Below are 68,060 nucleotides of genomic sequence, written 5' to 3'. Positions count from 1 at the left end.
TAATTCTCAAAAACTTAAAAAAAAAAACTGGTAAGCTGTGAATACATTATAGTCTTTTACAATAAAATATATTTTAGTCTCTTATAAAGAATATGCTCAGCCATTTGAAGCGGATGAGATATAGTAAACTAAGTAAATACATAAGTGCGCAGCTTGAAGCCAAGAGACCTGGTTACCAATCCTGGCCATATAGCAGACCAGCTGTGTGTCTTCCCACACCCCATCCCCCCACCCCACCCCCACCCCGCAGCTTGTGGGGTCTTAGTTCCCTGACCAGGGATCGAACCTGCGCCCTCAGCAGTGAAAGCGCAGAGTCCTAACCACTGGACTCCCAGGGATTCCCCAGCTGTGTGTCTTTAAACACAGCCTCCTAGGATTGGACAAGGAAAGGATGCCACCCACATTCTAAGGGTGTGGTGTTCACTAGCAATAAACAAGAAAACACCTGGTATAGTGCCCAGCACATGTAGGCACACAAAAATGTACTGGAATCTGACTTACTCACTCCCCCTACAATGCTGTTTTAATAAATAATAAACTTTAGCTTACATGTGGTGAAAAGTGGCATTTTAGAAAGGAATTATAGGAAGTTGGCAGGGTTAGTAACAGCATGATGCAATTGACACGCACAGTGAAGGCGGGAAAGTAAATTGTTAACAACCTCTCTGGAAGGCAAGAGAGGCAGATGTGTTAAGATGATGTTTGGCAACATGCATTAAGAGCCTTCAAAATGTTTATACCCGTTGGACCAGTGAATAATTCTACAACTGGTAATTTATGCCAAAGAAAGAAAAGAAATACAAAGATTTGTGTGCAAAGTTGAACATCATAACACTTCTTTTATCAGTGCTATTTATGGTAGCTATAAATGTCCATTAATAGAATAACTAAGTTACAGTATATTCCTATGATGGAATATTGAACAGTTTTAAGAACTGAATGAAGAGTATTTGGTGATGTAGGGCAGGGGTCCCCAACCCCCAGGCGGTGGATGGGTATCAGTCCGAGGCCTGTTAGGAGCCAGGCCACACAGCAGGAGGTGAGTGGCGGGTGAGCAAGTGAAGCTTCATCTGCTGCTCCCCATCGCTAGCATTACCGCCTGAACCAAACCCTCCTGCCCCCGCCCTCCCTCCCCCATCCACGGAAGAACTGTCTTCCACAAAACCGGTCCCTTGTGCCAAAAGGGTTGGGGACTGCTGATGTAGGGAACGTGCTTGTGAAGCTGTCATTGAAAAAAAGCAGGATACAAATATAGAGAGTTTTCAGTAGGCGAGGAGAGGAAATATAGTATATTTATGGATAGAAAGCTTTGTGGAAACGATTCCCAAATGTTACTAGCATTTATCTCTAGATGATGGGATAATGGGTGATTTTAATTTCCATTATTGTATTTTCGTGTTTTACGAAATTTCTGCAGTGAATATGCTTTTCAGTGGGGTGGGGGGGAGGGGATCAGTAGTTGGAAACATCAAAATCTCTACTAGGTTTAATCTACAAATATTTAAGCCCACATCTTTACAACGTTAGTTGTGCTTTCTTTAATTTCCCGTGGAAGAAGCAAGCAGACATTGACTGCCTTTCCCATCTTTGATCTCCCTTGCTTTTCAAGTCACATATTCATGGCATATCACAGCTGGATGGATCCTTGGAGATCAGCATATTCCGCTGCAGATCAGGAAACTGAGGCCCAGATGGCTTTGGCTAGGATTGATGCTAGGTTTCCTGAGTCATAGGAAAGTGGTCTTCCTGGCACAGCACACTCTATCTTGTACCATGCTGCATCCATGAAGATACACCTGAAAAAGGAAGACCTTTATGTACGTTTAGGATTCAAGTCGGGATTCCTGCTAAACAAAGGCAGGTTAATTATTTCAGTATGCAATCATACTTGTATTTCTCCAATCTCAAAGCAAAAAAACACACAAAAAACCCAAAAACAAAACAAAGCAGTTCTCTATTGCTCTATTTCACTGCAGCACTTCTCAGCAAAGTGCCTCAAATGAATTGTCTGTACTCATCGTCTCCCATCCCTCTCCTCCACTCTCCTAAGCCCTCTCGGTCTGCTTGCTTCTCCACCACCCCACTCAACTGCTCTTGCAAAATCACAGTGGCATACCCCTTGGGAAATTTAAGTCAGTTCCATCTCCGTCTTACTTGAGCCACTGTCAGCATCGGACCCTGTTGATGCCTTCCTCCCTTGAACCACTTTCTTCCTTTGACTTCCAAGACACCACTCTCTCCTGGTGTTCTTTCCACCACGTTTGCTGTCCCCACTGCCACCTCTCCTTCCACTTAAAGGTGAACACTGCATCCTTAATTTTAGGATCTCTCGTCTTGCACACTTACTCCCTTGACCATCTCATCAAGTCTCATGGCTTCTAATACCATTAAAAAAAAAATAGACTTTGGGGACTTCCCTGGCTGTCCAGTGGTTAAGACTCTGTGCTTCCACTGCAGGGGACTCAGGTTCGATCCCTGATCGAGGGACTAAGATCCCTCAAGCCGTGCAACGCTGCTAAAAATATAAAAAATAAAAATACTTTGTTTTTTAGAACAATTCTGGTTCCACAGCAGAATTAAACAGAAAGTACACAGAGTTCCCATGCACCCCTCACTCCCCGCCCCCAGTACAGCCTACCCCACCAGGGTGGTACATTTGCAACAAGCGGTGAATCTGTATCGACACATCATTTTCACCCAAGTACGTGTGAAATACCATTTTTAACTTTTTAACTTTTTTTTTTGGCCGCACCACTTGTCTTGTGGGATCTAAGTTCCCCGACCAGGGATCGAACCCGGGTCCTCAGCAGTGAAAGTGCTGAGTCCTAACCACTGGACTGCCAGGGAATTCCCTGGAATACCATTTTCAGACCACACAACTCCCACCTTTCCATCTCCAGCCTGGACTTGCCTGTTTGACATCTCCTCTTGGATGCTGACTAAGACATCTCAAACTGAGTGTGTCCAAAACGGATCCGCCTCTTCCTGCCCACACCCACACTACCCGCAGCCTTCTCCTCTCCCCTGAAGACAGCTCCACCCTTGCAGTTGCTCAGAGCAATTATCTCGGAGTCCCTTCTGATCATCCTTCTTCTCACACCTCACATCTAGTCCATCAAGTAACTCTGCAGGTTCCACGTTCAAAATAAATCCAGAAGCCCATGCTTGCACCATCTCCATCTCCACATCAGCCCCGTCCAAGTCACCATCCAGTGCCCTGGTTTACTACAGCATCCTCCTAACAGGTCACTCTGCTTCCAATTGCCATAGTCTATTCTAAACGGACCAACCAGAGTGAGCCTTTAGAAACAAGGGACGTCTCACCATGTCAACCCTCTGTTCAAAGCTGCAGTGGCTCCCCATGTGGCCCCAAGAGAAAGCCCAAGACCTTATAAAGACTGACAAGACCCCACATGACTGGGACCTCTATTCCCCTCTGACCTCCTTTCCTGTTCTCCTGCCTCACTCATCTGTTCCAGCGAAACCTCCCCCTATCCCTCAATCGCACCCCCGCAACAATCCCACCTCATGACCTTTGCATTGGCTCTTCCCTCTGTCTAGGGTATGCATGGTGCGCGCTCTCAGTTTCTTCAGGTATTTAACCAAATATCACCCCATCAGTGTTTAAAATGGCAATCCCACGTCTGTATTTCCACGCCCCGTTTTCCTCCACTCCTGCCATGTTTCTCTATAGCGCACACCACCTTCTAACGTGCTGGAACTTACTTCCTATGTATCTGTATTGTCTGTTTCTCTGTACAGTACCTAGACTCGCTCTACTCTCCACTCTCCCTAGAATGTAAGCTCTGCTGTCCCAGCACCTAGAAGAGTGCTTGTCGCATTTGTCACATAGTGAGCACTCAACAAAAATGTGCTGATGAATCAGGACGAGAAATACTTATCCCCTGTCTCCCAAAACTCCACTAAGATGACAGAAAAGACCTTACAAATACAGTTTTATATATATATATATATATATATATATATATATATATATATATATATATATATATAATTTTTTTTTTCGGTACACAGGCCTTTCACTGTTGTGGCCTCTCCCGTTGCGGAGCACAGGCTCCGGACGCGCAGGCTCAGCAGCCATGGCTCACAGGCCCAGCCGCTCCGCGGCATGTGTGATCTGCCCAGACCGGGGCACGAACCTGTGTCCCCTGCATCGGCAGGCGGACTCTCAACCACTGCGCCACCAGGGAAGCCCAATACAGTATATTTTTATAATAAGGTACAAACCTGCCTGGACGAGGGTACTGGCAAGGAGGCAATAATGGGAGAGATATTTCTTCTTTTTTAAATTGAAGTATAGTTGATTTACAATATTATAAAATGTCAACCAATCTGAAAGCAGATGGAGCAGCAGAAACTGCTTTAACACGATAAAGGAGCCACCACCAGAGGCGGGCAGCTGGGCACTGGTGAGGGGCCAGTGTACACTGCAGAGACGCACATGAGTTCCGGACCACAGGGCAGGCAAGGGCTGAAAACGGGTTTTGGATCAATCTCTGTATAAGGAGGCCTCACTCAGCCTCCCTCCCACCCTAGCCTGGGAAACCAGAAATTGTTGTGGGAAATGTGGAGGCACAGAGGCTGTGGACTTAGGGACCACTGGCCAGGTTGGGGTGCAAATGAGACTCTGGGCTGTATGAGAGTTAAGTGAAGGTCTGCATCCTGAACTGGGAGGCCCCTTCCCCTCCCTGCATCCAGAAAGCCAGCAGCAAGTTGCTGATAAATAAAACAAATCATAATAGATATGAATGTTTAGGGATTCCCCAAAGTTATCACATCTAACTAATCATAAAGAAATACACCGTCCACAAGCCTCTTTCACACACATACAGCTTCTGAGAGCTTTTGATGCCTCCCTCTCAAATATGAGGGGTATGCGAGGATCACAGACGTTTAATGCCTCTGACATGAGAGACCAGAACAAACAAGATAAGAACTCAGGGGAAAGACAAGAGAGAGAGTAGAATAAATCTTTTTTAAAAACTGTATTTACCCGAGACAGAGTGAAGTTATTGCATCCATAAAACAAGAAACAGAGCTTGGAATATAAATATAAAAACAAAATATTTTTTAAAGGGGGTTGGAAGAAAAAGTCAAGGAAATCTCCTAAAAAGTAGAACAAATGAAGAAAAATGTATAATAGGAGAGAAAGAAAACTAGTAGAGAATCAGTCCAAGTAATAGGAGTTCTAGAAACACATTACAAGGAAAATAGTGGAGAGGAAATTAAAGATACATTTCAAGAAGATTGTCCAGACTAGAGAAAACTCATCTCCAAACTGAAAGAGCCCACAAAGTGGGCACGATGACACACCTACAACAAAGTACACCAGCATGAAATTTCAAAACAGACAATTTCCAAAAAACTTACAAAAAAGCATACTGCTGGTGGGAATATAAAGTGGTATAACCACTTCAGAAAGCAGTTTGGAAGTTTCTTTAAAAGTCAAACATATACCGAGTGTATAATTCAGACATTCCACTTCTATGTATTTACCCAAGAAAAATAAAAGCATATGTCTATACATAGATTGTACATGAATGTTCACAGCAGCTTTATTTGTAATATCCTCAAACCGGAAACAACCCAAATGTCCATCAACAGCTGAAGAGATGGACATTCTGTGGTATATACATACAACAGAATCAATATTAAAAAATAATGAATTATTGATACATTCAACAGCATGGATGAATCTCAAAACTATTATGCTCAGTAAAAAAGCCAAAAGGGGTACATATTGTATGATTCCATTTATGTAAAATTCTAGAAAACGCAAACTAGACTATAGTGACAGGAAGTAGATCAGTGGTTGCTCGGGGATAATAGCGAGTGGAATGGGGTTGGGGGGGTCAGGTGGGAAGGATGGATTTCAAAGGGGCACAAGGAAAGTTTAGAGGTGATGGATATGTCCACTATCTTGATTGTGGTGATGGCTTCACAGGTGTATACGTTTGTCAGAACTTAAATCGCATACTTTATGTATGTGCATTTCATCGTATATCAAGTATACGTCAATAAAGCTGTTTGTAAAATCACCTATGAGTTGAGAATGTAAAGTGGTGTAGCCCCTTTGGAAATAGTTGGGCAGTTCCTCAAAAAGTTAAACATGAAATTACCGTATAACTCTGAAGTTCCACTTCTGTGTATCTACCCAAGAGAAATGAAAACAAATGTCTGCACTAAAACTTGTGTGTATGAATGTTCAAAGCAGCATTATTGATAATAGCCAAAAAGTGGAAACCCAAATGTCCATCAACTGATGAAGGGATAAACAGATGTGGGTGTCCATACAAAGGAATGAACCCTGATGTATGCTACATGCATGAACCTGAAAAATATTTCACTAGGTGAAAGAACCATCACAGAATACCACATGCTGTATGATCCAGTTTAGATAAAGTTCGAAATAAGCAAATCTGTAGAGACAGAAAGTAGGTTAGTGGTTACCTAAGCCTGGAGGCAAAGAAGGAATGGGGGGTGACTGTTAATAGGTACAAGCTTTCTTTTGGGGATGATGAAAAAGTCCTAAAATTAGGTTATGGTGACAGTTGCACAGTTCTGTAAATATACTTAAAACCATGTAATTGTATGCTTTAAATAGGTGAACACTATGTCAGCGGTCCCCAACATTTTTGGCACCAGGGGCCGATTTCGTGAAAGACAATTTTTCCTCCGCGGGGAAGGGGGGGATGTGGTTCAGGCGGTAATGCGAGCGACGGGGAGCGGCAGATGAAGCTTCACTCGCTCGCCCCCCACTCACCTCCTGCTGTACGGTTCGGTTCCTAACAGGCTGCGGACCAGTAGCGGTCCACGGCCCGGGGTTGGGGACCCTTGCTCTATGGTATATAAATTACATCTCAGCAAAACTGTTAAAAAATTTTTTAATTGCAAAGATCAAAACCAGCTCACATACAAAGGTTCAGAAGTCAAACTGTCACTGGACTTCTTGGAAAACTACTGGAGGATATGGTGCAATATAAGAAAAGGCAAAAGAGGGTAAAACTCAGGCTCCTAGGAACAGGGAACCCAACATCAAAGAGAGGCAAAGTCCCTGTTGGGATGCCGGTGGGCATGTGGTAAAGTCAGGACAGCCAGTCCAGAGGGAAGCATGACAGTGAAGCCTCCAGGAGCCTCATCTGATGAGTCTGAATGTTTTGACATCGTACTGAAAAGCATTTGATACATCTGTGGCTCTATTTGGTTAAAATTAGTGACAAGTTTATAGAAAACTAAGCAAAGAAAAATCAGTCAATTATTAACTCCAGGAAAAACCCCAAAGAGTACAAGAAAGAAAACAACCAAAATATACGACTTGTAATTAGTAATGACAGAGTCATAAATGCTTTTAACTGAAAACGGATACATTTGGGGGAGGGGGATTGAGGAGAACGAAAAGTAAGACAGCGAAGTACTCATCTACCATAATGGGAAGTCAGCAGCAGCAGTATTGTATATTGTTCCTGTTATGTGGAGGTAAATATCAGAAGAAACAGTTAAAATTTTTAAACGATGGCCTCTGAGGAGTAAGCCTGGGAGAGGATGGTGAAGAGGAGTGCGCTTTTACTTGACTTTTTGTACTGTTTGACTTTTTAAGCTATTATATATCATTTTAAAATAAAAATTAATTAAAAAACTTCTAGTAGGGCTTCCCTGGTGGCGCAGTGGTTGAGAGTCCGCCTGCCGATGCAGGGGACATGGGTTCGTGCCCCGGTCCGGGAGGATCCCACATGCTGCAGAGCGGCTGGGCCCGTGAGCCATGGCCGCTGAGCCTGTGCGTCCAGAGCTTGTGCTCCGCAACGGGAGAGGCCACAACAGTGAGAGGCCCGCGTTCTGCCAAAAAAAAAAAAAAAAAATCTAATAATCATCATGTGTCTAGTACATAACAAAAGAGGTAAGAAGACTTGGTGATATCACCAGTAACAGCTAGATTTCACTGAGCAGTTTGTATGTGTGTGGCACGGTTCTAAGTACGGTTTTAAATACTGTTCTCATTTAACAACCCCTTGAGGGGGTCTTAATCCAGCTGCAAGTAAAATTGTGAGTCTCCATGGATTAAACAAGCACATTCACACACATTTTCATTTGATCTTCCCTAAACCTCATGATATGGGAATATAGATGTAGAAAACTGAGTCTCAGAGAGGTCTGGAGAACGGTTCAATGTCACAGGTACAACTGAAAAACAGGACTGGAATTCAGGTCTTTGGGCTCCTGGTACTCTTTATACACATGCCTCACATCCACGAAAAAATGATTTTTAAAAATCGCTGTTCCTGGTGTCTACTTTGTAACACTGTTCCCTCATATTTTTATTTTTTGATGTAGACCATTTTTATTTTTTAAACATCTTTATTGGAGTATAATTGCTTTACATTGTTAATTTCTGCTGTATAACAAAGTGAATTAGCTATACGAATACATATATCCCCATATCCCCTTCCTCTTGCGACTCCCTCCCACCCTCCCTATCCCCCCCCCCAGGTGGTCTCAAAGCACCGAGCTGATCTCCCTGTGCTATGCAGCTGCTTCCCACTAGCTATTTTACATTTGGTAGTGTATTTATGTCACTTCGCCCCAGCTTACCCTTCCCTCTCCCCGTGTCCTCAAGTCCATCCTCTATGTCTGCGTCTTTACTCCTGTCCTTCCCCTAGGTTCTTCAGAACCTTTTTGTTTTTTAGATTCCATATATGTGTTAGCATATGGTATTTGTTTTTTTCCTTCTGACTTACTTCACTCTGTATGACAGACTCTAGGTCCATCCACCTCACTACAAATAACTCAATTTCGTTTCTTTTTATGGCTGAGTAATATTTCACTGTATTAATGTACCACATCTTCTTTATCCATTCACCTGTTGATGGACACTTAGGTTGCTTCCATGTCCTGGTTATTGTAATTAGAGCTGCAATGAACATTGTGGTACATGACTCTTTTTGAATTATGGTTTGCTCAGGGTATATGCCCAGTAGTGGGATTGCTGGGTCATATGGTAGTTCTATTTGTAGTTTTTTAAGGAACCTCCATACTGTTCTCCATAGTGGCTGTATCAATTTACATTCCCACCAACAGTGCAAGACGGTTCCCTTTTCTCCACACCCTCTCCAGCATTTATTGTAGACTTTTTGATGATGGCCATTCTGACTGGTGTGATGATACCTCATTGTAGTTTCCATTTGCATTTCTCTAATGATTAGTGATGTTGAGCATCCTTTCATGTGTTTATTGGCAATCTGTATATCTCCTTTGGAGAAATGTCTATTTAGGTCTTCTGCCCATTTTTGGATTGGGTTGTTTGCTTTTTTGATATTGAGCTGCATGTGCTGCTTGTATATTTTGGAGATTAATCCTTTGTCAGTTGCTTCGTTTGCAAATATTTTCTCCCATTCTGAGAGTTGTCTTTTCTTCTTGTTTATGGTTTCCTTTGCTGTGCAAAAGCTTTGAAGTTTCATTAGGTCCCAATTGTTTATTTTTGTTTTTATTTCCATTTCTCTAGGAGGTGGGTCTAAAAGGATCTTCCTGTGAGTTAAGTCATAGAGTGTTCTGTCCATGTTCCTCATCTTATTTTTAAATGTTAAAGGAGAAAAGGGTTTGGCATTTTCAAGTTTCTTAACCAGACCTTCCTTAAAATCCAGATGAAAACTGCTCTCTGAAAAGCCAAAAAAAAAAAAAAAAGGGAGAAAGAAGTGCATTTTTGCACACAAACTCATGCACAAATAAGGAATGACCATGACATAATAATTTTTTTTTTGAACAATCATATTGCAACACACATCTCGCACTAAATGTGGTCCATTCTGTGTGATCATGCAGACACTCCTCAGCACTCCTGAGACAACGGGGTGCTGCGACTGCTCAGACCTTACAAAAAAACTTCTCCCTGGGTACGTCTAATGGTGAGCAATATCTTGCAGCCGTCACCAGTTTTGGGAAACTGCTAAAAGCCATTTGATGGAAATCAGCAGAATGACATGGGTGATACAGTGGTGAAATGCTGGTGGGGGACTGCGATACACAGCTGTAAAATAGCTGGGCCAATTTTCGGGTGTGGCTTATAAACCAATCTCAAAAACGACTTCAAAAGAATCAGCATTTGCCAAGAGGATTACAGGTGACTTTTTTTTTTTTTGCGCTACGCGGGCCTCTCACTGCTGTGGCCTCTCCCGTTGCGGAGCACAGGCTCCAGAGGCGCAGGCTCAGCGGCCATGGCTCACGGGCCTAGCCGCTCCACGGCATGTGGGATCTTCCCGGACCGGGGCACGAACCCGCGTCCGCTGCATCGGCAGGCAGACTCTCAACCAGTGCGCCACCAGGGAAGCCCAGGTGACTACTTTTTAAGACAAATATATACTTCACATTTTGGACATATAAAATCTGGCATGATTAAAAGAAATTCATTTTATAAAAGCAAAAGGTTACAATACTAAAGTTTACGGACATCATATAACACACCCACAAATGTTCCTTAGTACTTAGTAAAAAACAATGGACATTTTTTGAACTAGTCAGTTCCATAAGACAGAATTCAATGAAGAACAATTTAAAAATTATTTTTTAACCCAAGCCTAATTGATATTGAAAAATACAAAAGTTTTAACGATTTTAATTAAAAGTATCTGGTTATTCATCTACACTTATAAACTAATCTCCAGAACTCTTTTAAATGCTTTTAAAAATCATAAAACCTAACCAAGGTAGAAAGCAATCTTCAAAAGACAGATCATTTATCAAGATGTTCCCATTTACCATTTCCAAGTACCATTTAATCAGCCATCAAATTTCACCTAAAAGCTATTTTATAGCTGTTTCACATGTAGTTGAAGAAAATGTTAAAAATGGTGGTAAACATATAAGAAAATCATCTGACAAAATACAGAGACTGCAGATCATGTCGTTCTTGCCTACATTTTAGCCAGATAGAAACTTCTGTGAATCACTACTTCTTAGACGTTCACTGACCAAATTCTCAGGAAATGTACTTTGGCTCACAAGTTTGATATTTTTATCAGATTTTTTTTTTATCAGATTTTAAAGGAACATTACATGTGAGTTTTTGCACCTTAAACCAAAAAGAAAAAAAAAAGCTGAAATAATATACAAAACCATAAGTCAGATCTTGAAGATACTTGGGGTGGAAAAATACACGTGTGTATACACAAATGAACATGTATGTACATATTCACCTATATGCATGCACATGTATGCATATATACATATTTAAATGAGTTTTTAAGCAAGCTGAAAAGCAGTGCGTTTTGTTGGCCCAGCAACTGGATAAATGCACTTTAGAAATAGTCTGCACAGCTACACCTCTCCAGAGTAGGCATTAGTTCCACACAGAGATCTGGCAATCATCAGATCCAAAGTTTTCAGCCCATAAAAAGGAGTTACCTTTATAGGGAGGCAAATACCACAAATTTCTGTTTATCAGGATTGTTAGATGATCTCTGTTGATAAAGACAGGAGAATCCACTAACAGTACCTAGTTTTACATGCTTCCAGTCATAAATACCAAAATACCTTCTTTAATAACTGCTAATCCCACACATTTACATCATAGGCTATAAAGTGCCATTTTGATCCAGTCCGTATTTTGAAGGGATTTACAGATACAGGTAAAATTTGTAGCCAGGCACTATTTACAACCTTGAACAATCTTTCCAGATGAGGCCACGTCTGTTCTCAGCCACTACTACCCTCAACCTTTTTCAGTCAGAGTCACCAGAAAGTTTTTTCACCCTTAGCATAAACAGCAGTAAATTCTCCAAGGGCGAACATACCATATTCCTGACTTTATAGGATAAATGGATACGCGGCAGTTAAGGAAGACTGTTATCTGCTACTGCTACATTTTGCAGGCATTGTTCTCCTAGTGTTGCTGAGGTTGATGGCCTACCTTATTTCTTCATGTCTAATATTTTTATGTCATTAGGTTAAAAAAATGACAGTAGATTAAAATCACCTTAAGGCAATGTAAGAGGAAACTCACTAATAAGCTGATGACTAGCTGAGATCTTAACTCACCTAATGTCTTAAATAACTAAGTTCTGTCACATAAAATGAAAACTTGACAAAGCAAAGATGTGGAAGAGTACTGTTTCTCAAAAGGAAAAGTATCTAAGAACAGTCATCTAACAAGAAGAAAGCTGAGTAAATTTACACATTCTAATTCTGTCAGAGAGAAAATGAGAAGGATTCTGAGAGCAGTTACAAATCTGAAAGGAAAATAGTGCCTAGGCCCAAGCAGTAACGACTCTGTTTATTATTATTATATTATTTATTTTTATTTTTATTTTTTGGGGTTGCGGGCCCCTCACTGTTGTGGTCTCTCCCGTTGTGGAGCACAGGCTCCGGACGCGCAGGCTCAGCGGCCATGGCTCACAGGCCTAGCCGCTCTGCGGCATGTGGGATCTTCCCGGACCGGGGCACGAACCCGCGCGTCCCCTGCATCGGCAAGCGGACTTTCAACCACTGCGCCACCAGGGAAGCCCTCTGTTTATTATTTTTTTAATGTGAGCTATAAAATTCAAAACTTATATACTTTATTGTGTCGAAAATACACAACATAAAAATTTCCATCTTAGCCATTTTTAAGTGTACAGTTCAGTACGATCACATTGTTGTGAAATAGATCTCCAGAACGTTTTCATCCTGCAAATCTCAAACTATACCCATAAAACAATTCCCCTTTCTCTCTTCCCTTCAGCTCCTGGTAACCTCTCCTTTACCTTCTTTCTCTATGAATTTGACTACTTTAGATACCTCATATAAGTGGAATTACACGGTGATTTTCTTTTTGTGACAGGCTTATTTCACTTAGCACAACTTCTTCAAGCTTCATCCAGGTTACAGCGTGCATCAGAATTTCCTTCCTTGTAAAAGGCTGAAAAAATTCCATTATATATATATACGTTTTGTATAATCCATTCATCCGTCGATGGACATCTGAGTTGCTTCTATCTCTTGGCTATTGTGAACAACACTGCTATAAACATGGGTGTACAAATATCTCTTTGAGAATCTGCTTTCAACTCTTTTGGATATATACCTGAAAGTGGGATTGCTGGGTCATGTGGGAATTCTCTTTTTAATTTTTTGAGGACTCTCCAGATTGTTTTTCATAGCGGTTGCACCATTTTACAATCCTACCAACAGTGCACGAGTGTTTTAATTTCCCCACATCCTCATCGACATTTGTTTGTTTTTCTTTTTTATGGAGTAAAAAAAAAAAAAAAGCTATATACTTTTTACGTCCACAGTATTCAGTTTAAGGTAAGTTAGAAAAATGGAAATAACTGTCTAAAAATTTTCAAAATTTTAAAATGTATATAGCCAACTAGATCATTGTTCCCAGAACTTAAAACGTTTTAAACTCCAAGTTATTTTTACTTAGATCTTATTCTTATTCTTTCTTTTGAACACCCTGTCCTTATTCTAGCCCATCCAGGAGCAGAAGATAAGTAAGGGTGCATTCAACTGTAAACATGGGAACAGCTGCCAGTGGTAGAGAAGGGGATGAGGTGGGCGTGCATGACAGGAGAAGGGCAGAAGGGCAGATCTGGCACCTAGACCGGCTTCCCTCTTGAAGATTTCCTTTCCAATCACTGCCACAAGCACGTTCAGGAACATCAACAGCAGCTCCTGAAAGGAAGCTGACTTGCCTTTTCCCCAAAACAGCTGAGAACTGAGAGGCTCCCATCACCAGCAGTAGCCACCTAGACTGCCAGAGGAAGCTCTCAACGGCCCACTTGACTTTGGGAGTGACAAGGTGGAAGGCACAGCAACTGTGCCTTGAATAATAATAATAAATGACCCACACTGCTTCCTGTAGCAGTGCATTTCCCTCATTCTAACAGATCTAACCAGACCCAAGCTCCAATTTTGTACACAATGCATCTCTTTCCCTTCTGTTCCTACTTTATCATCATTATTTGCCATTAGGTCCTTTGTAAAGTTTGCAAATTTACCTCATAAAAACTTACTCATTCACTCAACAACTATTCATTAAGCATCTGATACATAGGTACTGTGAGAGTCGCAAACGAGACAAAATCACTACCCTCGTGGAATTTATAATCTGGTAGAATGCCATTAATCAAATAATCACATAACTATCTATGTCTATCGTTTCAAGGACCATAAAGAAAAAAATAAGGGATAATGCAAGTATAACTGGGCAATCCTTAAATTAGATGTGGGAATGAGGCAGTCAGATAACTTTCAGATAACTTGTCATTATCTGAAAAAAATGACAAGTTGATACAAATAGCCAAGTAGAGAGTGGTAGGAGCTTTCTAGACTAAGAAGGCATATGCAAAGGCCCTGAGGTGGGAAAGCTCAGCCAGGGTGACTGGAGCTTGTTAACAGGGGGGAGGGGGAGAAGGGCTAGATGGGTAGGAAAGCACCCAGGGCTCTAAAGCATGTCAAGGACTTGAGATTTTATGCTAAGTCCAGTGGGAAGTTATTGAGGCATTTTCAGGCTACATGTTAGTAAGTGTTTATTAAAAATTAATGCAACTGTATACTAAGATTTATTAAGTGAATAAAGAAAGGTGCAGAAGCATATATACAGGGCTTCCCTGGTGGCGCAGTGGGTAAGAATCCGCCTGCCAATGCAGGGAACACGGGTTCGAGCCCTGGTCCGGGAAGACCCCACATGCCGCGGTGCAACTAAGTCCATGTGCCACAACTACTGAGCCTGCTCTCTAGAGCCCACGTTCCACAACTACTGAAGCCTGCACACCTAGAGCCCGTGCTCCTCAACAAGAGAAGCTACTGCAATGAAAAAGCCCATGCACTTCAATGAAGAGTAGCCCCTGCTCGCCACAACTAGAGAAAGTCCACGCACAGCAACGAAGACCCAATGCAGCCAAAAATAAATTAATTAATTTTTAAAAAGTGTATACAATACACTATCATGTGGAAAAGGGAGGGAGAATAAATGTTCATATATAGGTATCTCTGAAAAAAATACAAGACACTGATAACACTAGTGTCTCCTGAGATGGGAACTAGATGGCTAGGAGACAGTGGGAGGAACAATTTTCTACTGTATACCTTTTTTTTTTTTTTTTTTTGGTGGTACACGGGCCTCTCACTCTTGTGGCCTCTCCTGTTGCCAAGCACAGGCTCCGGACGCGCAGGCTCAGCAGCCATGGCTCACGGGCCTAGCCGCTCCACGGCATGTGGGATCTTCCCGGACTGGGGCACGAACCTGTGTCCCCTGCATTGGCAGCCAGACTCTCAACCACTGCGCCACCAGGGAAGCCCCCTGTATACCTTTTTTTAATCTTTTGAATTATGTATCACACTTAAGAGTTACCTATATAACAGTAAGTTAAAAATTAAAAAGTCACTCTGGCTGTTGTGTAGAAAAGACTAAAAGGGTTAAAAGCTTAGGTTAAGACATAGGTAAGATATCGGAACAGTTAAAAATGAAAAAGATTGATAATATCTAGTGTTGAGGAAATGCGGGGAGTAACTGGAATTTTCACATGCTGCATGCAAGTGCAAACTGATGCAACCATTTTTGGAAATTATTGGGGAGCATCTGCTAAAACTGATCAGACACATATCCTATAACCCAGACTTCCATCCCTAGGTATACTCAACAGAAATGTGTACTATGTTCCCTAAGATTTATAAAAATTCATTACAGCACTATACATAACTCCCAAATGGAAAACCAAGTGTTTAAAGGAGAGTAGAATGGATAAACTGTAGCACATTCACACACTACTAGCACACTGAAAAACAGCTATATGCAACAAGAAACCCATTAACAGTAAATCAGAAACAAAAGAATATACACTGCTTAATTCCACTTACATAGTCCAAAAACAAGCAAACTGATTTAAGATCATAGAAATCAGGCTAGTGGTTATCTTAGGGGAAGAGTGGAGGTCAGAGACTAGAAAAAAGCATGAAGGCTTCTGAACTGCTGTCAATGTCCTATTTCCCAATCTTGGTGGCACTACATGAACGTGTTCGCTTTGTAAAAGTTCAGAGCTGTACACGTGTGTGTACTTCTGTGTGTCATGTCCTAACTTCTTAAAGTATAAATACCAGGTAGGAAGCTACTGTGGTAGTCGAAATCGAAGATGGTAGGTTAAACTAGCATAAGAATAGAGAACAGGGCTTCCCTGGTGGCGCAGTGGTTGAGAGTCCGCCTGCCGATGCAGGGGACATGGGTTCGTGCCCCGGTCCGGGAAGATCCCACATGCCGCGGAGCGGCTAGGCCCGTGAGCCATGGCCCCTGAGCCTGCGCGTCTAGAGCCTACGCGTCCAGAGCCTTTGCTCCACAACGGGAGAGGCCACAACAGTGAGAAGCCCGCGTACTGCAAAAAAAAAAAAAAAAAAAATAGAGAGCAAGTAAAGACGAGATTTATAAAGTGAGATCTACTTTTTTTTTCCCTGCTTTTTCATTTTTTCACCAGTCTAGTAGGTCTAATAAAAGCATCAGCAAATTGAAAGTCAAGACAAAGCCATTTGCTTGAATGAGGTTAACAAATTTGAGTAAGGTTGCAAAGTCCTGGGAGTAAACACAAGTAATTTCCAGATATATTAGAATTTAAAACCTTTGCGTTTGACAGCACTAGTTTCAGGACACATTTAAGACCCAATCAAACTAGAAATACAGAATATAGGGCATTCAATAAACATTTACCCTTCGTGATAGAAGGGGAGACTGAATTTTAGATACACTATTTTAAACGTGCACTTGCAGGTGATACCATACCACAAGAGATCAATACTATTAAAATTATTACCTACTGTTTTCCTACAAGTCTTTTATAAACTGTCTTATTCTCACATAATTAGGAAATTTCCTTATATCCTAACCAGTTTATCAGTATTGCTGAAGCACACACAAACTTTAGATGTCTATGTGATATATATATATATAGCAATTATATACATAATCGCTACTTGAAGAATCTCAACTGTGTCACTTCCTATGGTTATTTCCAAGTAGTCTATTATACTCAGATGCTGCGTGGCCAGGAACCCAATTCTGCCTTGCTGGTAGCCCCTCTTCTGAGAAAATAATGCTCCCCAAACTATCTGACACCATGGCCCAGTATCACTCATGTCCTTGAAGAGTGCTACACAGGAGTAGCTATGGTTCCTACCTGGTACATCCAGGTACATTACCATCAGGTGTACATTCTAATCACCTCTGAAAGATGCTTAACAAACTATACTGGGTAGCAATCATAGTGATCATGCACTCTAAAAAACTAGTTTTTCTGGGAAATGTGTGACCACTACCCATGGGATTTTCTTCCCCTGACAACAGCTAGAAAAGGAAGGAAACCATGCCAATGAGTTTTATTTCAGATTACATTCACCCACAACTGTGGAGCCTCAGAATCTGCATTTTAACAAGCACTCAGTTCATTCTGATCAAGTTCTAGTCAAGTAGAACACCAAGTGGTATTCTGGTTCTAAGAGGGAGACTAAAATATTCATTTACTTTTACTTCCTCAATCATGTTCATGCATTAAACATTTACTGAGTATTTACCATGTGCCAAGTATTCTTATGTAAGTCCTAGGGTTTGTGTAGTTACTAGAAGGTCCTGCCCCCATGGAGCTTACATTCTAATGGAGGAAAACTGACATAACCAAAGACAGAAAAATAGTGAAGCAACCTGGGAATGAAGTTATCCATTTTTAAAAATAAAAGATTCCTGGTTATAATAAACTAAATGTGGCTTTTGAAGGATATTGTAATCCCATCATTTTACTGAAAATGCTCAAAGGCAGTATTTTAAAAACAGCAGCATGTGCCCAACATTCTAATACACACACAGATACAAAAATAAAACACACATTAAAGGAAACTGAAAAGAAATGATCAGGGCCAGTAAATGACACAAAGATGTTGGTAATACTTTTTCAATAACCTGGTAAAGTCTCCTAGTCTTCTTGACAAAATGTGCAGTTTGAGCCAACACATTAAATATCTGCACCCAAATTCTGATTATCACGCATGGTTTACTACACTTGCCCAAGACTGTCTATTCCCATGTCAATGCTCTTCAGAATCAAGGACTTCTCCCCTCTTCATTACCCTAGTCACCACTCCTTTCCCAATCTCATTAAACAGATAACCAAGGATGAGCTGGTCAATATGCTAAAATATAACCTAGCCAAAGGAAGTTAAAAATGTTCTTCCAAGTTTAGTCCTTTTCAAAAAAAAGCAGCTAACTAAAATTATTGTACCTATTTTGTTTAGCTATGTTAAGATTTAAGAATTGGCTTTATTTTTGTGAGCAAAAGCAATCATATAAACCACATATGGAACAATTCAACTCACAACTTTTTTTTTTTTTTTGCGGTACGCGGGCCTCTCACTGTTGTGGCCTTTCCCGTTGCGGAGCACAGGCTCCAGACGCACAGGCTCAGCGGCCATGGCTCACGGTCCCAGCCGCTCCGCGGCATGTGGGATCTTCCCAGACTGGGGCATGAACCCGCATCCCCTGCATCGGCAGGCGGACTCTCAACCACTGCACCACTAAGGAAGCCCTCAACTCACAACTTTTAACCAGTAAAATGAACTGTGAAAATCTGAAATTTATGCAATATTAGTATCAATTTTCATAACAGGCACAGTTGCATATGGCTACATATTTCACGCCCATTTTGTCCAGATGGTGTTGGACCTCTCTTCATTGGTATACCAAAACCCAAGGAAGAAGGATACAGGAACAGGAGAAAAAAAAAACTTGCGGGTGGACAAGTTATGATATCCACCATATATATATATATATAGCAAAACCTGGCTTACCTCAAAAATACAATTCTGCTGCACCACCTGATAACCACACTGTTTGCAAACTCTTGTCAATTCACGAGAACGACACACACAGTCAAAACAGGAGGTCCACAGGCAAGCTAAACCCAGCTGCAAGATCGACAAGTGGACAGCTCCACCCCAAGAGATTACTTTTCAACGTAAAATTATCCTGGCTTTCCTCTGAGAGCTATCCAACAGCACTTCGGTTTTTGTCATGTTTGGCAAACTTTCCAAGCTGACTTCAATATATTAGATGTGGATCACTTTGCCAGAGGAATATCTCAGAGCAACAATGGTTATTGAATTTTGAAAAATGCAACAATCTGGAAAAGTGAAAATTCAGCATTATGTATTAGAACTAGGTTGGAACGCTAAGGAAATCGTTTACTGGATACATACCTTTTGTCAACTGTTACTCTAACTGACACTGTTCAAAAGCCAAACTATGAATGTCATATGAATTAATCTTCTCTTCCCTTGAACAAAACCCTAATTCAACAAAAGGGTCCATGAGTATTAGCACCCCCCGCCCCACTTTTTTGTCTAAGATAAACGACTACATATAATTCCCCCTCCTCTATTCACATTTGGGCAATTCTAAAATCAAGTTATTCTCGCCCCTAAAAGAGATATTTATACAAAGTATGTTGTGAATTAGTTTCTAGTTTATCTGCACTTAAACCCACTCATTTGGACCTCTTAAGAAGGCTTATATAATAATAAAAGCCTAAAACATTTTTGCATCTTTCCAATGCCTACTAAAAATGCAAATTCAATGTTTATAACATATTAAGTGGAAGCCCAAATGCTGATTTTCAATGAATAGGTAAGAAATAATTTGGGTACACCTGCTAGAAAGGTGTCTAGATAATTTATTAAATTCTTTTTCTACTTTTTCTGTTTGTCGAGTGCAATCTTTACTCATAGGTACTACCAAAGATCAATCTAGAAACGGTAAAATTATGGTTCCCATTATTTGTGGTCTCTAATGAGATTTTACAATATTAATATTCAAGAGCATACATTTTTAAGGATGCAAATTTCTACTCCTCCATACCCAGAAATTAAATTTTATTTTATTTTACTTTATTTATTTATGGTTTTTTTGCAGTACACAGGCCTCTCACTGCTGTGGCCTCTCCCGTTGCGGAGCACAGGCTCCAGACGCGCAGGCTCAGGGGCCATGGCTCACGGGCCCAGCCACTCCACGGCATGTGGGATCTTCCCAGACCGGGGCATGAACCCGTGTCCCCTGCATCGGCAGGCGGACTCTCAACCACTGCGCCACCAGGGAAGCCCAGAAATTAAATTTTAATCCAACAAAAGCAAATAGACTTTTATCACTTACAGAGAACACAGAAATAGGTCCTGAATATATGTATACTCCATATACTAAGAACTTAAAAGAAAATGGAATTACTTATTTCACGGCAGGCTGCAAGGAATAATTATGTAATGAACGACAATAAGAAAAAGCCTCTTATCATATAGTCTAGTCTTTATTGAAAGACTTACTTCAACTGTTGTTTACAGCTTTGGCTTACGTTGGCCAGTCATTTTAGCCTCTTACTGCCAGCAGACATAAAAATCAAGTGGTAATGGCACGGGGGGAAATACTAGTAGAGAGATGAGAGCAAAGAAGATGGCAGTCAGAAACACATCACCAAAATAAATCTCAGAGTGATTATGAAATAAACATTTTCTTGCCTGCCGAAGAATCTCTGCTGCTGTTTTTAATGAACATGGAAAATGCAACGATTCTTAGGCTTAAATTGGATCAAGATAGCACTGACTTCACTTTGTGTTATAAAATAGTCTTGAATAGCTTGACAGTCGTATTTTAAAACGGTGCATTTCATCTGGGTAAGTAGCTTTATTTTTTAAAAACCATTTAAAATGAAATAATTTCCATTAATTGAACTGAGCATGTAATCTTGTTCTTTCAGATAAGATGAAGGACACTTCAATCATATGTTTACTATGAATATAACTAGTCTGCATCATTTTATTAAATCATAGAATATACAAGCAGCTATATTTAGCTGGTACTGTATTTAGCTACTTAATTTACTGGCAGACCAAAAAAGGTAAATTGAGACTTTAATAGGCTTTTCTCAATATATATATAAAAAAAATCTTTAGTTCAAGTTTCATATATATTTAAGAAATTTTAACTAGGAGGTATAATTAATTTGAGCGTTCTCCTTATAAAATATAAAGTAACTTTTCCATAACATCCCCCAAAGACACTAACCATGAACAAAAGAAGTAAGGGTAAATTTTATAAGAGAAGAGTGTAATAGATGAGTACTGTGGTTAAAACTAAAGTGCCATAAAAAATTTGGCCCGAAGATGAACAACTTCAGACCCTGTAAATTTTCATGTTCAACACATTTCTAAATGGGGGAAGAAGGAAAATACCAAAATTATTGTGGAGATCAATTTATAAAACCATCATTATTTTAAAGCTAACTGTAAGACGTCAAAAGTTTAAAAAACAGTAATCTGTGGGTGCTAGCTGAATCTTATTACTTAACTGTAAAGAGTTTTCTCATTTTGGTGCCCAGACCTCAGAACATTTCAAATACGCTGCCTAAACATTTGCACCCCCTAGCTGTCAGAACTCAAAAACAAAGGATTTTTATCTCTTTTACATTCCTGCTATGATAGAAATTTGAGGCAGATTTTACGCACATGGCCTGAAAAATACCTCAGAAGCAAATGTCAATCTTACCCAATCAATTCATTTACAAACTCTGCACTCATACAACTCACAGCCTCTGTTCAGGTTTGTCATCCCATGCACACTACCCACAAGGAAAAAATTAATTAAAATAAAAGTCACAACTCTGTATACTATTTAAGTTGAATATCCAATTATAAATTGGTACATCAAACTGTCTAAATAAGATGTTTTAGCAATCTTGTTAAAAAAATTCTCGGGCAAAATATATCTAATTTTAAAAAACACCCCAAGATTTTTTAAAAACACTGTACTATACAACTTATAGGAACCTTGAAATAGGTTTACAAGGTTTTAATCAAGGTATTTACATACCAAATGATGTAAAGCAAAAAAAGGAAAAAAAAAAAAAGAAATCTAATTTCCAATGACATTTTAAAATGTACTAATGCATCAAAGATTTGTATGAAATTAAAATTAAGGCTTTTTCTGTATAGTAATTTGTATAATTTTAATTTTACATAGTAGCCAACCTTGGAAATGTCAGTCTTAAACATTCTTATTCATCCACTGCATTCAATGCAGTGGAGTGTGTTAAGTGTTACTTCAAATAATTACATTGCTGCTACTTCTATGTTGAAGCATGCTTTTTAAACACTGTATTCAATATTTACAATGTATATCATTTAAACTTCATGTAAAAGCATAAGAATGACTGTCTGACTTTAATACAAACACCATACTTGGAATTTTCCCCCCAAGATGAAATGTAATTTACTACAGTTTTAATAATCAACACTTTTTAAAGTTTTAAAAATATGTCTTAATCTGGACCACCAATATTTGCTCAAGTAAGTCAGACAATGCTGTTCCTTATTTAGGTTGCAAAATTTCTTTTATCAGTCTGGCTTCAGTTTCTTTAGGCACAGAGAAAGTATTTCCTCCAAAGCGACTCCAAAATCATGCATTTCTTCTCAATATCACACTTTTTTTCTGCTGACTTCAAATGTGGTCCACCTTGGGGGAGGGGAGGGGAGTATCAAGGTTCAAGATGAACTTATTTGTGATTCCCAGTTTTCCATGATCCTCCCTTTTTTGCTCTTTTAAAAACACAGTGAGTTAAAATACTGAACAGCAAGATAAAAATGGAGTATCTAAGAATCAAAATGTATTACCCATTTCTCCTATTATATCAAAATTTGTAGTCAGAATTGTCTTAATTGACTTTATTGTAGTTTTTGTACACAAAGAAAAATCATGTTCATATCCATCATGAACAAAAACTTAAAAAGGCAGAACTAGAAGACATGTGTCCTTCACCAAAGCAAAGCTGTGCTAAAGGTTCCAAACATTTCAATTTTTAAAATAAATATTTTCATTTTCCGATGTCTACTTTCATGTCTTCAGAGTGTCACAAGGAAATTGAAGCTATCATGAATTACATTTTGTTTAGAGTCCCAGCTCACTGTGTTTGGTAACTGGCCATGCCATATCCAGCCTGGTTGGGAGGAGGTATTACAGGGGGAGGGGCTTGTCCTTGGGGAGGCTGAGCACCAAATCCACCCATCCAAGCAGCTGAAGGTGATTGACTTGGAAGAAAAAAAAAAAAAATCTTCAGCAAATGCAAAGAAAAAATTATCTATACAGTTATACAAAAGTCAAGCAGAGTCTAATCATAAACAAGAAATCAACATACTTAAAACAGAGAGCAAAGAAATAAATCATATATATCCATATATGCAAAATATATATTCCAATATTAGTCTTAAATTTTTGCTAAGATAACATATGACTTCTCTGAAAAGTATCTCAAAACTGATTTTTTAAAAATGACAAATGATTAAACTCATCATCTACCCACCATATATTTGCACACATGGTATATCAATTTATAAACAATTTTAAAAACACAAGTTTACTTTGTAAACAGGAGGAAGAACTGGTGAAAACAAAGGTTTGGGCTGGCTAGAAAAAGCACAAGGGACCAATGCAATCTATCAATAAATGAAAAAAAGCGAGCTACTTTATATTAGATAAATTTCAGAGACTTCTCACACAAGCCAACAGGCATAAATCATTAAATTGCTGAACATATCCAGACAAAGATCTTTTCCATGAAAAAATAAACAAGTAGATAAAACAGTGTATTAGAAATGTAAATCAAATTCTACCAACTGCTCATAGAGATAGGAGGACACATCACATGTTACCCCAAACTCCCTTTCCACCTAGATAATAAAAAGCAAATTTTTAGCATTATAATTCATTTTTCGTAAGGTTTCTACAATGCTTATAAATGCCACATAGTTAATGCCACATAGTTCAATGTATTTAGCTTAAATAGATTCTCCCTAGGAAAACACACTTTTTAATTCCTTTTGTCAGAACTATGTGTTTCTATACTGGAAAAACTCAAAACAACTTACTCTACTCCAAATCCTTGTTGATTCCATGGTTGCCCATATACTCCATAAGGTGGTACTTGCCACCCATTTGCCATATACTGTCCATACTGTTGTGGGTTTCCATAAACTTGGCTCCACTGGCCCCACTGACTATAGTCAACCTAGGAAAAAGCAAATTACTGTTTTAGGGAACAAGTAAGAAACACAGTATTTGAAGAAAGTGGGAGACAAGGAAGAGAAAAACTAAGCACCCTTATGTGAATAGGACTCTGTTATTTATCATTGTCTAAGTTTATTGGGGTGGTGACACCTGTGAAAAGAAAGTATTAAGATTCAGTTAATACCGCAAAATAATCACTTTTGAAATAGCATTAATAAAATCAACTGAAAGCAGCTATATGCTTTACTTTTTTGTTTGCTTTCTTTTACAATTTCTAAAGCTTTTATGTAGATATGTAAGAAGGAGACCTTAAAAAGTGCTATGAAAAATTGGATTACCTGTTGGAAGTTTTTAGTCATATCAGGAGATTCTTTACCCCAATAGCATTTAACAACATGTCCTTCAATTGTAGTACCATTCACCGAAACAATGGCATGGGCCGCACTTTCATGGGTAGAAAATCTAAGAGAAGATGAGAATGAAGTTTTTTGTTTTTTATTTTTTTAAGTACTTAGTAAGTAATACAGAAACTCCTTAATTTATAAGTATCAACTTGGTATTTTCCTAAAGTACATCATGTAGGAGTTTAAAGTTCTACATTGCAAAGAAGTACTAAAATAACAAACTCTGATACCTGAGGGGATCAAACGTAAGGTAGGATTTTACCTGACAAATGAATAGCCCTTCTCTGGAAAAACTCTGATTTCCATAATTTGCCCAAATGGTGAGAATGTCTGTCTCATAAGCTGATCTGAAAAACAAACATACAAATAGAATATTTAAGGTTCATGTTATCATGAAATTGCTAATAATGATGAAGCTCCAGAGAAGGGGATTAGAAAAACCAGACACTGTACCTGTTAACCCAGAAGCAATTCCTCCACAGTACACAGTACAATTTTTTGGGCTTGACTGGTTTACTACATCTTCAAATCTCAACTGCTTAGTGTTATCTATATGCAGAAAGAAAACAAAAATGTTGATGGGGCTTCCCTGGTGACGCAGCGGTTAAGAATCTGCCTGCCAATGCAGGGGACATGGGTTCGAGCCCTGGTCTGGGAAGATCCCACATGCCGCGGAGCAACTAAGCCCATGAGCCACAACTACTGAGCCTGCGATCTATAGAGCCCAGGAGCCACAACTACTGAGCCCGCGTGCCACAACTACTGAAGCCCACACGCCTAGAGCCCGTGCTCTGCAACAAGAGAAGCCACCGCAGTGAGAAGCCCGCGCACCACAACGAAGAGTAGCCCCCACTCGCTGCGACTAGAGAAAGCCCGCGCGCAGCAACGAAGACCCAACGCAGCCAAAAAAAAAAAAAGTTGATGGTTATACAGCATTATAAAACTGATTACCATATACTATTAAGGTATGCCTCATTGTGGGGAGAAATAGAATTTTTTCTCCTTGACACTATGATCTGACCTATAAAATCACCTGGTTCACAGCTCCAAATATACTTGCATCAAAGCCCAGTTATTTTCCCACAATTATACTGAAGATAAAATGAGTCTTGAAATGCTAATAAAATTTCAATGTTAAGAAATTAAGACTAAACTAATACATGATTTTGTGAAGTATCCATAAAAACATATAAAGGAGACATATCTTACTTTCTTGTGTACTTTTAGGTGCAGGTGGTTTACGTGTGGCCCAATTGGTTCTGATTTGACGACCACCCAACCACTGACCTCCCATATGCACAATTGCATTTTCTGCATCCTACGGAGAAAAAGAAAAAAAACAGCAATTACAAACACAGAAAAGAGTGGTTCATAAGACTCATTAAGATGAAATAAAACATTGGCACTTCTGGATCCAATAAATCTTATCAGTAAGTGACTCATTAAAGCAATATTTATTTATAGATTTTAAAATACCAGGATAGGGACTTCCCTGGTGGTCCAGTACCTAAAACTCCACGCTCCCAATGCAAGGGGCCCAGGTTCAATCTCGGGTCAGGGAACTAGATCCCACATGCCGCAACTAAGAGTTCGCACGCTACAACTAAAGATCCTGCATGCTGCAACGAAGATCGAAGATCCCGCGTGCAGCAACTAAGACCCAGTGCAGCCAAATAAATAAATTAAAGTATTTTACAAAAAAAAACCCAGGATAGCATTTAATCATCAAGGGAAATTATAATTCAAACATAAAAGGAGAAAATTACAATCCCACGGATCACCAAAAAAAAGGACAAAATTGTTTTCAAATATCTTAATTTTATGGTTGATTTGTAATATGACTTTTACTGAAGTATCTAAAAACTCTTTGATACTATGGTCTAAATACCACCTAACCCCCCCAATCTACATTCTAATAACAATGGACTATGACACAAGATTTAAAACTTAAGACGGAAGACTTCTGCATTATGATTTAGAATGCTGTAAAATTGAGTTCTACAATAAACTGAGTAAGGTATGGAACTCATGCCCCCTACAGTGGAAGTGAGGAGTTGTAACCACTGGACTGCCAGGGAATTCCCCAAAAATGAATTTAGGAAGTAATGTGAATTTGCAATGAATCTAAGCAAAAAAAGGATACAACTCCTGCCCTTTATCTTACTGCTTCAATAAAATGTAAATAATTTAAGTTGTTGAAACTGTTCCAAAACATTAATACCAAAGCCCATTTTATTATCTGATGTTACAGTTAATGCAAATGCTTAGATATTTGGTACCTCGTTCTTAAATACATGCAAAAATCAAGACGAATTGCTTAAAATTTCATTTACATAATTTGCTGTAGTCATTGACGTCCCAGCTACAAAAATATGGATAATAATTAAAAAGTTAAGGGACTTCCCTGGTGGTCCAGTGGTTAAGAATCCGCCTTCCAACGCAGGGGATGTGGGTTCAATCCCTGGTCGGGGAACTAAGATCCCACATGCTGCGGGGCAACTAAGCCCACGCACCACAACTAGAGAGCCCGCGTGCCCCAGGTACAGAGCCCACGTGGTGCACTACAACTGGAGAGAAGCCCATGCGCCACAACTAGAGAGAAGCCCACAGGCCACAACTAGAGAAGCCTGCATGCTGCAACAAAAGATCCTGCACGCCGCAACTAAGACCCAACGCAGCCATACATACATACATAAATAAATAAAAGCATTTTAAGAAAGTTAAAATTGAGATTTTCATGGTTAAGACAAATATAATTTTTAAAAACATTTATTTATTTTATTATTTATTTGGTTATGCCGGGTCTTAGTTGCGGCAGGTGAGCTCCTTAGTTGCGGCATGCGAATCCTGAGTTGCAGCATGCATGTGGAATCTAGTTCCCTGACCAGGGATTGAACCCAAGCCCCCTGTGTTGGGAATGCAGAGTCTTAACCACTGTGCCACCAGGGAAGTCCCAAGACAAATATAATGTAACTTCCCTTCAAATTCTGAGATTAGCTCATTTGTCCTAGTTGTGAGTTTTACTTCTAACACATCTTACCCTTACCAAGTCACAAATGCAAGCGTCAACATACTTCATTATAATCAGCCTATTTTTCCCAGTTATTTCCAAGCTTATGAAAAAAAAAGAATGAACTACACCTTATTATTAAAACAAAATTACACAATAGTTGTTTGTAGTCAACATCCAAAAATATTCATTAATAACTAAATTTTGCATTAAATTCAAATTGAGTTGAAAGAACATACCAGTTTATTATAAAAAGATACAAAGCCATAGCCTTTGGATTTTCCAGTTGCCATGTCTTTAACTACTCGGGCATCCCTGTGAAAAGAAGCACAGCTAAATGAGGGAAGTAAAAGTCATCCTCAAAATAAAAACTAAAAGGAACCACACACACTGTATTGTGAGCATTTTTTTAAATAAAATTCCAGTTAGCCCTAATTAACTACAGCCATTCCTGAACTCTCCCTAACGCTTCTTTACCTGTTAGAAAAAAGCAGTAGGACAAAAACATGTAATAAACATGCAACCTAATCAAACAGCCTGTGCTTTCTAAACTAAATGCTCAAATTTGAAGATTAATAGGAACAATAGTTTCCTTTTCTAATATTCTATTCGCTAGTGTCCTCTAAGGTTTACTGGTTCTATAAATTACTGTAACAATGCTAACTACTTTACCATGCAATCTCTAAATAGTTAAATGTCTTCTGCCTAGTGATACAAAATATATGAAATATTAAAAAATTGAAAAAGAGGAAAAAATAGGAATTAAAAAGGCATACATGGCCTGTTAACAGATTTCTTTATTTTTCTTGGTCAATTCTCTACCATCATTTTGGAGTTTGGGCAGCTGTAAATTTTGAAAAATTGACATTTTCAGAAATTTAAGAAAGGAGAATAAAAAACTAACAACAATGCTAAGCACACCAGTACGAAAACAACAAATTTACACAGAAATTTTAGTGAGTAAGTTAAAATGATTGGAAATATAGAACTCCACTGAATATAGAATGTTAAAATGTAAATACTAAAATATGTATATATAAATAATGTATAATAAGAATAAATAGAAATGAGAAAAAAATCTACAACTGAGTTCCAGTGTGCACAGTTCCTTGCAGTTAGCCTTCAAGATCCTGTCCATTCTTATGAGCAATTCTGCAAAATAACCAGAATGCTATTACTTTTAATTGTGACTTGGACTTTAGAAAAACTGCAGGTCTCAGGTATAAATATAGATTGAAAAACAGCAACCTGTATTATTTTTTATACTGATTTTTAAAACAGTACTACTTACCACTCTAGATTAAAAAGCAAAGTAAATATCAAAATAGAAAATTAAGAATTAAATCTATCAAATAAATTAAATCTATAGAACAACAAATTGCAGAGAGAAATACTGTTGTTCTTAGGTGAAACGTATTTTTGTAAAGTAGTACTAAAACGTTTAACTTCAATCTATAGGAAATAAATACATAAAATAAAGTGATTTTAAGCAGATAGATAAATTGTGATAAACATTTTATAGAACTTTTAACACTTTAAATTTTCCAATATATTTGATCAAGTAACATACAGCAAAATCTGAGCACCAACTTTGTTTAAAAAAAAAAGAAAATCAAACCACAATTGGGCCCTACCCTAGCAGAATCAAATACCACTAACAGAAATATCTACTAATTAATCCCACATTTATGGCTCAGACATTGAAACATTTTACTACTATAATAATGCTACTTTTCAGCTAAAATATCAAAACACATTTATCATTATAATTAAACATGTACATTTCCAATTTCACAATATATCCAAGGATTTACCTACTTTCCCCATTTATAAATTCCTCCTATAAAAGTTTAATACACAGTATGAATCATTTATTTTTGGTTAACCCATATCTTTAACCACCAAAGTTTGAAAACACTTGACAAAAAGCTGGACTTTATAATAAGTTTTACCACCCAAACATCTGCTTTAAAGATAACAAACAGAATCACTTAATTTTTAACATGTTATACACAGGATTAGATGAAAACAAGACCCCAAAACACTGAAATGACATTAACATTTTCAACAACATCTACTAATCAAAAAAACAAAACAAACAAAAATCACACTAACTAGGGAAAGAAAATCTTAATTCTGATACAAGTTAATCATGTACAATTTTGCCTATCACTACTGAATATAGTATTGATTATGATACTTACGATATTTTACCAAAGGGGGCAAATGCTGATTTGATATCTTCTGTTGTAATTTCTGGACTCAAATCCCCAACAAACACGTGGAAATGATCTGAAATCAAAGCATTTGGTAATCAAATACTTAAGAAGTCAGGTACTAAACCTTTTTTAGGCAACACTAAAGGAAGAAAAAAACCTATTTGAGCTGGTAATGCTGCCAAGGATAATTTCAGAACTCTTCCACAGTAAAATGCAGCAGGAGTACTTACTGGAAGTATCTTTTTTCTGGCTACTTGGTGTTGTTGCCCAGTTTACTTTGACCTCCTAAAAATAAAGATTATATTTAATAAAATTATTAGGCATGTCATTATGAATCACAACACTTACCACTTATTAAATCATTTTATCAAGCAGGATTATTTTGGTAAAAGCACTAGGCTGAATAAAGCAAAACCATCACTTGGCAGAGCTGAACATTTGTTAAAAACTTGCTAAGAAAGAATACAAACTAATTTGACATGCAAATATATATACTCATAAGATGCCATCATTTATTATCTTACCTTTCCCAAAATTTTTCTCCCATTCATAGCAGCTAATGCAGCAGCTGCATCTCTGTGTTCATAAAATTCCACAAAGCAATATGGGTCATTGCTTGTATGCTGCAAAACAGAAAATCCAACAGAAGAGTTGACCCTTCTGCTATCGGGTTGCTGAGAAGAAAATCCAGGAAAAAACATTACTGATAGCTAGGCATGTACGAGGTGAGATTGCATAAGCTTATGAAAGCCTAACACTTTAAAAATAAGATTTACACCTATACCTGACTTTGCACCTCAGAATACTGTTGTACTCAAACAGAACTACAAAGCAGTACAGAATCATGACTACCAGCATTAAATCAAAGTACAGAGTTCTGGTGAAGTATGTTAAATATAAAACAGAAGTTTATATTAGACCAAACAAAACCTCAAGTTCAGATTTGAGAGATAAGGACCACTCCTTACCACTGCTCTTCTCTCCCAACATTATTTTCAAAGGGATGAATTCTATTTATGCATCATAATCCTTCATAAACTGTATCCCATGACTATAAAAAAAATACAGAAATGAACCAACTTTACAAACTTTACTCCTGATCGAAACTAGGATTAGTACTATTGATACATATAATAAGACGAGATTATGTATTTCTTTTCTGTACAAAGAAGGAATAAGAATGAAAAAAGAAAAATTTCAGATTTATAACCAGCTGTTGAAATGAAATCCCTACCTTTCAAAATCTTCTGAAGCTCTGGAGATTCTATACACTTTGAATTTGGTCTTCCAAAGACCAGAAAAATATACTAGTGATTAAGAAAAGATTTTCTGAAAATGTGTCTGAATAAAATATTCCACAACAAAGCTAAAATTTTATATCACAAAACACCAATATAAGAGAGTGAATACCTAAAGAGTGGATATAAGTATATGTATAACTGATTCACCTTCCTGTACACCTGAAACTAACACAACATTGTAAATCAACAATACTCCAATAAAAATTTAAAAAAAAAGTGAGTACCTAATATGACACCAATGAATATAAAACACCAATATAAGATGAGAAAGTACCTAAGATATAACAACTGTAACACCTATGAACCAAAATGGAAATGAATTTTATAAGACTGCAACCTATATTGAACAGCTATACAGTTGTACAAATATATTTTTTACATAAGGTTAAAAATATCACTATTCAATGTAAAATATCTAAAAATAATGTTTAAAATGTGGAATTCCAGTTGCACTTACAAGGGATTAAAAATACCAGATAAAATAAAGCTCTTTTCAACAACCACTGTTTTTCATTCCAGGGAAGTTTTAGCAGAAAAATCCAAAATAAGACGTCTAAAACAATAGTGGTGAAGCAACCAGAAGGCATTTCCTTGAGGGGGAAAAAAGCGTAATCATTAATACTGACAAGAAAACTACTACGGGCTCTCATACAAAAATCCTATTGTTGTAGCCACGTGAATGCTGTTCTCAGGAGGCAGAGAAAGGAAATAGGGAAAAGACTCCAAACATTCCTTTTGTAGAAGAGTTAACGTTTACCAGTAACACTCACTGAAGAAAAGGTTTAAAGGTAAATATGAAGCTAACACTGTGCTAGTCAACTTTTCCTTGTACTCCTACCTCTTCTGCCCTGATGGTCTCTAAGGAAAACACTGTTAACCACAGCAAAACATACAGGAGTCCAATTGTAGAACTATGATAACAACGGGCTTTAGTAAACTAGTCTACTCATGCATACTGACTTCAAATTTATCTAACTAGTAGTAGGCCAGATCCCATTCAATGTATGTACATACACGTACACACACACACACACACACACACACACACACACACATATTCACATCACACTGCATTTCATCTCATTTAAGACACCATTTTTGGTCACTGTCAGAGATGTTAAAATTTTTTAACATTTGCCTTAGAATTGATAATATACATTTATTATAGTATACAGGGAAAGCTAGAATCTACGATAAACAGTATCTAAAGTAAAACATCATAAAACTAAGGGGAGGAAAGGGATTTCTCATACCCTAAAATGAAATTTATGAAAGGAAACGAATAGTCTGTACTAGAGTTCATGAGTTCATGCCCTTTGAAAGTTTCCCATTTACACCACCACCAAGTGACACTCTGAAATCAACTGTGTCCTTACCACGGTGTTGTCACCAATTTTTGTTGGATGACATAAATGTCAAGACAAAGAAATATGAAATTTTACAACTATTTACAAGTTCAAATATAGGAGTTGTAGAATACAGATAAATTATGAAAGTTCACTTCAAACTCCTCTACCCCTTCATATGGCTGGCTGTGCACACAGGTTTTAAAAAATATATGTATCAAATGTTTCTCAAAAATTTTCTAGCGACTCTCCACTTTCTCACATTTCATTCTTTCCTAAACCCACTCCAGTCAGTTTCCAACCCAACCATGGAAAGGAAACTTCATGTTGAGCTCACCAATGACCTCCCTGCCATCTCTGTGATCCCTTTTCTGTCCTCACCTTGACTTTCAAGCAGAATTCAAAACTGTTGACAACTCTCCTCCTCTTCTAAATATTCTCCTGTAGATTCCACCATACTCTCTTGGTTTTCCTGTTTCTTCACTGGAGGATCTTTCAGAAAGTATTTCTTCCTCCTTAACTCAAACTATAAATGTCACTTAAGTGTTGAGATGCTCCAGGGCTCGAACCTAGGCCCCCTCTACTCTCTTCTCTCTCAGCGCTCTCTCTAGATCTAGGAGCTAGATCTTATCCAGTCCCATGGCTTCAAATTATCACTGTAAGCTAGTATCATCAACACTGGTTTCTCTAGAGTTCCAAAACAGTTTATCCAACTGCCTACATATGACGTCCATTTATATGTCTAATGCACATCTTAAAATTAACATTGCCAAAACAGAGCTCGATTCCCACCACTCCCCACCCCCAATCAATCCTGTGTCTCCCTCAGTCATGCCATGCCCATTTTAGCAAATAGCATTAACATACACACAGCTGCAAACAAGAATCTAAGGGGTCTTTCTTGATGTCTTCCTTTATGTCCCACGGCCAATCCAGTCCTACTGATTCTACCTCCAAAATGTATCCCAAACTTATCTACCTCTATTTCTATGGCTATGACTCTAAAGAACATCATCTCCTACCTAGGCTAGTGAAATAAACACAGCTGGTTTCCCTCTCCTTCCACTCTTGCCCCCTACAATCCATTCTCCATATAATAATCATTTTCCGGGCTTCCCTGGTGGCACAGTGATTGAGAGTCCGCCTGCCAATGCAGGGGACGTGGGTTCGTGCCCCGGTCCGGGAAAATCCCACATGCCACGGAGCGGATGGGCCCGTGAGCCATGGCCGCTGAGCCTGTTCGTCTGGAGCCCGTGCTCCGCAATGGGAGAGGCCACAGCAGTGAGAGGCCCGCGTACCACCAAAAAAAAAAAAAATCATTTTCCAAATAAAGTAACATTAAAAATGCAAATAAGGGGCTCCCCTGGTGGCGCAGTGGTTGAGAGTCCGCCTGCCGATGCAGGGGACATGGGTTGGTGCCCTGGTCCGGGAGGATCCCACATGCCGCGGAGCAGCTGGGCCCGTAAGCCATGGCCGCTGAGCCTGCGCTCCACAACGGGAGAGGCCACAACAGTGAGAGGCCCACGTACTGCCAAAAAAAAAAAAAGCAAATAAGAATACTTCATCAGGACGACTTCCCTGGCGAAGTGGTTAAGAACCCGCCTGCCAATGCAAGGGACATGGGTTCGAGCCCTGCTCCAGGAAGACTCCACATGCCGCACAGCAACTAAGTCCGTGCGCTACAACTACTGATCCTGCGCTCCAGAGCCTGCGAGCCACAACTACTGAAGCCCGCGCGCCTAGAGCCCGTGCCCCGAAACAAGAGAAGCCACCGCAATGAGAAGCCCACACACCGCGAAGAAGAGTAGCCCCCACTCGCCGCAACTAGAGAAAGCCTGCATGCAGCAATGAAGACCCAATGCAGCCAAAAACAAACAAACAAATAAATTAATAAAAAAGAATACTTCATCGCCCTACTTAAAATCCCCACTGCAGAGTAAAATCCAAACACTGTGTCATGGCTCATACTGCCCTATGTGATTCCAAACCCTGCCTGCCTACTCTATTACACTCATTTCCCACCATTCACCAGGTTCCAGCCACCCTGGTCTTTGGTTCCACAAATGCACCAAGCTCATTACCAACACAAGGCCTTTGTATGGGCTGTTCCCTCTGCCTCCAGCTCTTAATGTAGATGGCACCATCTTGTTATTCCTATCTCAGCTCAAAGAGGTGATTTCTGATAGTAGTCATTATCATGTTGGTCCCATACCAAACATCCATAGTCTAAAAAAGACTCATTTGATCTTTTAGAATTTGGTTGAGTCAACTGCCCACTGATTACAGATTTCTAGATCACAGATCATAACCAAAAAGCCTCAACATTCAATTATGCAACTTCAGTTCCCATCTCCTTAAGAACCTACATTATTACTTTCACAATACAGATGCCAATTGCAGCAAGACGTCATCCCTCACCACCTAGCCTATACAGCACCAACATTGCAATCACCATCACAGAACTGTTATATTCTCTTAAAAGCTCTTACTCCTATCCAGAATTATCTTGTTTACTTATTATTTACAATACTCCCACTAACATGTAAACTCTTGTGAACCTCACTGGTCTAGCTCTGCATTATATCCCCAATGCTTTGAACAGTGCCTAGTACAAAGTAAATTTTTGATTAATTAAAGAAAGAATGAATAAATAATCAAAGACAGGAAGGAAAGAAGAGATAATATACCAGAAAAGAGTGATAATTATCCTTATCAGTTAAGAATGAAGATCAAAAGGCCACTTTGCTTTACATATTTCTAATAGTTCCCCTCCGTCTCAGAATATAACACAAACTCCTTAGCACAGCTCTGGCCCCTGCTGAACACTCCTGCCTCATCTCCTGGCATCTCCTAAGACTAATCCCTTTCGAAACTCCAACCACATTATGGTTTCTATCTTTCCTTCTATCTCACAAGCACTCCCGCTCTCTGTCTACCAGGCTTGATCAACATTCTTCTCTCTACCTGGATTCCCTTCTTTCTCAAATTCCTGTCTAGCCAGTTTCCATTACTATCCTTTTCGGTTTCAGCCTAGACACTGAATCCTCCCCTGACTGAAGACTGTACGGACCTACAAGCTCCTATAGCACTTGAAACTATCAACTTCCACACTATTTATTATCCTATATCATTAATGCCTATTATTTCCTCTGTCTCCCTCATAGACTGGAAAATTCTATCGCGCCAGGAACCGTTTTATTCACCACTGTATCCCTAGCACTTACCATGGTATCTGGTACATACTAAATAGTTGAAAAAGCAAAGTGTTAATAAATAAACTGAAAACCGAGTCATTGGGCACTGCTCCAGAGTCTTAACCAGGAAAGTATAAAAAGTAAGATTTTTTTGAAAAAAAGGAAAACAAATTATCCTAACAATTTAAATTCCTATCTACATAAAGTTGTTCAGTCAGCATTTACTAAAATTGCTGAAGATGCTTGTGTGGCACTATGCTCATAATAACCTAATGTTCTTCTACACACACCAATTCTTATTGGAAATATATGAAATATAACATTCTTATTGGAAATATAACCTAGTTTTTCAACATTCTGAGATAAGCTCTAACAACTTTACATAAGCAGAATCACTTGAAGATAACTACATCATGAAGGACCCTTTGAAAATAACAGCACAGAAACTCTGTCCTCTCAGATAAACTCCATTCTAAACCTAGTTTGTCAGTCAAATCAAATAAGTCAACACAACATGAATCTATCCATCTAGTAACTTGAAACTTAAAATGATACTAATCAACTCATGTATCTCAAAATGTTAAACATTATGCTAATTGTCAGCACAGGGAACTGGGAAGATCTTACCTCTGTTATCATTTTACAGCTTTTACAGGGTCCAATCTGACTGAATAACTGAAGAATAAGAACTTCTGTCACATCTCTGGAGAGGTTACCTACGTATCTGTACAGAAAGAAAGAAAAAAATCAGCTATTTCCCTTCAGCTCTAGCTCTAAAGCATTATCATCTACTCATCATCTTTTATTTCATTTTAACTTCCTCTGTCTTCAGTAAAATTTTTCCAATTAAGCCTGATCCTTTGAGTGTAAGATTAACTCTCATTTAGGAAAGCAATAATTATTCTTAGGTCACTAAAATATCACTTCAAAAGACTCTATTAAAAACAAATCAGGGGCTTCCCTGATGGCGCGGTGGTTGAGAGTCCGCCTGCTGATGCAGGGGACACGGGTTCGTGCCCCGGTCCGGGAAGATCCCACATGCCGCGGAGCGGCTGGGCCCATGAGCCATGGCCGCTGAGCCTGTGCGTCCGGAGCCTGTGCTCCACAGCGGGAGAGGCCCATGTACGGCCAAAAAAAAAAAGAAAAACCAAAACAATATGACCTTGCTTCCCACCCAAAGCATATTATTCTGTACCTATGTATCATTTTCTCATCTTATTTGTTAGAATAAAAATTTAAATCAGTCTCAAGATAACTATAATTTTTAGATATGAAACACAATTCAAAATAATGTATAACACACACACATAATACCACAAATACTGATTCATTAAAACACCTGATCATAGAAGGATATCAGACACAAGGTGAGTTTACCTTAGACCCCCAACCAAAGCAATTACATGAACAAAGAAGAGAATTAAAGTTATAGCAAAACACAAAGATTGAAGGATTTTGTTCTTTCTACTTTGCTAATAAGATTGTTATCGATGGTAGGTCTTCATAGTTTTGTTTTAGGAGAGCAGGGTAAAATAAAATTCACACTCAAAAATGCATCAGAATCAACCAAATACATCTTAATGTAGATAACAAAGCAAATATAAAGATTTCTCTAGAAATTCAGAGAAAATTTAAGACAAATCCAGGTATACTTTTCTCCTCTGCGGTACGCGGGCCTCTCACTGTTGTGGCGTCTCCCGTTGCGGAGCACAGGCTCCAGACGCGCAGGCTCAGTGGCCATGGCTCACGGGCCCAGCGGCTCCGCGGCATGCGGGATCCCCCCAGACCGGGGCACGAACCCGTGTCCCCTGCATCAGCAGGAGGACTCTCAACCACTGCGCCACCGGGGAAGCCCCCAGGTATACTTTTGACTATAACATATCTAAAGATTTTTTTAAAAATTACAAATTGAATGTATGTATTTTGTATAAGAAACTTAAAATACACATAAGTTTAAAAGAAAAGAACACCACCACCCAGAGGTGACCATCTTGTATCATGGATCTTTTTTCTCTTTCTTTTCTTTTTTATTGGAGTATAATTGCTTTAAAATGTGTTAGTTTCTGCTGGACAGTGAAGTGAATCAGCTCTATGTATACATATATCCCCTCCCTCTCCCCCATCCCACCCATCTAGGTCTTCACAGAGCTCGGAGCTGAGCTCCCTGTGCTATATAGCAGGTTCCCACTAGCTATCCATTTTACACACGGTAGTGTATTTATGTCAAACCGAATCTCCCAATTCATCCCACCCTCCGCTCCCCCCCACCCTGTCCAAACAACCGTTCTCTATGCCTACCTTTCTATTCCTGCCCTGCAAATAGCTTCATCTGTACCGCTTTTCTAGATTCCACACGTATGTGTTAATATACAGTATTTGTTTTTCTCTTTCTGACTTTCTTCACTCTGTATGACAGACTCTAGGTCCATCCACATCTCTACAAATGACCCAATTTCATTTCTTTTTATGGCTAATATTCCATTATATATATGTACCACATCTTCTTTACCATGGATCTATCTTAATTTAGCTTAATAAACTTTAAGTCTTTCTCGCACTCAGCATATAGTTCCTAAAACTCACATCAGTTATGATCCTCATAAACCAACAACATTTATAAAATTTAACATATTTTCTTCTGGAAAGTAAAAGGACATAAGTTTTATTTTCCTAACTATAATACCTAACATCTGGAAACAATGTACTGAGACCAATATAAGCCTTGTATCTACAGTTGCCATAGTTTAAGACAGGATACTCTGAAAGGGAAAAATAAGACTAAGAAAGGTAAGGTTAAGTGTTAAAAAGAAAAAAAAATTTGATTAAGAATGAATAGCAATTTTCTTTTCACCTAAGAATTTCACTGCAATGGGTGCCAATAACTTTAACACGCTCTAAAAATGAAACACAAGTCCAATGTTACTTAAATGGAAGACTAAACCAGTGACAAACTGGTTTAGGTCCACTATGCCACCTTTTTGTTATATTTAAAGTAGAGCAGACCCATCAGTAGGCTGTGCAGTGACATACTTTTCCCAGCAGTAGTGAAAGGTTATAGGCTTCTGAGCTAGCCAGACAATTGCCTATTTTTTTTTTTAACTCATAGGGGTTTGTGAACCTGTATCCATGGAATTTCTTTTTGTACAAAGTAGACCTATCTGTAAAGAAAATGAACAGTGACCTTGGTCTCTGAAGTGTTAACACTCAACTAACCTAAAATGCTAATAGTTAGCTCATTTCTAAGAGAATAGGAGTGGATAAAACTGATTTTCACATATCAAAGCTAACTAGCAACAAAGTTAAAATTATCACTTGAATGTAACAAACGGTAAATGATTTAAATAATTTTAATCTGTATGACTGTTTAATGATTTTTCCAGGAAAAAACTGCACGGGCATTAACTACCTTACATACCTAACAGTCACAAAGCTGTTACTGTTTCACAGGATTTTTATTCCAAGTCAACCAATTTCTAATCAACTACAGATTCTGAAGAATTTCTAGAGGCACATTTAGATATATTAATTTATATTTCAAGCACTGATAACAAAGAGCAAAAGGTTAACGCAAGTTTAGAATGTCATGAAATACTTAGAGAAAAAGTTTAGTTTTAAGGTTTCCTACTTTTCAAATATCTCCACTAAAAGTTCAGTTGGTAAAGTAGCAAACTCCAAAAACTAATATAAGAATGGCCTTCCAGGGCCTTCCCTGGTGGCGCAGTGGTTGAGAGTCCGCCTGCCGATGCAGGGGACGCGGGTTCGTGCCCCGGTCCGGGATGATCCCACATGCCGCGGAGCGGCTGGGCCCGTGATCCATGGCCGCTGAGCCTGCGCGTCCGGAGCCTGTGCTCCGCAACAGGAGAGGCCACAACAGTGAGAGGCCCGCGTACCGCAAAATAAATAAATAATAAAATAAAAATAAAAATGGCCTTCCATAACAACATGTAGAACATCTTAATTTGCCAGGATAAAAAGGAGATAATTTGCCATATAATTTCACCTAAATTATACAGAAACCTGAGACTGCCTTTTCCTTTACTCAGAGTTCTGTAATTCATTCACCTACATTTGCCTTCATCCATCATAACACTTAATACAGAAACATTTTACAGCTTTTAAAATACTATACAGCTTAAGTACCTTTACGTTATCATAAAATTATCTGTCCCAAAATAAATACTAACAAAAATATTCAACTCTTGACCTGGTAAAAACATCATCTCTTGGTAGCATATAGAAATATTTACTTTTTCTTTCTAAATCATCTACACTTCACTTTCTTTCTGCTTTGGTTATAAAATCGTCAACATATTCTAAAGTTCCAAGGGTTTAAATATAAAATTTCTACTTGAAGAACACATACAAAATAACAGAAAAAGACAAATGGCTCAAATTATTGTAGTGAGATCAATCCAAAGAGTAAACACTTAGGAAATTCCAAAACGATTTTTAACTCAAGGGGGGAAAAAAAGCAAACCTTAGGTCTATTTTGTCTTCTAAGAACAGGAACTGTAGGAACTAATGCATTAAAAATGGAAAATTATGTCTTTATCCCTAAAGTCAGGGTTAAAATCAAATTTGAGACTAGAACTTGGCAGTTTCACAGCAGGCAAAAGTTCACATTGCCAAACTACTTCCTATGTACAACCAGGCAGAATTTTAAGTTAAGAACATCATGCCTTTCAGAAGACTAATCACACTTTTCAATACTGAATGTGCTCTCACTCTGAGAAGATTAGCCCTACGAAGGCTGAAATTACCAGCACTTTTACACAAGACACTATGGCTAAGTAATATTTTTACTTTTGTTCTTGAAAATTCCTATATAAGAGGAGATTTTGCAACAATATCCTTCAATGGGCCTCTAATGTGCTGATCAATTTGTCGATATTTCATTTTAGGAAGGAGGCAGGGTGGAGGAAAGGTGCAGGAGGTACAAGTGAACTGACCAACTATATAAGGAATATCAACACACATACACATACATTTTAAAGAAACAGAAAATATGATTAAATTGTATGAGAGGTTTAATTACAGCCACAATATAGCCAAATGTATGGTACAGCTAATCAATTTTATAATGGGATTTAACAGTATTTACTGCTATTGCCCTTAGATGTTCAGATTATACTCTAAATGAATGGCTTATTTCCTCCTTTTGACTGAGTCTCTATCGGGGGAAAAAACGGCCTTAAAGATGGCATTGCACTAACATGGTATAATTCCAGATCCACAATTCCTACTCATTTTGGTGCATCGAGTAGATGAAGAAAATAAAACTACAATAGAACACCATTACAATTTAATGTTGTGTAACAGATTCAGATATACCATGGATCAAATCACTGTACTCAAAGCTACACACAACACAAATCTGAAATGTGGGTCCCACAAGGTAGGTGTCAGGCAGTTCACTTCCAACACCAGTGTTATACAGCATGATCTCATTTGTTTTTTTAGATCCCAAGATACCCAATACATTTACCCCCCAATACAAAAAATGTTAAATGGGAGCAAAGAACATCAGAAAACAGACCTTCAAAGAAACTATATGACAAATTTTAGGCTCAACATCAAAGCAATTCTATATCACTTTAAATACCATCAAATAAATTAGTAATACTGTAGGTAATGAATATTTAAAGACCTACCTAGGCTATAAACACCATATTGTTTTCTGATGATAGAACCATATGTCTTAGCTTGTGTGTGTCTGCAGGAAAAAAACCTCACTAGTAACACACAGGCATATTAAGGAAACAGTTTAAGATAAGCTTTGTTAAGAGTACATTCTTTTAAAACATACCAGCCACTTGAAAGCCTAATCCAAAGATCACGATGTAAAATAAAAGAAGGATCTCCATAAATAAACAAAAAACCCTACTAGGTATCAACCTCTAAAGTCACCTTCAAAGTTTTTATCATGTTACCTGTATCTAAAAGAACCCTTTGAGAAATATGTAAAATGAACACTTTAAAAAATATGCATTTTTATTAAAATCTGACAAAAATCCAAATGTGAAACATTTGCTTTTATCTCAAAATTTTACATTTCAAATTTCAAAAAATATAAAAATCAACAGACCACACCACATATGACCATCATGTCTGCTTATATAATTTTAAATCAATCAGGACTTTTTTAAAAACGGACTTAATATTAATTTAATGAAAGGAAGTATAATCATTGTAAAATATTTGAGTACCTCTTATGTTCCAGGCAGTGAACTAAGTGCTGCAGGGTTAAGACCTAGGAAGATGTAGCAGTCCTTGTCTAAAAAAAAAAAAAAAAAAATCCTTCCCATGGAGAAGAGTGGGAGAAGGAAAAAGGAAGACAGAATAGTAAACATATACTGACATACAGGTACAACGAAGCTCAAGATGTTTCTTTACTTATATGTATACATGTCACATTTTTAGATAACTGTAAACATAGACAACTTAATTGTGTTTCTGAGAAAGAACAGGAGACTGGAGAAGGTAGAGGTAGGAAATAAGTGACAAAGAAGTTAGCTTATTAGTCTACGGTCTAAGATCTGATGGAGATGAGAAGGCAGACGCAAAGTGCTTGTATGAATTAAAGGTACTGCAATAGCATTTTGTTTAGCATGACAAAACAGGAATTCTTCATAAGGAACAGATAGATACAGTTAATGAGAAATATGCCTTGAGGATTTACCAATTATTCAGTAACTATTATGATGCGATGACATTTCAGATTTTTAAATACTATGTAACTTTTATCGTTGTTAAATACATGCTTGCTAGGCCTAAATCCAGCTTTCCCAGATGCTTCCATCAAAGAACACATTGCTAACTAAATACCAAGTCTTGGCTTCAACAGATGTTAGAGGACAAATTTCAAGTTTGTCCCAATCCTCTCTTTTCTGGGAAAAGAGAGCAGAAATGGAAGACAGCACAAAACATAAATATTGATACAAAACTTCCTACTAAGCAGACTTCCCATTCAAGCATTTGATGTACTTAAGTTGACCTCAAATTCTCAAAAGGGATAGCAGATACTTTAGTGAGACATTAGAGAAGTAGGAATAAAAAAGTGTAAGCCCCCCCCCACCAGCCAAAAAAACAAACTTGTATTAATGTTGAACATAGACATCTACCTTCTTTACGGAGCAAACTTTCTTTGGTAGGACTAGAGATGAGAAACTAGTCTAACTGCCTAAGTACCCATTCACCTTCATCTGTTCCCCAAAAAGTAATTTCCCCATCAGATAGCAGAGCCAAGTGAACTATGATCGTATCAATACCAGGCAGAGGCAAGAGAAAACAAAGCAGCGACCTGACTGACTCCTTGCACTCGAGGCAGGTGTGCTGAGCTTCGAGAGGCTAGGAAGACCCAAGGTGCCCAACTTAAACATTTAATTAGAAATTACACTTTAAAAAATGCAGGAAAAAAGAAAGGACTGCCACACTATTTGGAACGGAATGCAAACGCTGAGTCATCACTCTTCATTAGGAAGGAAAGGAAACTCGAATAAGCGATTCAAAGACGAAATTCATTCATTACACTGGGCTTCAGAGTAAAGAGCAACAGCAAGATAGAAGAAAAAGTGCTCAAAAGACACATCGAATAGCTGATAAAAACATCATTTTATCCAACTCTGAAGGTCTCGATCCACAGATTAGGAGAGGGTAACACCACTGTAACAACTGGTTGTCAGTTTAGCGCAGGTAGCGCTCAAAGTAAACTTCTTCATCCAAGAAGGGAAAGATGCTCCGGCGGCAAGAGGGATCCCTTTTGCACTTTAAAAGTAGCGGGCGCTAGGCAAAGTGTTTCTGACAGCGTGGGCGGGGGCACGTGGGGCAGAAAGACAGTAGGGGCTTGAGTGGTGTTAGAATGTCCGTCTTCCTCGGAGAGCTCAACTTGGGATAAGAGCAGGGAGCGACTGGGGACTTGGAGGGCGTGAGTGCTAATTCCTCGCGGCCCGCAGGGGATGTGGCTGCGGTCCCACCCCCAGTCCCACCCCCACCAGGCCCAGCCCCCGTGGGGGACCGGCAGCTCCCGGCCCGGCCCAGGGCCCCCGGAGCAGAGGAGTAGCAGGAGCTCTCCCGGGCCTGACAGGCTCTGGCGTGCAGAAACCCGGCTTAGGAGGAGGTTGCAAAGAAGGGCGCGAGAGAAAAAGGTCGAAATAAGCCCCGGACCCCAGGAAGTGACTGTGTTTGGGGGAAGGGAGAGCTTCCTTTCTAAGGAAAAAGGGACAGATGAGGAATGCACTTCGCGTCCGCGCCACCGCGGCCAGGGAGCCGCCAAGAGTCCCGCCTTCGGCCCCGCTCTCCTGCTCCCTCCCACAGCGTCCCGCGGTGCCCGGGCCTCTCGGCGCCTGGCACCCCTCGTCTCGGGTACTCACAGAGTCCGGGGCTGCCCGTCGTCTTCCATCATGGTGGGTGCGACGGAGCGATCCCGGGACAAGGGGGAGGGCAGGGCCGGGGAGGGGAGGGGGTGGGGAGGAAGGGGAGGGGGGCTACGGGCACCGGCTGGGGACAGAGGAAAACGCACCGAACCCCGCTCTCGGGCTCTCTCCCCCCAGCCCGCTCCGGACACTGCGCTCCAACCAGGAGGAGCAGGAGGAGGAGGAGGATGAACAAAATGGCCGCCGCCACCAGCCAGGCAGGAAACGGGGCACAGCGCAGGCGCGGCCCGCCAGGTCACCGCTCAGGCCAGCCGCGACAGCCTGCAAAAGGGACAACTGAGTGAGGAGGAAAACAGGCCGCTGAGGAAACCCTGTGCCGGGTCACGACGGATCACGTCGTGGCTGTGCGCCGGCTGGTCGGCGAAGCCCGGCCAGCTCAAGAAGAGATAGAGTAAAAAGAGAACCGCCAGGAAGCTGAAGTCTCTGGGAATTGTGGTCCTGGAAATGAGAGAGGGAAGCACTTCCCCAGAGGGCTTCTGGGAACTGCAGTCCAAAGAAGGCGGCCGGCGCCCGCGGCGCGCTGGGACGCGAAGAAGAGAATTCTGGGGAGTGTAGTCGTACGTGAAACGTGTGGCGACCCGGAAGCCGGCGTGCTGGGAGGGGAGGGGAAGAATAAAAGCGACGTTAAAAGGCGGGGAAACGAAGCGAGAAAGACTGCTGTCCGGGAGGTAGACTACGACTCCCAGAGTGCCTCGCGCTGGGGGCTGTCCTAGGGCTGCTCCAGGCATTTTAAGGCTCTTCTGTTGGCTCAGCCCGAGCTGCTGCTCCGCCTCCGTCCAGCCCGAGAGCGGTTTCTTCAACTGCGGCTGAGGCAGTGCTTTGGCTCCGCGTGGTGTCTGAGCCTTCAGGCCCTTGCGGCCCTCCTGTATTCATCAAAACGGCCGGCCCACGGTCATCAACCGCCGCCCCGCGCGAAGGGCGGAGGGCCTGGGGTGGATCTCAGGCCCTCGCTGAGCTGCAGGCTGCGCTCGCCGGGGCTCTTCCCGCTTTCCCTACGGCCGGCAGCGTCCTGTGGGCGCGTTTTCCCGCAAATAGGTATTCTAGCCTGGGTAGGCGGCTTGTAGATTGCTTTACAAGTTTCAAAGGTTTCCCCATCCGTTAACTCATAGGATAAGGACGTAAGAAGGACAGCCCTCAATTCAAATGACTCTTCGAGTCAGTGCACAGGGGGTGATAATGCCCTCCTACCCCCTTATTTAGTTCTTAGAGAGGAAGTCTTTGGGCAGAGATGTGCACAGACTTAAGGTTATGTTTACAGACATCCATCATATGGACGGGGAACGAAGTCTTGTTCGAACGTGTGGGAAACCATGTTCAAACTGGCTACGTAACACTAGAATTTGCTTTGTCGCCCGCAGCAGTTCACGGTATGCTTCCATCCTCACCGCACCTCCCTCTCTAAGCATCTTTAGGAGAACGTGATTGAGTTCGTACCTGCTCTTGTAGCCTAGTGAAGGGTAATGGTGAAGAAAGATTTTTCAGCCTGTTGCCGGAGCTTGAGGGTCCCAGTTAAACAGTGCCTTGAGAGTTGGTTTTACAAACACTACCAGTGAATCCTAATCCTGTAAGGGGAGTGAACCGTGCAAGAAAAGCGTTGTAAAGTCAATATGAGGAGGAGGGGGGATTTCGCTCTGGGAGGCTTCATAGAGACCGTGAGGAGAGAGTTGAGCCCCATGAATCAATAGGAACAGCAAAAGGGCACAGAGGCCAGGACCCATGGCTAAAATGTATGGGTTTGGGGGAGGGAGGTGTGGGGGAAGACATGGAGTAGGGATATTGAGAGCTAAGTTAGAGAAAGCGAGCAGGGGCTTTATAGAACCGTGTTGTTAAGGATTGGTACCAGGCTGAGGAGTTTGAGCTTTATCTTCCAGTCAATGAGGAGCTATTCAAGGGTTTTATTTTTTTAACCGGACCTGGGTATAGAACTGTATTTATCATAATCCAATTCATCATTGATCCATGCCTGGCCCACTGTATTAATTTCCTATTGTTGCTGTAACAAACTTAGTGGCTTAAAACAACAGGAATGCATTATCTTAGTGTTCTGGAGGTCAGAAGTCCGAAATCAGTTTCACTGGACTAAAACCAAGGTGTTGGCCAGGCTGGTTTCTTCTGAAGTCTAGGGGAGAATGGTTTTCTTGCCTTTTCCAGCTTTTAGAAGCTGTCTGCATTCCTTTGCTTTTGGACCCTTTATCTTCAAAAACAGCAGCATAGCGTCCTCTTTCCTCTGACCTCTGACTGCCTCTCTCCTTACCTCTCTTTCTGACTGATCATCCTTCCTCCCTCTTTGACTTACAAGGACCCATTGTGATTTCATAGGGCCACGATAATCTCCCCACTTTAAGACCCTTAAACACATTAGCAAAATCCCTTTTGCCATAACATAGTAAATTCACTGGGTCTGAGGATTAGGACATAGACATCGGTGGTGGGTCATTATTCAGCCTACTTTTAAAAATGTAATAATAACTGAGCCCTCCACCCTAAAAAAAAGTTATTAGGGCATCAATTTGCATCTAACTCTTCGGTTTGCCTCACACACACACTAACCCATCCTCCTGCCTCCCCTCACCTGGGTTAACCATCGTCCTGAATCCTGAATTTACCATTTCTTGTTTTCCTTTTTACAAAATTTTATTTTATATATATATATACATATATATATTTCCAAAAAGTGTGTGTGTATACACATGTATTCTTGAATTGTTTTTAAAGATGTTATAAAAAAGAATATGCCTATTAGAATGGCTAGAATGCCAAACACTGACACCACCAAATGCTGGTGAGGATGTAAAGCAACAGGTACTCTCATTCAATGCTGGTGGGTGTGCAAAGTGACACAACCACTTTGGAAGACATTTTGGCAATTTCTTACAAAGCTAAACATAGCTCCTAGGTATCTCAATGAGTTGAAACCTTATGTCCGCACAAAAACCTGCACGTAAATGTTTACAGCAGGTTTATTTGTAATTGTCAAAACTTGGAAGCAACCAAGATGTCTTTCAATAAGTGAATGGGACAACTATAGTACATCCAGACAATGGAGTGTTATTCGGTGACAGAAAGAAATGAGCTATCAAGCCACAGAAAGACATGGAGGAAAAGCCAGTCAGAAAAGGCTACATACTGTATGATTCCAACTGTGTGACGTGCTGGGAAAGGCAAAAAATATGGAGATGGTAAAAAGATGAATGGTTGCGGGAGATGGGGATGATAGGTGGAGCACAGGGCATTTTTAGTGGTGAAACTATTCTGTGTGGTACTGTAATGATGGATCCCATAGAACGTACAGCACAAAGTATGGACTTCGGTTAATAATAATCTGTCAACATTGGTCCATCGTTTGCAACAAACGTACCCATAAATGCAACATAGTAATAATAGGGGAAACTATATGCTGGTAGAGAGAGGATGTATTGGAACTTTGCACTTTCTTCACAATTTTTCTGTAAACTTAAAAACTGCTCTAAAAATAAAGTCCATTACAATGGGAAAAAAACAATGCCTTTGTATCCTTTTGGACTTTTTTCACCCACTGTAACATGGGAAGAGTCAGCCATATTTTATGTATTTAGTTCATTTATTTTCACTATTGTATGATATTCCAGTGTGTGAATGTGGCACATTTTGTCTGATTTCTCGTTAATGGACATCTGGGTTGCTTCCAGGTTTTTACTGTTGTGAGCAGTGCTACTATGACTATTCTTATACTCCCCTGTTATAGATGTACAAGGGCTTTCTTTTGTTTATTCGAGTCTATACCTAAAAGTAAAATTGTTGAGTCACGGGGTATGTGAGTATTCAATTTTAGAAGATAATGTCAAAAATGTCAAACATTTTTTCCAAAGTGGATACATGGATTTGTACTCCCATTAGCATTATGTAGGAGGGCTAATGAGTGGATCCACAACCTCTTCAACACTTGTGTTTGTCAGACTTTTTACATTTTTATCTGTCGAAGTGGTAGCTCAGTGTGGTCTTAATTTGCATTTACCTAATCAATAAGATCGAGTGTCTCTTCATATTTAATAGCCATATGTGTTTCCTCTTCTGAAAAATGCCTATTGATATATTTTGCCTATTTTTCTATTGGGTTAAATGTGCTTTTTTTCATTGATTTTAAGGAATTCTTTTTTTAAAAATCAATTTATTTATTTATTGGCTGTGTTGGGTCATCGTTGCTGCACGCGGGCTTTCTCTGGTTGCGGTGAGTGGGGGCTACTCTTCGTTGCAGTGCACGGGCTTCTCACTGCGGTGGCTTCTCTTGTTGTGGAGCACCGGCTCTAGGCGTGTGGGCTTCAGTAGTTGTGGCACGCGGGCTTCAGTAGTTGCGGCACGTGGGCTCAGTAGTTGTGGCTCGTGGGTTCTAGAGCGCAGGCCCAGTAGTTGTAGTGCATGGGCTTAGTTGCTCCGCGGCATGTGGGATCTTCCCGGACCAGGGCTCGAACCCGTGTCCCCTGCATTGGCAGGCGGATTCTTAACCACTGCGCCACCAGGGAAGTCCCTTAAGGAATTCGTGATGCTAATCCTTTCGCAGTTATGTATATTGCAGATATCTTCTCCCAGTTTACAACCTCTCGCTCTCTTTAAATGTCTTTAATGAACAAAAGTGCTTAATTAATTAATTAATTATTTGGCCGCACCGTGTGGCTTGCAGGATCTTAGTTCCCGGACCAGGGGAGAACCCGCGCCCTTGGCAGTGAAAGTGCAGAGTCCTAACCACCAGACCATCAGGGAATTCCCAAAGGTGCTTAATTTTAAAGTGGTCAAATTTATTTGGTGTGTGTGTGTGTGTGTGTGTGTGTGTGTGTGTCTTGTTTAAGAAATATTTCCCTACCTCGAGGTCTAAATTATAGACTCTGAAAGATACTCATCCATAGAGTCTACTAAAAGTTTTTAAACTTAGTATTTGAAATTTAAGTCATTAATCTACCTGGAGTTAAATTTTATACAAATGTAGGGTAGGGATCCAATTTCATATTTTTCCATGTGGATAATCATTATTTTAAAATTCCATTCATTGAACAGCTCCACACGACCTTTCCCAGTGGATCTGACATGCTCCTTATGTCATCGTGTAATTTGGGTCCTCTAAGAAGGTAACAAGATGGAATTAGATGTGCAAGAGATGCATTGAGGGGAAACTCTTGTGAAGGATGAGAGAATGGGAATAGGCAAGAGTCCCACCATACAGGTTGGACACTTATAAAAAGAGAAGGGAGGAAGGAGGATAGCCTAGGAATTGCCTTCAACTTGTTGCAGCTGTAAGAAAGGCTTGGCTAGGCCATTGGGGACCCTCAGAGAAAAGTTTGCCTCTTAGAGGAGACCCATGTCAGACAGAAATGGCCCATCTCCTGTACCCCCGCTGTCTCAGTCACTGGCTGAAAGCAGCCTTGGGAGAGAGCATGGTCTCTACGTGAATGCTACAGTGGATATAAAGTTGCTGTCTTCTAACCTGGGCAAGCCCTGGAGGCTGTCCACTAACTATGCTCCTTGCCTCGCTGAGTCAGGAAATACAGGAAGAAGAACAGGTTTTAGGGAAAGTTAGTTTGGTTTTGCACTTGCTGATTGCGCGTGTTCTTAAAGCTGCCCAACGTTCAAATGGATATGGTGGTCTAGAGCTCATGTAGGGACCAAGACTGGCTACGGGAGTAATTAATCTGTAGGTATAACTGAAGTCTTAGGTGAGAGAAAGTGTCACCTGGGGAGGGTATGGAAGGTAGGAGGGCTGAGAATATGAGAGGACACTAACACATAAGGAGAAATCAGAGGAAGAGGAAGGAAGAGGAACTATACCTTAAAAATTGATAAGGAACAATCAAAAGGAAAGGCTACTACCCAAAACCCATTAGGATGGCTACTATCGAAAACGCCAAAAAACAAAACATAACAACTGTTGGTGAGGATGTGGAGAGATTGGAACCCTTGAGCACTGTCGATGGGAATGTAAAATGGTGCAGCCACTGTGGAAAACAGTATGGCAGTTCCTCAAAATTAAAAAGAGAAATAGCATATGCTCCAGCGATTCCACTTTTGAGTGTATACCATAAGGAGTTGAAAGCAGGATCTCAAAGAGAAACAGTACACCCATGTGGATAGCAGCATTGTTCACAATAGCAAAAGGTGGAGGCAACCCAAGTGTCCATTGATGGATGGATAAACAAAATGTGGTATATACACGCAATGGAATATTATTCAGCTTTAAAGAGGAAGGAAATTCCAACACATGCTACAACATGGATGAACCTTGAAGACATTCTGCTAAGTGGAATAAGCCAGTCCCAAAGGACAAATATTGTATGGTTCCACTTATATGAGGTACCTAGCATAGTCAAATTCAGAGAGAAAGGAAGTAGAAGGGTGGCAGCTGGGGGCTGCGGGAGGGAGGGATGGGGAGCTAGTATTTGATGGGCAGAGTTTCCGTTTGGGATGATGAAAAAGCTCTGGTGATAGATGGTGCTGATGGTCGCACAATATGAATGCACTTAATGCCACTGAACAGTACACTTAAAAACGGTTAAGATGGTAAGTTTTGTTATGTATATTTTACCGCAATCTTTTAAAAAGACTCAGAGAGATTTCTTCAAGAAGATGAAATGTAATGAGTACCTAATTTGCTTGATCTCATTGAAAGGAGACCAAACAACTGGGGGAAAATTGGAGGATAAGTTAATAAGTACATGGAAGACCGAGTGAACAGGAAATAAGACATTTACCAACTCCTTAAAAAGAAAATTATATAGGAAAGGAGAAGTATTGATAATTACATTGTATTATTTGGCTCAGCTGTACATGGTCATGATAATAAAGACACTGAATATTGATTTAACCAAAATTATGGTACATATTGGAGGATGAGAGGACAGAAAATATGTATTTGTATGGTAGATGAGGGGTGAAAGAGAGATAAATTCATATCTTTTATAGGGGCAAGTCAACAGATAATACCTAAAATTGAGGAACCGGGAAATGGCAATATAGTCAAGCTATTGAAAGATAGGGACGTAAATACTGAAAATGCAGTTGAGTTGAAAATGGATGATTCTGGGAATAGGAAATGAGAGAGGTTCCAGGATAGAATTTCTGGTTTTCCTAACAAGCCTTAGAGATTCTGATCCTTTAAACGATGTATATAGATCTGACAAAAATTAGAATTAATCTAAAAAGAAAAGAAAGCATCAATATGGTTGCACCAGTGGAAAAACTAACCCTCCCCTTCCCAATACTAAGCTTCAGACCTGAGAGTGCCCTGTAGATGATGAAAGGCCCTACTTTTGGTAAAATCAAGCAACTAAAGCATATATAGTGAAAGGCTGATCTAAATTTGAAGTCAGACAAATGAGGAATGCAGACACACTGAAAACCTAGCCCGTAGCAATCTCATCCTCTACTGCATGTAAAGTCATTTGGAAACAATTTCAAAAAATCACAGACCTCGGGCTTCCCTGCTGGCGCAGTGGTTGGGAGTCCGCCTGCCGATGCAGGGGACACGGGTTCGTGCCCCGGTCCGGGAAGATCCCACGTGCTGCGGAGCGGCTGGGCCCGTGAGCCATGGCCGCTGAGCCCGTGCGTCCAGAGCCTGTGCTCCGCAATGGCAGAGGCCACAACAGTGAGAGGCCCGCGTACTGCAAAAAAAAAAAAAATCACAAACCTCTGATCTGATGAAAGGTAAAGGGTTCTCAAATCTGTGGTCAGTTACAGTTGGGGACTGGGATCCATTATGTCCTCCAGAGGCCTTAACGTGCTCCTTCCTGTAGTGCTTTAACTCCCTGATCTCAAGTCTGTTCGATCAGGACCCTAACGTGGACACAGTCATCAGTTAAGAGACTCTACCTTAAGTTCTCACCCCCTTAACCACTTTGAAAAACAGTTTGACAGTTATCTATAAAATTAAACATAAAAATTGCTATATGATCCAGCTGTCCCACTCTAAGTTATTTACTCGAGTGAAATGAAAACTTATACTCACACAAAACCCACACCAGGAATGTTTATAGCAGCTTTATTCATGTTCATCAAAAACTGGAAGTATCTTGTGACAATTTTACATGCCAACTTGGCTAGACTGTAGTGCCCAGTTGTTTGGTCAGACATTAGTCCAGATGTTGCTCTGGGGGTGTTTTGTAGATGTGAGTAACATTTACAATCAGTTGACTTTAAGTGCTGGAGATTACCTTCATTAATGTGGGTAGGCCTTGTCAAATCAGTTGAAGGTCTTAAGAGCAATCACTGAGGTTTCCCGGAGAAGAAGAAATTCTGCCTTGAAAATGTAACATAGAAGTCCTGCCTGAGTGTGCAGCCTGCTGGCCTACCCTTCATATTTTGGACTTACTAGCCTTACAATCACATGGGCCTCAATAAATTTTTTGTCTCAGTAGATAGATAGATAGACATAGACACAGATATTGATACGGATGATGTAGATAGGTATAGAGGTATATATGCATGTGTATATACGTATAGGTATATGTATACATATATACATATATGTATATCCTACTGGATCTGTTTCTCTGGAGAACCCTGACCGGTACATATCCTACATATCCTTAAACTTCTGAATAGATAAACTGGTACAATATTCATACAATGGAATCACACTTAACAGTGAAAAGGAATGAAACAGCAAGCATGCAACAACAGCAGTGAACCTCAAATGCATAATGCTACATGAAAGACGTCAGGTTCCAAAGTCTGTACTGTGTGACTCCATTTATATGAGATTCTGAAAAAGGCAAAACTGTAGGGACGGAAAACAGATCAGGGGTTGCCAGAGGTCGAGGGCTGGAAGAGGAGTTGACTGCAGAAGGATTAAGGGAGATTTTGGGGTGTGATGGAACTGTTTTATAGCTTGATTTTATGATAGTTACTTGACTGCATATAAATTATACCTTCATAAAAATACTCTAAGAAATGAATAGGAAGGGAAGACATATGGGAACATATGTTTATGTATGACTGATTCACTTTGTTATAAAGCAGAAACTAACACACCATTGTAAAGCAATTATACCCCAATAAAGATGTTAAAAAAAAAAAAAAAAAAGAAATGAATAGGAGGCAATCATGTAAAGAAAATTATTCTACTGAGAAGAAACTGTATGGTAACACAAAACTGCCTACTTAAATATATTAATGATACATAGAATTTGAGACTAAATCTGCAATATAATAATTATCTTAAAAATAATGTCGGGGCTTCCCTGGTGTCGCAGTGGTTGAGAGTCTGCCTGCTGATGCAGGGGACACGGGTTCGTGCCCTGGTCCAGGAAGATCCCACATGCTGCGGAGCTGCTGGGCCCGTGAGCCATGGCCGCTGAGCCTGTGTGTCCGGAGCCTGTGCTCCGCAACGGGAGAGGCCACAACAGTGAGAGGCCTGTGTACGGCAAAAAATAATAATAATAATGTCGGGACTTCCCTGGCAATCCACAGGTTAAGATTCTGTGCTTCCACTGCAGGCGAGCAGAGGTTCAATCCTTGGTCGGGGGACTAAGATCCTGCATGCAGTGTAGCCAAACAAACAAACAAACAAACAAAAAACCACACAAGGCAGTTAATAAAAATATTTAAAAAAATAATAGGTCATGTACATTAAATTTAATTGAGATATGTACCCTACATAAATTAAATTTAATTGAGATATTTAATTGAGATAAATTAAATTAAATGTAATTTAATTGAGATATGTACACTACATAAATTATATATTTTTTATTGAAATAGTGTTATTTAAGAAATTTATATAAAAAAACCCAAACACCAGTAAACTGAGACTGTTAAAAACAAAAAATCCATGTTGTTGCATGTGGCTTTAGTTTTTTTTCTCTTCTGTGTTACATTCCATTGTGTGACCATTGCAGTGTATTCATTCTTTCATTAATGTGCACTTTATGCTATCATGAGTAGTGTTGCTCTGAATATTAAAGTATTATTTAGTAATAATAATTACCTTTTCCTGAAAATTTACCATTATCCCTATTGCCTACAAATAAAACCCAAAGGGACTCTTATGGCTGCATCAGTAGCTTGTCCTGGGCTCTGGCTTCTGCCTGCATTCAGCCAATGGAGAGTACTGGCTAGGTTTGCCTGATAAAATACAGGACACTCAGTTAAATTTGAATTTCAGTTAAACAACAATACTTTAGCATAGGTATTTCCCATGTAATCTGGCAACCCTCATATTAGCACGTAGGAGGAAAGAGAAGACAGTATTTATTCCCTCAACTTCCTGCCCACTGGGTGGCTACGCTACAATGGGCTGGCTGTGACACACCCCCGCTCCGGCCATCGGCTCTCAACATACAGCTCACCAGGTTCTAGTAACTGGTCCTTCTTGCTCTGTCAAGCCTAAAGTGGTAGTTGATAGCTCCCAGCTATTATTAGTACCAGGGTACTGTACCAACTCCCCCTTGTTGCTGTTACTAAACCCTGCCCACACTTTTGAAAATAGATCCCTGATTCATTTCCTTTCAGTTTCCCAGTTTGATTGTGTTGTCTGTGTCCTGCAGAGATGAGGCTGTTCCCAGCTTTTTGAGACAGAATATGTAAATCTTTCCTTTTTTGGCACTCCCACAGCAATTTGTGTATACCCTTCTAACTCCTGGAGAGGCCAGAGTATAGGGCCCCTCCTGCAGGCCCAACATAAGCTAAGCCCCTCTGATTCTTTCTCTCCTGCTGGTTTGTCACTATCATCTCCTTTAGGGCAGGAAAAACAACAAAAAACTGTTCCAGGGACCTCAGGGCTTCCTTTCCTCTCTGTGCTTTTGGTATGAGCTCTGTATTCTGAACCCTCCAGGCTCTTGGTCTCTGAAACCTCAGGAAACCTTTTCTCTCTCAATAAGCCTAGCTCTTGCAATTGAAAAGTATAGCTTTCAAGACCATTGTCTTGGTTAAATGTTTGAAAAATCCACTCAGAAGCTCTGTGAACTTGTGACAGGCCTAGCCCTGACACACTCCCCCCTGAGATGATAAATGTCACTGCCTTTATGGATGAGGGCCAGAGAGCAGTAAGAAGATACTGGGATAGAATAAAGCCTCAGTTATCTCCACATTTTCTCTCATTGCATGGTACCTAGTATAGCGAGAGTTCAGTGCAATTGTGCTTAAGAAACATGAAAAAAGAGTTAATAACGTAAAAATAGTTATTGAACATTTCATCTGGGCTGTGCAAACAATACCAGTCTTCACCACGCCTGCAAGGCAAGGGAGATTTCGTTTCAGCTCTCACCCGTCTACCCTGTGCTCTGTGATTCATGCCAGGGCTGGGAGTCTGCAAGGTACATTTCTCCTTTGTCAACTGGCCAAAAAAGGGCCACTAGGGGGAGTTTGGAAGGCAGAAGGGACTTGTTCCTTCTTATTTGCTTGCCAGGAACAGCAGATGGTTCCAATTTCCAACTTCTTTCCACATTCCCGGCATTGCTGGGTGGCGCCCACTTTTCAGCAGCCTGTGCCCCAGCTCCGTGAGACCCCTCCTCCAAGGTCCTGAGGCAGCAGTAGTAGCTGGAGCCCCCTCCTCTAAACTTGTAGGTTCTTGTGATCAACTGTTACACCAATGACCCTTGATGGATGACGCCTCTTGAAGTCAATGCCCTCGTGGAGTCCCCGCCAACATAACTTGGGCTAGGCCAGGTGATCTCCTGTGGCCAGTGGGATATCAGCTAACACAAAGCAGAGCCTGGATCAGAACTTACGCTTTGGGACTCACTTTCTTGGACTGTTGCTGCCACCATCACATGAGGGAGCCCCGTTTAGTTTCCTTGAGGATGAAAGACAGAGACAGAGAGAGAGGCCAACCACCAGGATGTCCCAACCTACTTTCCAGCAGAAGACTGCAGCATGAATGACCCCAGGTGAGACCTGCAGAAGAACTGTCAGGCCAGCCCAGACAATGTGAAGCCTCTAAGCTTTGGGGTAATTTGTTGAGCAGCAATAGATGGCTGAAGCAATTCTAATAACCCCAACCTCTTCTCTCCACCAAAGGAATGGTAGCTGCCTCTTGTGGTTATTATCTGTAGCTTCAAAATACCTGTTTTGTTTTTTCAGTCTTCCAACACATGTTTAACAACTTCCCCATGTTCTCTCTGTTAAATCAACTAGTGTAATTTCTTTTGCTGACTGATACAGTATTATTATACCCATTGTACAGATGAGAAAACTGAGGCTCAGAAATTAAGAAATATGCCAAAGGTCACTGCTAATAAGTGTCCCAGGCTGACTCCAGAGCCCTTGCTATACTTCATAGTAACATTATTAATCTATAGCAATAGATAATTGTACTAGATAGTAAGCAAATTGTTATAGATTGTTATGATGACAATTATTTGAAGTTGATGTCACATAAGAAGGGTTTTGTTCAACATCTAGAAGTCTCCAGCTTGTGAGCCAGCAGAGGGAGCTCTGTCCCCAAGGACCCAGCCAGCCACTGGCTGGCCCAATGGGGAGTAAGGGTAACATACCTCTCACCATCAAAGGTTTGGGCAGAGGAGACTGTGGGCTCCTTGAGGAGAAGGGAAAGGAAGCAATGTAACATTTATTAAGCCTCAAGAGCCGTGTCAATTTAAATTTTAAAATATTAAACTAGAGCCACTTGTTTCGAGTGGATTGTCCTCCAGGAGAAGGAATCCAGGGTCCCTTCCTCTCCTCCGCCCGGCCTACGCCTGATTCCACCCTGAGGTCAAGAGGAGTTTCTCTGGAACTCAATATGGGCCACACTTGCCAGTGGACAGATTTACTGAGTTAAAGGGACCTCGGGTACAGTGTGGCTCTTTCCTCAGTCTCTTCCGGTAAAATGATAGCAGGAGTGGGAAAGGGCAGGCCTGCTCCCTCCCCAAGAACATGTGACCAAACTGCCTCTGATCGCTCCCCGCTTCTTTTCCCGACCTGCACCAGCTCTGCACTTGGCTCCTTGGCTCTTGCCCTCTGGCTACATTTCTCCCTGATGATGAAGGGTTTGTGTGAAGCCAACTTTTCCTCATCACGGTGGCAAAATCTGAGACTCAAGTCTGAGTTCTGGGGTAGGAAGTACTAGACCTCAGAACCTGTAAGCAGGCCTCACAGCCCAACCAACCCAGGCAAGAGAGGGAATACCGGTCCAGCCCAGCTTACCTCCTCTCCCTGCATTGGGGTTTAGAGCAAACAATCAATGACCCCTTGGCCTCCCAGTTGCCTGCCATTCCCTCCTGTTTTGGAACTAGGTCTAGCTAGAGCTGATAGGCCAAAGGTAACATTTGGGCATTCCAGACTTCCCCTAGCTAAATGCCATTTTAAAACATGATGTAATATGTAACACATACTAAAGAATATATATAACATATGACAGTGTCAAGGATAATAAAGTGAATTCTTAGGAACCCACCACCCAACCTAAGAATTAGTACATAACCCACCCCCAGGTTTCTATCTATATGCTCCCCCTCCTCTCATCTAATCTCTACTCCTTTAAGTTAAGGGTTAACTTAAACTAGGCTGAATCTTTTTCCATTCCTTCTTCTTTCAAATACTAATTTATCACAGTTGTATTTCTTCTTTAATTACATTGACACTTTTTAAAGGTTCAGGCTCTCGATTTGGATTTGTCTCATTGTTTTCTCATAATTATATTCAGGCTAAATATTTTTGGTAGGAACACCTTATAGGTGATGCTGTGTCCTCAATACATCCCATTAGAAGCTACATGGTGTTGATTTGTCCCATTACTGATCATATTAAAGAAGATGCGAAGAAGATAACTGGTGAAGATGTCCACCAGATTTTTCCTTTGGAAAGGAAATTACTGTTTGTAATTAATAAGTAATCTGTGAAGTAATCATTCGAGTTGATGTAAATATCCTTTTCCCCAACATTTTTTCAGCAGTGGTTTTAGCACTTATTGATGATTCTTCCCTACAGTGCTTCCAAAGTTTTCTAGTAAACTCTTTTTCACCAACCCTCGTGCTCTCCCAGTATTTGATTTGAAGTCATATCCTTTTGTTCCCAGTTAAGAGCCATAAAGTAATCAAAAAGCTTATTCTCTTATTTCACCTTCATTCTTTAGTTTATTTTCTCCCCGTATTCTGAAGGTATTGGCTACTCTTTGCTGGCTTCTATTATTGGAAGTGAGAAGTCTCTTGGCACCTAGGGCTGCCCTAACAAAGTACCACAAACTGGGTGGCTTAAACAACAGAAAATTTTCTTCTCCCAATTCTGGAGGCTAGAAGTCTGAGATCAAGGTATTGGCAGCATTGGTTTCTCCTGAACCTCTCTCTGTGGTTTGCAGGTGGCTCTCTTCTCCCTGTGTTTTCACGTGGTCTTTCCTCTGTGTATATCTACATCCTAATCTCCTCTCTCATAAGGACATCAGGGCCTATGTGCTCAGGGCCCTAATGACCTCATTTAGCTTAATTCTTTAAAGACCCTATCTCCAAACACAGTCACATTCTAAGGTACTGGGGCTTAGGACTTCAACACATGTACTTTGTGGGGGAGGGAGGGTGGGGACATTTCAGTTCATAGCAATAAGAATTACAGTATATATCAGGTATGGTAAAAAAAAAAAAAAAGAAATCCACACCCAACACAATATAGTGCAGTTGCTGAACACCGAAGACAAAGAGACGATTGTAAAAGCAACCAGAGGAAAAGTTACGCCTCATTTAACAGTAGAAGGGCTCCCTGCCAGGCATCCTGGAATCCAGGTTCTAAAAGCTGTCAAAGCTCAGCTGCGCCCCGCCCCCCGCCGGATGTCTTGTCCTGAGGTTTGCCTTCTCTGAACTTACTCAGCACTAGTTTAGTCCCAAGCCTGTAATGTGGCCTTTCTGCTCACCTGCAGTAGAGGGGTTCTGGCAAAAGTCCCCAGGTGGAGCCAGACCTTAAATCTCTCTCCCACCCAGACCAAAAATGAAAAATCCACCTGGGTTACAGCACAGCTTTGAAAAGTAGATGGGGGACTTCCCTGGCAGTCCAGTGGTTACAGCTCCGCGCTTCCAATGCGGGGGGTGCGGGTTCGATCCCTGGTCAGGGAGCTAGGATCTCCCATGCCGTGTGGCGCAGCCAAAACAATTTTAAAAATAAAAAGCAAATGCGTGTTGGGGCCACGAAAGCTGGCAGGTGGGGTCTGAGTAGAGGGTCACTGTGGGAGATGAGGTGGGTCTGTATTCCTGGCTGGGGAAATAAAGGTGGCAGAGACTTTATAGAGTTCACAGTTTTGCCAAGGGTCGCAAAGGCAGATGTCTGTGCAGCTAATGAAATCATCCCTACTGCCCCTGACTTTCGTGCCCACAGTCACAAGTGCCTGAGGCCTGGCATCTTATGATTCAATTCGTCAGGTGGGGATGTTTGGTCTACCCATGAGACAGGTGTCTGTCTTAGCATTTCCTATAACCCCTATTGCACCAGACATCTGTGTCTGTGCCAGGCAAGTGCTCAGCAGAGGACTGATGAGTGGGTTGATTGGAAACCCTGGAGGATCTTTGTATCCTGGAGCCTGCAGGAGTTCTGACCTGTTGGAGGAATTTATAACTTAGCTGTGCATCTGCTGCTGTAACAACTGTCTCCACCACTCTTGCCTGGAATATGGGCGCCACCTTCTCCATGGCGTTCCTTCCCTTCAATGAATTCTCCACATAGCAGTCACGTGGTCTCTGTGAAAAAATAGGAATCAGACTACATCACTGTTTTGCTTAACATCTTCTATGGCTTCCCATGGCACTGAGAATAAAATCCAAGCTCCTTGCTATGGTTTATACGACCCTGCTAGATCTAGGCCCCATTGGCAGAGTTTCTTCTCCTCCTCTTTGTCACTATGGTTCAGCCACCTGGGCTTTCTCAGTTCACCAAACATACCGAGCCCTTCCCCACCCCCAGGACCTTGGCCCTTGTTCATCCTTTTGCCTAGAATGGTCTCTCTCAGTTCTCCCCGGAGCCAGGCCCTTCTCATCTATCAAGTCTCAGTTCACATGTCCCCTCCCTAACGTCCTATGGAAAGTGGACTCTCCCAGTTACTCTCTATTTCATCACTTTATTTCCTTCTGGGTGCTAACCCTAAGCTCTATCCATTTTGTTTCCTTGCTTGTTTACGTCTGTCTCCCCAGCTAGAACCCTACAGTACAGGGACCCTCTCTCATTCTGTTGTCCATTGCATCTCTAGCTCCCAGCACAGTGCCTGGTGCATTCAGTAGGCTTCCTGTGCCAGGTGAGGTCTGCCCTGGGTCCTGGACTCTGTAGCAGAACTCTTTTCTTACATTCCAAGGGAAGCCAAAGCTCAGCAGAATCACCAGAGCTGCAGCCCTGGTGCAGTCCAGCTCCTGAGCATCCAGTCTATCAGAATTTAAATGGACCCCAGGAGCCAAAAAGAGTTGAAATGCAGAGCTAGCAACTGTTTACCTCCATAAATTCACCTCCCCATTGCTCACAGTATTAACTCTGGTTTCAGGCACTTCCACTTCAATTAAGACTTGGCACAATTCAAAATACCTCTGAACAGCGGGACACTGATTGAATTCCAGGTGCCAGGAAGCCAAATGGAAAAATAACAGTAAAACCACTGGTCCTTTGACATTATAGTTAAAAGCTTGAACAAACAACTATTACACTTCCTTTGATGTTGATTCTGTTCCAGATTAATCTGGAATAAGTGTAGTAACTTACACTGTTTTTAACAGGCCCCATTAGGCACGTCCAGTCCGGTCCACAGCGCTCTTGATCTGAGGTTCCAATTTGTCTCTCTGCACCACTGTTGGTACACAGGGCCGGTCAAGTCTATAAGATTTGTAAATGTTGTAAAGGATGTTTGAATTATTTCAGTGGTTCTTTGCATGTATGTTCAAATATAGAACCTCTGGACAAGTTTGTAATTATATATTTTAAGTGCTCTCCTTTCGTCATATAAATTATGGTACCTATTCAATGAAATACTGCCCAATTATTTAAAAAGAATGTGGGAAATCAATATGCATTAATATGGAAACATGCCCAAACTATTGTTAAGTGAAAACAGCAAGTTGCAGAGGGTTAAGTATAACATCTCTCTGTGAGCATGTGTATGTAGATAAATTTTGTTGTAAGCATGGAGTATTTCTGGAAAGAGACCCTACATCATCTCTGGAAGTACAATGGCTATGATGACTATCATTAACATATGTGAGGTGCTTGCTCTCCTCCAGGCGTTACACCAAGCATTTTTCAATGCCTTCATTTAATCTCCACAATAATCCTAAGAGGAAGATATCACTATTATGCCTCAATTACAGATTAGGAAACTGAGGCCAGGAGAAGTAATGTAACTCAGTTTCGGTGTCCTAGATTTTTTCTTTTTTAACTTTGAATCTACGTTACTTCTCTCATAAAATCTTTCCCTCTTGGATTTTGAAACTGAGAGGGACAGTAGAAATGTTCAGTCCCAACAGGTTCTATTATGACAGTGAATGAAAATCCAGGTTGCATCACTTCTCGCTGAATGCACTTTCTTCTGGCAGCCTTGCATGGAGAAGGTGATCGGGAGCCCCTGGAGTCATAGCAGAGCTCAGTGGAAGCAGGAAGGAAGAGAGGCCGGTGTGAGGCGCTTCAGGAGCCCCCGACTCTGGTTTCCTAAGCGTGTGATTATGGACGAGCTGACCCCACTGCCACTAGGGCGACATTAAGGAGGCCTCAGAACTGAAGAGTAGGGGCTTCCCTGGTGATGCAGTGGTTAAGAATCCGCCTGCCAATGCAGGGGACATGGGTTTGAGCCCTGGTCCAGGAAGATCCCACGTGCTGCGGAGCAACTAAGCCCGTGCGCCACAACTACTGATCCTGTGCTCCAGAGCCCGTGAGCCACAACTACTGAAGCTGCGTGCCTAGAGCCCGTTCTCTGAAACAAGGAAAGCCACTGCAATGAGAAGCCCGCGTGCAGCACAACAAAGAGTAGCCCCCGCTCTCCGTAACCAGAGAAAGCCCGCGCACAGCAATGAAGACCCAACGCAGCCAATAAATAAATATAAAATACTTAAAAAAAAAACAAAAAACTGAAGGGTAGCACTGTCCCCCAGTAGCCTACATAATTTAAGATTACCCACTGACTGCAACCTTTTATCCAGTGGTACCTGGATAAAACCCATTACCATTCAACACTCATTGTGTTGCCAGGCCTTACATTAACAATTTGTTTGACACCCACAATTACCCATGAGCCTCCTTATCCCCATTTTAACAGCAAGGAATCTGGCACTTTGTGCAACTCAATAATTTAAGACCCACAGCAAACTGCAAGATTCGGACTTGAACTCAGGTCTGTCTGATTCCCTGCGAACTTCCATTGTGGGCTTCCCGTGGGTGACCTGATGGTGGACAGGTGTCACAAATTTCATAGGTTCAGCCCCCCCTTACTAAGCATCCTTCACCCAAATTGTGTAGGATACAAAAAGTGAACAAGTGCAAGGCTCCTGCCTCTTGAGCCAGCCTCTGTCTGCTCTCAAGTCTTCTTCGTTGGAGGAACATTGAGCAAAGTGGCCATCTGCTACCAGATTGCCCTATGGCCACCTGCCTAATGACCTCTGAAACTGCCCTGAATCTCGTTCCTGTGGTCTACAGCTGAGATCTTCCTGGACTGATTGTTGTGTCCTGGAATTTTCACCTGGGCTCTGGTGCCTCAGCCTCCATGGACTGGCCACTCTGCCACCCGTGGACCTTAATTTTAATTACTCAGGCCCCATTGCACTCTAGAGATCCAGCTTGGAAATGCAACTGCTTGGCCTCTGCAGAACTTGGGAGGGTTCATCGTGTTCTGAATCTCATGCTCTAGAAATCTGGTGTCTTGGAGATAAGATACCGGGGCAGTTCCTGAAGGATTTTCTGAGGCTAAAAATGATGGTGATGGGCAAAGCTAGTCTCCCAGCAATCCCACTTGAACACGGGGCTGCCTGGAGGCACAGGCACACACACGTGTGTGCATACACACACACACACAGCCACACTCACACACCACGTTTCATACCTCTGGGTCCTGGCTTGCTCTTCCCTCTGCCTGAAATGCCCTCTCTTCGCGTGGCTGACTGTTACTTAATCTTGGAGATTCAGCTCGGATGTCATACCCTCAACCCCCAAGCTGAGCTAATGCTTTCACAGCACCAGGGTTTACCGCCATGCCAGCCTCCTACAGTGAAACACACCTTCCTCTTTGGACTGCATGTATTTAAGGATGGAGCCCAGGTTCAGGTCCCCTGCGGTTGCTCAGGGTCTCACCTGATGTCTGGCACGCGCGGGCCCTCAGAGCAGGTAGTTGGCTCTGTCCAGCAGTTGTGTTCTGAGCCTCCAGGTGGCCTCTTCGTTGTGCTGCCACAGGTTCCCATTGTGTGGAAACGTTACCTAAGTGCAGGGCTTGTAAGTTTGCGGCTTATCTGAGGTTCCTCTGCAGAAGCCGCAATTAAAACAGCTTCCACGATGGAAAAATCACTTCTAGAATTCAATTTCCAAGCCTGTGGCCTGGATCGTTCAAGCTGATTACCGGAAACGGTTGGAGTGCTAATGTCCCTGTGCCGAATCCAAATGGGTGCGTTTACTAGGCTGAGAAATGTTAATCCTGTCTTTGGCCCCAGAAATGTCTGGCCTTCACTTTGGAGGAAAATAGAAAAATAGAGTAGTATAGCCAGCTAGGCTCAATTATATTCCTCTTAGGGAATGTTTTTTCAAAACAAAGCTGGCAGGGGGTGGCAGTGGGGTCCTGCCAATTCTAACCTGGGGCTGCTGGGGGACCTTTGCTGTTCAGGAGATAGTGTGTTACTGACATTGATTTTAAAAATTCAGAAAAAGAGTTGTGAGTAGTCAGTCTTTAGCGCCATCACACGGCTGGCCAAACGTCAAGAGAGTCTGAATGCTGAAGGAGGAGTGCGCCTAGGGGAAAGAGCAGAGGTCTGAACCTGCTCTCCTTGTGTAAGTAAGAGGGCGCATGTGATCAAATGACAACAAGAAAAATTGACTGAGCCCTGGCTTCTTGCCAAGCATCATGCGGGGGGTGGGGGGGGGGGACTCTACATCCCTTACATCATTTGATCCAATAACTCTTGGAGGTAGATGCTAATACTAACTCCATTACAGCCAGGGAAATCAAGGTTCAAAGAGTGGCCTGTCCGAAGCAGTAGGTGTCCTACATGCTTTGCAAACACTTTTCACAACTTTAAACAATTTTTTCATCCCCCATCTATGGTAGGAACGCAACTGGCCCTGCTTCTGTGTGGCCACCCCTGTGCTGTGTAGTGAGAATTCAAGTTGATCTGACTGAAAGATTGGCAGGTGCTCCCCAGGTGGTAGGGCAGCAGGTGCCCTTTTCTCCCCAGGACTCTTCCACGCAGAGCTCAAGACAGCAGAGACAACAGATTCATTAACTAAATGAGTGACCCGCCACCTGCTTGCCCCGTCCAAGCTCTGTGAGGGTCTGTCTTGGGTTACGAGTGCAGGGAGCAGCCATGGAGAGGAATAGACCTTTTGAAGCCCCATGGCCTGGCGTGGAAGTATCTCTGGGCCTCCCCTACCACCTTCCCACCAGTGCTAGGGAGACAGCAAGGAGGGAAGAGTCCCTCTTTGTCAATCAGGAACGCCGCCTCCTGGTGCTGGCACCAGAAGAGAGCACTGAGCCTACCTCTGGCCCCTGGGCTCAGCCCTGTGACCCAGCCCCAGAGCCCCTGACTTGCATACACGGTTTGTGGAGCGCTGTAATTAGCTAATGAACCATCTGAATGATATTTCTCTAGTCGTTCAACCAGTCCCTCTCCTCAGGGTGGTAATTGTATTTGAGGTTATTTTGAAATGTTGCTGTATCCAAATAGAGTTTACATCAGCAGACAGCGTGATTAGTAATCCTGCTCTCCCTTGGTGTTTCTAAGCTGTGCTATGAACTGCCTGGTGAGTCGTGCAAAAATGGCTTCTCCAGCCACGGGACCCCCAGGGGGGCTTCTCTGCCAGAAATAACCAACCATCTGAGAGGGGAAGTAGTAAAAGTAACTTCTGGCCAGAATCCAGTTGACCTTGGTTTAGAACAGGTGTTTCCAGAAGAGGTGCGCTGCTGATCTGATCATCGTCTTGAGATGTGAACTCACTCTCCTTTATCTTTACAAGAAAATGTTCTGACACTAATCTCAGACTACCTTCCTTTACCACCTTTTATGGAATTATTAGAGTGATACAGTAAAAGCATGTAACCCTGCTTACTAAACATCTCCAAGCCTCCATTTCTTTGTCTGTAAAATGGGGATCATGGCAGTGACAGTAACAGGAGTTAACATTTTAGAGCTTATCATGTGTCAGGCACTGTTCCAAGTATTTTACATGAATTGTCTCACGTGAGCCTCAGGATAGCTCCGTGAGATAATATGATTAGGTAATATAACCAGATACCTATGATTATCCTCACTCTTCCTGTCGGGAAACTGAGTAGTGGAGAGGGTCAGTAACTTCTCCAAGATCACTCCCCTGCAAGTAGGAGTGATCCAAATTCTGGAGACTGATTCTAGAACCTACGCACTAACCACTCTGCTACTCTGCCTTTTTCATAAGGTTGTGAGGACTCAGTGATATTCACTAAAGAAATATTTACTCTGTGCCAAATACTGTCACGGGTGTTAGAGTTAAGGACAAGTTCCCCCCCACCCCCAGCGCCCATAGATGTCACATCCAAGTAGGGCAGATAATCCATTCAAAGCTTTTAGTGTAACACTCAGGAGAAGGCCAGTGCCCAGTTCCAGGTGTTAGGGCTTTAGAAGTTTCTACATGGTATTTTAGTTATTTATATACATGTTTTAATGCTCCTGCTAGACTGTAAATTCCCTGAAGGCAAGATTAAATTCTGATTCCTTTCTATATGTTTTCTAACTCCTTACACATAGTAGGAAGTCAGTAAATATTTGTTGAATTAACAAACCTGTAGATCCTGAATGTATGTGAAAGAATTGCAAAAAGTGCTTTATCCATGTAGTAATGCAAACGTTTTCAATGTAAAGTTAATCTATAGTGGTAGTTATATCTGAAATGTATTCGATAGAATTACACACCCATGTCAATTGCTAAGAGGATCAGATGAGAGGTATATAAAATGCTCTTTGAAAACTAACACGCCAAACCTAAGTAACATGTCATTGGTATAAACAATACAGAGAGATGTATTATATCTCTTCTAGGCTTTCAGTGGAGCAGATGCTAATCCTAGGGCATAAAATGTCCCTAGAATGTGGATGAGAACCTACCAACCACACAAGGTAGCAGTGAGTAAATAGTGAGTATTTACACACAAGCCAATACAAGGGATTTTTTAAATTTATTTATTTTTTTGGCTGTGTCGGGTCTTAGTTGCGGCACGTGGGATCTTTTGTTGCAGTGCGTGGGCTTCTCTCTAGTTGTGGCACATGGGCTCCAGAACACTTGGCCTCAGTAGTTGCGGCACTTGGGCTCTCTAGTTGTGGCACACGGGCTTAGTTGCCCCACGGCATGTGGGATCTTAGTTCCCCAACCAGGGATCCAACCTGCGTCCCCTGCATTGGAACTCAGATTCTTAACCACTGGACCACCAGGGAAGTCCCTACAAGGGATTTTTATTGTAAGAAACAAAAAGCTGTATTAGTCGTCTATCACTGTATAACATATTACCACGTTCTGTGGCTTAAAACAACAGCAAACACTTATCATCTCACACAGTGTCTGTGGGTCAGAAATTTGGGAGCAGCCTAGCTGGAGGTTTCAGCTCAGTGTTTCACGCAGTCAAAATGTCTGCCAAGGGCTTGACTGGGGCAGGAGGATACACTTCCCAGGTGACTCACTCACAAGTTGGTGCTGGTTGCTGGTGGGAGGCCTCAGCTCCTCTCCATAAGGGCCTCTCCACAAAGCTGCTTGAGTGTCTTCTCAACATGGTGACTGGCTTCCCCCAGGGGGAGTGATTCAAGAGACTAAGGCAGAATCATCAATGTCTTTTATGTTCTATCTTGGAAGTCACACACCCTCTCTTTCTCAATATCCTATTGGTCACATGAGTCAGCCTTATTCAATGTGGGAGGGGACGATACAAAGGCAAGTACCAGGAGGGGATGGTCATGGGGCCATCTTGGAGGCTGGCTACCACGAAGGGAAACTGGAGCTCAGAAATCAAGAACGGTGGCCACAGCCAGGCCTCCCTGAGACAAGAGCTAGAGGGTATCCTGGAGCCAAGACAGCTCTGGACACTTAGGTAGCAGACATCCTTAAGTCTTCACTCTTGTTCTCTGCCCTTCATGTGACTCAGTCACACCTCTGTCTTCTGCCAGTTATTTCTATGTTTCTTACTTCACGTTCCTAAAAGCAAAGCTTGAGGGTTCAGTTCATCTTTTTTTCCCAGGTCATTGCAGGTCACATACCAGCCATTGAGTTGGCTTCTGGGGACCCACTCCTAGCCCAGACATTTAGGGGAGTTAAGGTTCACATGGTCCAAAACATAGACACTTTAGCATAGAGTTTAGTCCGTGATCAGGATAGTCTTGCTAAGATGAGATTGGGGGGAGGTGGGGTCAGAGCTCAAGAAGCATCGTCTGCCCAGTGTGGCTGTTGCTCACCAGGCACTGTGCTGGACAGATGGGCCGCAGATGGGGAGAAAGAAGAAAAACAAATACAAATAAGTTGATCCTTGGCCTGTCTGTTTAACGAGGAAGACGCCCATAACCAAATAATTATAATTTGTGTATCATAAAGTATACTAGTAGTACCTGGGTCAGGTGGGGAAAGTTTTCTAAGAAGACCCGTCTGCCGGGGTCTTGAAGGATGAGATGGATAGGATCCAGATGAAGAGAAGGGAGAAGGGCATTCCTGTCAGGAAGGAACCCATATAGGATATTTTGTGGGGAGGTGAGACTCTGTAGTGGGACTGGCAGGTGGGGTGGATGGGAGGAAAGCTGGCAAGGTCGGCTGGGGTGACACTGCGGTGGGTTTGGCGGCTTAGTGAAGAGTTTGGGTTGTTCCCCGAGAGTGGTGGGAAGTTCTCGAAGGTTCTGAAACAGGAATGAGGACTCCTGTGGGTGGCTCCCGGGGCTGAGGCTTCCTTCGAAGGCTTGATTAAACACACGCGCATCCATCCCCTTCAGGTTCTAGATCACAGGGGGCTGTGTATGATTTGAGGAA

At 41.1% G+C, this 68,060-nt stretch overlaps 1 protein-coding gene across 7 annotated transcripts; it reads right to left on the bottom strand.

Annotated features, from left to right (window-relative positions):
* Positions 1 to 22,716: 22,716 nt before the first annotated feature.
* On the bottom strand, positions 22,717 to 44,428 carry TIAL1 (TIA1 cytotoxic granule associated RNA binding protein like 1). Of its 7 annotated transcripts, none has more exons than XM_060033969.1 (12): positions 43,914 to 44,412; positions 36,172 to 36,268; positions 30,228 to 30,377; positions 29,934 to 29,988; positions 29,689 to 29,776; positions 27,724 to 27,799; positions 25,684 to 25,792; positions 24,928 to 25,023; positions 24,737 to 24,821; positions 24,409 to 24,532; positions 23,932 to 24,071; positions 22,717 to 23,094 (listed from the first exon to the last, which is right to left on the bottom strand). In XM_060033969.1, exons 1-12 carry the CDS (start codon positions 43,943 to 43,945, stop codon positions 22,968 to 22,970), a joined length of 1,179 nt encoding a protein of 392 aa, XP_059889952.1. In that variant the 5' UTR covers positions 43,946 to 44,412; the 3' UTR covers positions 22,717 to 22,967. The 7 variants fall into 7 exon arrangements, with proteins under 7 accessions (XP_059889952.1, XP_059889953.1, XP_059889955.1 ...); XM_060033970.1 differs by having other exon boundaries at positions 30,228 to 30,326; XM_060033972.1 differs by lacking the exon at positions 43,914 to 44,412 and adding an exon at positions 41,751 to 41,768.
* Positions 44,429 to 68,060: the final 23,632 nt, after the last annotated feature.

Source organism: Delphinus delphis, chromosome 16 (genome assembly GCF_949987515.2).
Source record: "Delphinus delphis chromosome 16, mDelDel1.2, whole genome shotgun sequence".
NCBI classification, from domain to species: domain Eukaryota; kingdom Metazoa; phylum Chordata; class Mammalia; order Artiodactyla; family Delphinidae; genus Delphinus; species Delphinus delphis.
The sequence above is the reverse complement of the archived record's forward strand: the minus strand, read 5'-3'. Positions and strand labels throughout refer to the sequence as shown.

Excerpts from the sequence above, each read along its gene's own strand:
- TIAL1 (XM_060033969.1), bottom strand. The coding sequence starts at position 43,945 with ATGATGGAAGACGACGGGCAGCCCCGGACTCT. Across the intron at positions 29,989-30,227 it reads GGAGAAAAATTTTGGGAAAG|GAGGTCAAAGTAAACTGGGC; the intron begins GTAAGATAATAA and ends CTTTATTTTTAG. Across the intron at positions 24,822-24,927 it reads AATTGCTTCTGGGTTAACAG|ATCAGCTTATGAGACAGACA; the intron begins GTACAGTGTCTG and ends TTTGTTTTTCAG.